The sequence below is a fragment of the Centrocercus urophasianus genome, unplaced genomic scaffold (assembly GCF_019232065.1).
Source record: "Centrocercus urophasianus isolate 14NV4802_14NV808 unplaced genomic scaffold, USGS_Curo_1.0 seq_30, whole genome shotgun sequence".
Taxonomy (NCBI): Eukaryota; Metazoa; Chordata; class Aves; order Galliformes; family Phasianidae; genus Centrocercus; species Centrocercus urophasianus.
In genome coordinates this window covers 6,536,067-6,605,010 of record NW_024884867.1, presented here as the reverse complement: position 1 = coordinate 6,605,010, position 68,944 = coordinate 6,536,067, and the positions used below count along the sequence as shown (strand labels likewise).

Genomic DNA, 68,944 nt, shown 5'->3' with positions numbered 1-68,944 from the left:
TGCTGTGAATTCTTAAAAATGTCAGAGACTTGAGGATATAACGAGGAGGATGAAGGAAGGCAGAGGGCACCAGAATTTGGTTTTCTATTTGTGGGTGAGATATTGCTACACAGCTAGAGTGAGTCATTTATTTCCTTTGTTGAGATGTCTTGGAAGAGCAATTAATATTAAAAAGTTAGAATTCTAGACCAGCATTGATTTTCATTCACATGTTTTATACCTAGGTATTGTAAAAACACATAATCTGGCTTTTCAAGAATGTGACCCATTGCAGGCTGTTTTTGCAAAGCACATGTGTCCAAATGTCCTCAGAGCCCACTCCAGGTAATGAACATTCAAATGTTTTGTTCTGGGGAAAAGAATAACAAGAATCCAGAGGACAATGCTGCTCCAGCTGTCCCTAACATGACCAAAATGTGGGTAGGGCCCACACTCAGAAATGGTGAATTGCTGCTAAATCCCTTGCGGTGATGTTGGATATTTCACATAACAGCTTCAGGAGCTGGATTTGATCAGGGGTGGTTGTGCCATTAATCCTGCTGCCAGCTTGAGAAGCACATAGTCCACGATTTGAATCCACACCTTTGCCATTGCTAGACAATGACTTGTCTCATGTAAATCATTTTAGTGCTAAATTCATCTTCATAGGCTGCTGACTGATGTAATGGTTCACTTTCCAACGAGTCAAGAAGAAGTCACCTTATCGGTTACTCCAACGAGGGCTTGCTTCAAGAGTTACACTGAGGAAGACACTGGTAAGGAAACAGAAAACACAAAGGAACGCCGCTCATACTGCCATCCTTTGGGTTTAATGTACCTTGGAGAACTTGGGGTTTAGGAATACTTGTCTGGCGTCGATGGCAGAAGAGGAAGAAGGAATTGGAGGCATTTTGCTTTTGTCGTGTCGCATGCGATGCGAAGCGCTGCCTGCAGCAAATGTTCTGTACACACTGAAACAAAACACGTCCTGAGCGCGTTATCTGGTGATGGATTGTGTTCCACGTTCAGGTGTCCTTTCCAAAGAGGTGGCAGCTGTCGAGACTTGTTTTCAGCTGCAGGCGGTGGCTCTGCCTCATAGAAGTTGGCAGCTCTCTTACAGGCGTTTGTTTCTACAGTTTTAAGAACCCCACAGGGGTGTGTGAACGTGCAGTGGTGTGTTGGGGGCTGAGAAACAGAAACGTGGGATCTGTTGGTAGTGCTGTGCAGCAGTCAGGCTGTGGAGGAGAGCTGGACAGGAGTGCAGTGCTGACAGAGCTCTGACTGCCTCTGAGACTGTGATGCATTCTGGCATTCTGATTTTCTTTTCACACACCTGACAATAATTAACGAGCAGTTGAATGACAGTGAGCAACACCTGATGCTGAAGAGCTTATTTTCCATTTTCACTTACATAATACCAGGAAAAAAATGACAGTTTAGAACAAATAACCTCAGACCTCGTTTGTAGTCCTCTGAAGGTTGCCAGCAATTGTGATCCATCTGTTAAAGTCACTCTGCTTTTGGTCTTCCCAAATGTCTTCCAGAGCAGTAGTGCCTGTAGGAGAGCAGATTCGCAAGGCTGGCAGCAGTGCTGGGCTTACAGCACATTGTGGAATATGAAATAAATTCTGTTAAAAGCCACGTAAATCCACAGAGAGCGCTGTAAATAATTTCAGGATTTTTTGTTTTACCTAACTACAAAAATGAATGTAAATAAGCTGGACATGTACTATTACTAGCCACTTATTATTAGCCAATTATTTATTGAGATGCTGCCGATATAAAAAATCATTATAATCGTATTGTTGAGGTTTCACTCCAGCCTTGTTATTTCAAACAGACTTTTCAAAGACAATGGTCACCGAAATACAGCTGAGTCCAGATGAGTTTGACTACTTTCAAGTTGGAGTCGATTCTGAAGTGACGTTCTGCCTTAGAGAACTGAGGGTAGGTTAAGAGTTTGTTGTTTTCCCTTACTTTGACCTGGATAACACAGAAGAACGATCCCTGCCTCTGGTGTTCCACCAGGCCTGCCGGCCAGCAGCACTATCTCACCAGCTGGCTGAGGAATGGCTTTGGAAAGGATCTTCAAAGAAACTCTTAAAACAACAAACCCCATCTACCCAATGCTGAGATAAGATGAACACTGCTGCAGTAAGCGTCACGGCCACAGTAATTCTACCTGCACAGCTCCTGGCAGAGAAAGCAGAAACCGTGATCTAGCAGCAGTAGCCTTTTTCCCTTTAAAGTAGACTTCACCTTTTTTGCCAATAAACAACAGCTGCATTCTAACATTAATCTTCTGCCACTTTTAAAATAGTACTCAACCCCTCACCCCTTCTTTTCAGGGACTGCTGGCGTTTTCAGAAGCCACCAGTGTTCCTGTCTCCATCCACTTGGACATGCCTGGGAAGTACGTTCTGGAGCTGCCTGTGGAAATGGTTGAGATATAAGCACCCTGTCTGTTTTGATCTGCAGGTTACTCAAGCATTTAACTGTAACAGTCAGATATTCATGTCAGGCTACAAGTTATATTTCTAATTAGTCTGCAGCATGGGGTGAAGTAGTTTCTAACTGAGCACAAAGCATTTAACGAGACCCCTGTACGTGGCTGTTTGCGTTTAGACCAGTTGCTTTCAGCATTGAAGACACAGTGCTGGAAGCCAGCTTTATTTTGGCTACGCTGTCTGACATCAGAAGTGAGATGGCTTCCCAGGAGACTGCGTGCTTCTCACAGATGCAGGAAAGGTAACAGCAGGCTGCAGAGGTGGGGGAGGGAGGCAGACTGGCCACAGCAGGCTGAAACAGCTGAGTTTAAGATTTTCCTACTCAGTGATGTGCAGGGTATTCATAAGCACTGTACTTATCCTGGAGCCTTTATTCACAGGAAAGCTGTGCACTGGATAGATTCAGAAAAAGATTGAAATAGTTTGAGATGCAAAGCACGACAGCTAGACCACTCCCTCCCCATCAGTGCATTTGTTACCCTGAAGCTCGCAGCTATGTCTGCTACTCGTATAGGCAGTGCCACAGCTCTGACAGCCAGTTGGTTGCTTGAGCACCAACGCACCTCACATCTTACCTGTCAGCACAGGAAAGGTTTAGCCAGATGCTCCCTTCTTGATCACAGATCATTTTCCTTACTTGCACTGCTGCACCCCTTCTGCAGCAGACGGTGAGCCAGGAGCCGAGAGTTTGGGCGCCGTTTCTTGATAACATGAACAGCACAGAGACTTCTGGTGCAAGGGGGAGCACTCCATACTCTTGCAGCTTTATCTCCATGGGGCTTTGTTGCAGTGAGAGGGGTTGTGGAGAAGCTAAGCTAAAGCTGTAGTGCCTTCCATTAGCACAAAGACCTCCTAACAAAGGCACACAGGAGGATGTTACAAATCTGACCTATTCCCTCTGATTCAGCTCAAAGCCACTTGTGGACAAATGCTTTGATAAGGATGGCAGCGCTGAAGCAGTTGCTTCCAAAAAGCCGCGATGGAACGGGCAGGCACAGAACACAGGGTCAGGGGCACCTGCAAGTCCCTTGGCAAAACAGGTCAAAAGTGTTCCCCCAGTCTCATACAGAGGTACTGCAGGCACAGGAGGAACAGCAGTAACAAAGACAGATGACCAAGCAGTGCTGGAAGCAGAGTCTCCTTATCACAAGGTGAGGACCTTCCCAATCACATTTACATTCTATGATAAAACAGTGTTATACCTTAGATGCCATTTAGAAGCTGAATACTACACATAGTCCCAATCTGCAGAAATAATTAGCCCTCAAATTCTGTTTCACATTCAGTGTCTTACTCCTGTGATTGTTGCATTTTCCAGTTTCATTCGTTGTTCTTTGGAGCAGTCTCTTCTAAGGAGAAGGACGCCGTCAGTCATGCCTTCCACAGTTTAGCAACAGCTAGTGACACAGAAGAGGATTTTGGCAAGACGCAGAGCTCACAAGTTCTCCAGTAAGGTGGAATGAATGAATCTCAGACTATCGTGGGCTGCCCTGAAAGTTAAGCATGTATTTGGCACGTAGAGCTGTTTTTAGCTTTAGAACAAAGTTTAATTCTATTATGAAAGTATCCTAAACTTCTTAGGCGAGTTAGAACTTAATGGAAACTCACTGCACCTGTATTCTGATCATTCTAAAAGGAGGATGCTGTCCTAACACAAAGTTAGGTCATTTAGTTTTGTATATCCTGCTGATACACTGCTTTGTATGTCCAGCTCTTCAGTCTCACAAGAGAAGTCAGCTGTGTCAGAGCTTCAGACAAACAAAGCTGCTCTTGTACAGCTACAAGCACTGCAATAAACCACCCGCTCCAGTACAGCCAAATTACTGCTTGTATGGTTGTTGGTATTACGGCAGAAGCTTGTAGAACCAGTGCTTAGCTTAGTGCAAGAAAGTTGGCATAAAAATGTGTTTAAAAAATAAAAGTGATGCAATAACCAATTTGAAGCCTGGGTTTAAGGGTTCTGGTGTTTCAGGTTAGAATGTTCTTTTCCTTTCCCTCATCACTTGCACTGAGTCAGCAACAGACAGCAGCAGCAGGGCACAGGACAAGAACAGCCACAGCCACCAAGGGTGCGTGGTGCAGCAGGCACCTGACCCGTGCTTTGTACCATTAGCAGTTTCTGCAGACAACATTGATTAAAATAGACACATTTTAGTATAAATACTATATTTATTAAATATCTTTACAATTCATTTAAATGTATTTACAGAACTATTCCTGCATAAGTTATACCTCAGACATGAAATTCACATAATTGCCTCTTAGGTAAGCATAGATGATAGTCTCATTTAACAACAACAAAAAAAGCATCCTCATTAGATACAGACTCGGATTTGCTTCATTTTTTCAGCTATCTTTGGAAGAAACTACTTCATACAGTCCTTTTCTACACACACAGTCTGGTTTCTCCCTAGAGAAAGGATGCCCATTGCTGAGAGATGGAAATTCCTTCCCAAAATGCTTTACCTCACCTCTCTCATCTCCCTCACCCAGTCCTGTCTGGTCCCAAAATCTTGTTTTTTTTTTTTCTCCTCAGCCATACCTTCTTTATGAGCACAAAGTGTAGAGAGAAACTGTACACTGTATGTCTCCCAAAGATAGCTGTCCAAGTAGCACGGAACCACAGACTCTTCCATTTCACATCTTAGCCCTTTTTTCACCCATATACCGAGTAACACAGCCACAGAAATCCCAACTCCTGCACACACCGGGATCCCCCTTCCCTTCCCATCCCTGCTCCACAACAGCCAGCTCCTGTCAGCTAACAGGAACGTTCCGTGGCAGCTGAGGCCGTTCCTTCATGTCCCCATGCTACGGAACAGCTCTCCTGTACCCTCCTCTCACCAACACACAAAACCTAACTGCTCAGAAGCGTTCCTGCTTCGTGCATCGTTTAAAGTTACTGTGATAGTATGGGCCCTGTCATTTCCTCTTCCAAAAATTTGTTGTGCGCAGACAGCTTAAGTTCATAGGAAGAAATTAGTTTGATATGTTTCGAGTGCATATCTGAAAACAAAACAAAAACAAGCGCGTGATAAAAATATCAATTCTTTATAATACAGTATTGCTTTATAAACAGATGGAAAAGCTATCAGCTTTACTGGTCTTTGGTGTGTCCAGTGAGGGATAAACTCATGAATTGTAAATAAAAATCCAATTTTGTTCTTTATTAAAAAATAAATCAGGATGTGATGTGAGGCAGATGGCTTAACAGACACCGCTCAGCTACGAACTGCTTCAACACAAACAGCAAGGCAGAGGCTCAAACCCAGCAGGCAGCACAGTTCGCTTCCGGGGAGGCGGCCGAATCTCTCCGGTGGAGGATTCCAGCCCTGGACCAGCAGAGGCAGAGCACAGAGCATGCAGCACCTCACACACCTCTGCTGTGCTCATCTCTCTGATCCACGTACGTTTCTCAATTTATAATTCTAAAAAGTGGAGGGGGGGGGGGGGGAAATGAAGGCTGGAAATGAGCGTAGTGAGAGCGAGGAGTCAGAGTGCAAAACAGTCCGGGTCTACAAGGGCATCGTTTAAGGTAAGTTCAGGGGAAAGAGTAATTGATCAAATCAGCTCTAGTGAAGAAACACGACAGTCAATACTGAAGAACAAAACGTGAAGATACCCAGATGTGAGAGGGAAACACCCCTCCCAAGGACGAGAAACAAAGCCCTGTACTGCAGCATGAATACATTCCTTCCAACGAGAAGCCAGGATCCAGCTTGTTCAGTTCTAAAAAACAAAGACTGACATTTGTGCAAAGTTACCCACCACTCACTGCTCCACGGATCGCAAAACTAATTGGTTTTTCTTCATTAACATAATCCTCCCCATACCCTCACCAAAATAAGATTTTGGTCAAGTTAGGGTAGTTAAGGCATTTTGACAAGTAATTACAAGGTGATTTAAAATAGATACGTAACATTACGCCAATTTAGGAATAGCAGATAAATTACTGAAGAGCTTCCAAATTAATCACTTATTATAAATGAAATGCCTGTTACAAGCACGATGCATTGAAATAGAGTAAAATGACATGTACATGGTACATGTTAAATGATCTTAAATAAAAGCTCGACATAGTTACGCAAATATACAGTACAAGTCCACAAAAATTCTTTAAACAAGTTGAGGTAACCTCAAACTTAAACAGTTTTAATGCAATAAACCAGGTAGTAAAGATCTCCTCCTGAGAGCAGGTAAGACTGCTTACTGACCGAGTTTAACTGCACTCACCTAGACATCGACATTACCCGACTTTTTATATATAAAAACATGGCTTTAATTTATTTCTACATACTCTTCTACCAGCAAAAAAGTTAATGAAAAACTGACCAAAAATATATATATCTTTACAGCTATCAGCTATTTGTATGAACCTCAAAATAGAAAGGAAAGCTTGCTGGAACGGGGGGAACAACTGCGAGCTGCTGTGATTCCAAAGGAAATGTAATATTGCAAAGTGGCTGTCAGATAACTGTAAACATCATTAAGGTTCATTCTGAAAACCCTACGCTTTAGTTTCTGAAATGTTGCGTTTTGCTGATTTTTCTTTGATGGTTTCCATTTCTGTACTGCTGCTGCCACAGCATAAGCAAAGAGGTGCGTGTGGGAGCCAGAAAACACGAGGATCGTCTGGCCTTCACTTGGTGCAGCACGTGCTGTGCTGCAGAGTGGCAATATTCAGACAAATGATGTTTCGTTAACAAGATTTGTGTACCAAAGTAACGATGCTCGGAGCTGAGGCTGATCTGCTCTCTGTGCAGCCTCCTGCTGCAGCACTGACGCCATATCACCTGTGCTGGTCAGATGGGTTAAAATGCTTTGAAGGACCTCAGCTTCGACCATCTCTGGTGGTGGTTTTTTGTTTGTTTTTTTTTGTTTTTTTTTTTAGACAAAGTTATAGTTTTTGTTTAAAAAAAAGATAGTTATCCACAGCCAAAACATCCAGATACCAGCCCCATTATGGACGAATGATCTGCAGAACTCTTTAAGATCACGGTTAAGCACCTGAAATCACAAAACACATTTGCATCCATACAACTTGACCTAAAGTATGTTTTTGAAATTCCGAACTAGAAAAGGCTCCTAGGCTGACACCGTGTATGGCAAGAGCAGAATGTTTACAGCAGTTACAAACCTCCTGAAAACCGGAGCTTAGGAACACGAGACCTCAGCTACCACTGTAACAAGACTACGCTTATGAAACTGTGTTCTGTAACATACCCTTTAACGAACAGTGAATGTTTCTAGCAGATAGAATAATATGCCCTCTTGTAGAGGTTTTAGCTATTGAATCTAGGCTGAAAGATGATAAACCAATTCTACTCATCTGAAAGTCACATTTCAAATGCAATAACAATGTGGGATTGATCCTCCCCCTTTTATGGACAATTGCTAAGCTCTGAAAGACATGCTTCAAGCCTTGAGCTGCTTCTTCACTTCTTGCTGGCAGACAGAGACCAGTGCACTACGAGAGTGGTTCTTAACAAGGACTTCAGTTGTGTCTCAAGACAGGCAACGAGCTCGCAAACTGGCTGCAGAGATCAGCTGCAAAGGAAGAAAGCCATCCTGCCAGCAGGAAACCACACGTGTGAAGCTGGGAGCTCGGGGATAATGAACACATCGGCAGCTGGCACTGCAGGCACGTCAGTCTGTGTACTCAGCTACGATAGAAAGAAGGACGGTGATGTCATCTGGTTTCCCCCCTGTAATATAAGAATAAAAGCATGATGTCAAACCACGCTGGGTTGTCTTCTTATAGCCTGTGGTGCTGCCCCATGGAAAGCTCCTAGTTTAAATATTAAAAATCTGAAGCAGAGAACGCTTCCTCTACTTCCTTTCCAAAATGCAGCTGAGGGGAGCATTCAAAAGATCAAAAAAGCTCTCTCCCCTCTTGAGCAATAGTGAGATGCTGCTAAAAGCTACTAACATTTTCAGCTATCACTTTTCAAGACTCAGTAGGCTGCAATGCACTGCAGTTGCACAGAAATAGCTCACGGGGTATTTGGTTACACAGAAGGTCACAGGAGGTCTCAGGACTTGGGAGATCTGCAGATTCATTACTATCAACCTTTATGAAAGGCGTTTAAGGTGCTGCAGGAAATCCTGCCCTCTTGATACAGGGATAATGAGGATCTCTCTAATTATTAATTAAAAAACATCGTTTGACTGGAGTCTGAACTCTGCCAGGCATTAGTACTTTTCTAGAGCATAGGAAATAGAACCAACAGAGATCAGGGCTGGGGGTTAATGGTACAAAGCTCAGAAAGAAATCCAAACAGCTGGCAGAATCTCGACTAAAACGCATCAAGACTGGAAGACCTTAACAGAAAATCACATCCCACAACTGAACAACAAAAATCCACAGCCATGCACAAATCCTAGGAAAGGGTCAAGCACAGCTCTCCTGGGAGCCTGGACAACTTATGTCAGGCTGGATTCTTGTGGCAGCAGCATCCATATTAAAGAAAAAAAATAACAGAAGTCAGTGCACAGAGCTCCATGCACTCCAGCTGCTTCCCCCCAGGAGGCTGCTGACTGGCTGGGGCCTGGGATGACCAGCGTCAGGAACCGGGGTCCTTGCCAAACTGACAGCACTGCTGCTCTGTTGCCAAGCACATTTCTTAATTCTCTCTTTTCCTATTGGATTTTTAAGCAGAGCTTTACTTTGCTGAAGATTTCTTAAAGATAGCGAGAGTGGGAGGAAGAGAAAAGAAAATCTTACCTCTCACGTTCAAGCCATTGTCACATGCAAACTGTGCGAAGGGTGACATGTAAGTGGGATCATACGCCAGCTCGTGAGCTTGCTCAGCAATGCTTCTTGCAGTCTGCTGTATGCTCTCATAGTTGGAGTTCTAAATTGATGAGGAAAAAAGTATTCTTGTAAGGAAGCCTCTATCACTATTTGTTAATTAACAGAGCTGATAACTAAGAGTTCGCATTGAAAGAACCACTTTTTTTACCCTCACAAAAGAGACTCAGTTGAAGTAATGACATTTTACACCTTGAATGGAAAGCCTTAAGTCTGAGCCTCTTGCCCAAACCAACAAAAACACCTGGGAAGAAGGAGCACCTTCAAAGTAAGATGAGAAAAGCTTTAATGAGAGCAGAATTTCTATGGGTAACTCATGCTCTTTTCTTATTCACTCTCCCTGTTGCTTTCCTTCAATACTTTTCTTACTCCAGACAACACAACATGACAATTCATCCCTATTATTGAGAACTATTTTTAAATGTCATTTCAGAAAGTCTTCCCTGCAGTTTGGGGCCTCAGCAGGCTTCTCCACGATGAACTTTTGGCTGAATTTCCTCAAGGGGAACTTCGGTGCCTTTCCCAACTGTACCAATAGATGGAGCTCAACTTACTTTTTCCGGAGAAGTGAATCTCCAGCACCCACCTCTGCTGACCTCTTGTCTGTGCAACAAAAAGGTGGATGTACCACAAACAGAAGCATGCTGTGGCACCATCCATCAGCGACTCGGGTTGGCAGCTAGCACACCAGAGCCTTCCAGCCCACGACAGCATGCTGACACCTTCAGCACCATCATTACCTTTGCTAACCAGGTTAAAGCCCCTCTGACAGCTTGTGCTGTGGCACGATCCCACATTCCCTTTCACAGCACAGCTGCACACTTTGCTATTTCTGCTCTGATCATAGCACCAACAAGAGAGGAAATGATAGGGGGGGACTGCAGAGGGGAAGCACAGAGTCTACCTCGTGTGCAGACAGAGGCCTCCGACCTTTAGCCTGCAAGGACCCATTCTGCCTGGCACCACCTTTCAATTACATACCTGCAGGATAAGAGCAGGCACAATATTTTTAAAACCACACTGTAATTCTACACGTTTGCCTCCTCTGCATCTCATAACATCAAAATGCTTCCCCCAGGGAAGTTATACATCTTGATACCTCTTAAGCATACTTTCCTTTCTGTAAATAGCCTTAAGCTAAACGCTCTCACGCAAACTAAAATAGTTTAATGTATGTTTACTGTTTAAAGGAGTGTTTGTGGTCACCAACCTGGAGAACTAGCTGAGAGGTGTTTTTTTTTTTTTTAATATCAGATTTTCCACACACACAGCCCACAGTTCAGACACTCCGGACTTTCAGAACTACTGTTTTATAAGCCTTCAAAAAACTATCCGTTCTTTCTAAGTACTGAGCTTCCCTTGCCCCAAATAACCCTTAAGAGAAAGCTGTATTTCCACTTATTTAATCTACAACTGCAAATGCAAATAAAATACAGGCAGCTAAGTGCAGTGCCTGCTGCTGAACTCCCACCTCTCCCCAGTCCCCCCTCCACCCCCTTGTGTTACAGCAGCCACCGACTCACTGCTGGCTGCTGCTCAGCACATCTGTGCCAAAGCTGCTGCTTCGGGATTCAGCCTGGCTGCAGATCCGAGAGAGAGAGAGCGCTTTGGGGCCAACAGCCCTGCTCAAACATGGTATTAACTGGCAAATTTAAACGACAGCCCTTGGTCGTGGGCCTTTTATGTGTAAAACAAAGCCATAAAAGAAATGGCAGTAACTGCGAGGGCCGCCAAAGACGCACACGTTCCGAATCTCTCCCGCTTACCTTCAGCTTTTTTAACTCCTGCAGAATCATGTAGTCAGGCATGTTGTCAAACAATCCGTCTGTCGCCGTCAAAATAATGTCTCCAAGTTGGACATCAAAAGAAGTGCTATCAGCAGCATCAGGGCTGTGGAAATGACACATGTCAAAGAAATGGACTCCAGCTTTCACGAAGGCACCAAGCAACGTCAAACTAGCACAGACAGCTTTTGTAATTCACCACTGTTACGTGTTTTGCTAGAAATAAAAGAAATAATCACTAACTGGAGCTTTTGCACTGGGAAAGCTTGTCAAGAAAGCTACAACAAAAGAGCTGTGATTGCAAACAGGTGATGTTCCAGCTATTACACAAAGGATTTGCATTTACAATTCCCAGATGAACAATTCCGCAAACTAATCTGCTTCGCAAGTGTGTCTCCATGGAAACCATTAAGGAGAATGGCAGTTCAGGGCTTCCTTCTCACCCATCCCAAATATGTAACAGAACTGCACTTGAAAGGACAATTCATAATGAGAATGGCCAAAGCACTTAAGGATTCTGAATCATTTGCTGTGGCAGTGGAATGGGAAGCATGACTGGAAATCATTACCAGGAGACCACAGCTGGTTGGACTATTTACATCTGATAACATCATGCAATATCAAGAGCAGAAAACACCTATTCAGGCCATGAATACTGCTCTAGGACCTGTTTCTCAGATCAAGCATGACAACAAAAATCTTCATTGTTAAAGATTCCTCAGAGCTCTTTAGCAGAGAGAAGTGAGGTGCGCCGTGCTGTTTGGCTGTGCGAGAAAGCAGAGCAGCCATCATCCTCAATGCCATCCCACCATCCAGACGGTGTGCACCTCCAGGAAGGTCAGAGTTGGGACTGCCTGCCCAGCCCCACATACAGACCAAATACAAAAAAAATTAAGGTGGGAAAACCATCCAGACAACAAGCATGAGTGCCAATTAATGTCAAGAGCAGCCAGAAAGCTTTAATCGTGATTCAGAACCCAAGTGTGGGATCTCGTTTATCTTGCACCTTTCTCACTGTGTGATGACTCAGATTGCTTTAATTCCCTGACTTCCACTGGACCATATTAACTACTCTTATGCTATTTTGGGGGGTCTTTTTATAGAAGACACAGAATTTTAGAAAAAAGATTTTAATAGTTCTGGAATTTCAAACAATCATTTGCTTTTAGTCTAATAAAGAAGCTAGACTATGCAAGTGCTCCAATTTCAGAGCTCTACACTAACTTCCTCTCTGCAGCCTCACAAAATAAAACCACGTGCAAGAACGGAACTACTGACTAACAGCTCTCAAGCAGTGTTTTCAAAAGCAAAGCAAACAAACAAAAAAAGCAATTTCAGCATTAAAAATTACAATCTTGATGGCATCAGCCTTGAGATTGACAGCTTTGCATCCAACTCTAAGGTGCCTATTGCATTCTGTATTTACTGCCATCCCTCTCTGAAGATGCCTTTGTCATTTGTATTTAGAAGAGAGGCATCAGTTTAATGACCATACTGGATATGAGAGCTGTATTCTAATTTGTGTATTGCACAAATTGTTGTTCCCCCCCTCCAGTTTGAGTTTACTGGTGAGGCTTCACACAGCACAGGATTTATCAGCCTGACATTCTCGAGGGAGGACACAAGTCTGCCTTTGAAGCAACTCCTTTCTGTGAACAGATTGTCCTTTCCTAATACTCTCATTTCCCAGCTTGGTGTTCTGCCAAACGGAGTTCTGCTGGTTTTGGTCAAACACAAGATGCTGCTGGAAACACAGCCGCCTGGAACCACGGGCTACAGTCACATGGCCCCCCTCTATTCTTCAAGCACTGCTAACTCACTGCCAAAATATCTACATTAGTGTACTCCAAGGCAGTCTGAGGGGAGCACAGACAGGAGCTGGGAATGAACGCTGCTGATCAGACGAGTCACTCATGCAGGGCGATGGGCACAGCCACAGCTGCAGTCTTCATTACAGCACCTCTATCAGGCAGTGCTCTCCCGTGGATCAGAACAGCACACATTACAGATGGTAAGAACATGCTATGCTGGATGAGTAACCGTGAAGCCAATGACTTCTGACTGTGCAACAGCTTACAAAGTTTATCAAGTACACAGTGAGAAGTGTTTGCAGCAGAGGCAGGTAAAGCCACTGGGCACATTTAAACCCGTGTGCTACGCTGCGTTATACAAGGAACACTGAAGCAGCAAAACTGTCACCTTTTGGGAGCTGATCACTACACAGATTTAAAATGTGAGATCCTTTCCCATCTTACCTGTCACTTAAGACGACTCCTTCTGCTTCTGGTGGAGCTATCGACAGTTGGAACGGAGTGTTGAAGTAATGCTGCTGCTCATCAGATCGATGTACTACTTCTCCTCCTCTGACTACCAAAAATCCAGAATCTCCCAAGTTGGCTGTATGTAAACGATGACTTGTTCTGTCCAAAACTACTATGCAAGCTGTACTGCTTCCTGAAAGCAAGCAGAACACAGTGACAAGCTCACCTTACAGAAAGCACTTATTCCTTCACTGCCTTTAGTCATTGCCCAGCGGCTGAAGTATTTATCAAAGCTTACAAATCGGGATAAATAAAAGCACTCATTCATGCAAAAATTAAATTAATACACATTAAATAAGGCAAAATGCTACAGATCTTTGCAGCAGAGGTTTCCAAGCAGACCTGTGTGCAGGACAGACCACAGATGAGCTAAGTGTATGACTGTACTGCCTACAAGGAGGCCAGCTGGCCCGAGGCATCACGTGTTACAGATGTTTCACTTTCTAGCCCAGGGAGCTGCCTGGAAAACCCCGTGCTTCATTTGTTCTCTAGTGAATACACAGGACCTTCTCCACTCTTGGTGAAGGAAAAGTCACAGCAGTATCTTTGGAAAGACTCATGTTTTATATACAACAGCACCCAGCACTGTTCTGCAATACAGGAAGAGCATTTAAGTAAATGCCACAATTTCCTCCCACTCCAGTTTCATTTAAAAATAATTTCCTAGACTCAATCCTGATGAACCAAGTATCGAGAGTTAAAGCGCAGCAGGAAGGAAAAGTTCAAGCCTAATGAAAATTTCCTGATGAAGTCTTGATTTGAAATGAATTCTAAATGCCCACTGCTGTGGTAGCTCTGGTTTAGTTCAGGTGGAGGAGCACTAGTTTCAGATTTTGGCTGTATTAGCAGTGTAACTAGGAGGCCACCACAGAATGCAGATCTTGTGACTCAGCAGATGCCACTTTTCAGGATCCGAAAGGTCAAGCCAAGCAGGGCTGCCTCTGTCTACAAAGGAATTGAGGGAGCTTTCACCAGCAGCCCACTCTGTGGATTGCTTACAGCTACACCTGCCTTGCACAGATGAGCGCTATTATGTGTGCAAAATCCCAAGGGAATTAACAACTATTGCTATTTTGGTGACACTTAAGGTCACTTCTGAGGTTTGAACCTATTCTTTAGGCATATAATGCAAGAACATCTGTGCTAAGCTCAGCAGACAAGCTAAATATAGCTTACACAGCACTCTCCTGGCACAGAAGTTTAAGGTCAGGTGAGAAGCATGCGTATCACACAGGGTAACACCTTCCTGGTGCCTAAGAGGTCACATGCCCTTCAGAAACACATTCTGTTGGCAAGGTTGTCAGTAGAGGTCAAATACTGCCTTTCAATCTGTTCACAACTCCCAGAGCAGCTAGATTGCACTATCTAAAATCAAGTTTGACAAAGAATATGCTAAGCATCTGTTTGCATTCAAAAACATGTCTAACGATTCCTTTCCAAAGAACTGTAAACCCACAGGCTATCAGTGGTTGCGTGATATGAGCCACTTTAATCAGCCTGTTAGGTTTAAAGTTCATTGGACATAAAAGGCAACAGGAACAGCAAGTCAAGGAGCGAGCAGATGCATCCAACTATGATCAGAAAGTCTCTACTTGCACAGCTTCAGCAAAAAGCCACAATCAACAGAACTATTTACGCATAGCAAGTGCATGCTGCAGCATATTCTACTGCAAAACTCAACGTTCAAACTCCCTGCAAGAACTGGTGAAGAATCACCTCCACCCACAAAGGCTGCTTACCATCAATATTGACTTATTTTTATATCCATGTATTTAGATACATACGAATATTTGCACGTACTTAAGTACGTGTGTAAATAACACAGGACACAGATCCAATTCACGTTTTTGCCTCTTACCAAGCAAAGGTACTTTGTTCTGCAGCAGCTCACAATAACCTGCAGTGAGAATCCCGACAGGATTACTTGGTACAAACCGTCCTTCTTTTACTAAACGTTCACATGTCCGCATTAAAGTCCCTGAGAACTGAGAAGGGTCGACCCCATAGTCCCTCCAGCCACCGACACCATCTGCCACTCCTAGAAGAAAAAACAAACAGAAAACAAGTTAGGTGAACAGGAACGTTATCCAAAATGCATGTTATGTTCAATAGCTGCAGGAAACACAGCATGGCAATTTTTGTGGAAACAGATCTTCAGCTTTAAAGAAGTGTTCAGAAAAGAAATAAGACCACACAAAACAGCCTAACCCCCAAACCAGAGCAAGCCTACACAAAGCTGGGCCCTGTGTCTGCAAGGACAGTTCGTTGCTTACTCCAGACAAGGAAGAGAATGAAAACTGATCATGGTTCAGTTATTCCTGTTGTTACTCGAAACAGAAAATGAGATGAATTCTGCCAAAGCTTCACAAGCTTTGAGCAACTCCAGGCAAGCACTGAAGATGCTATGTGCAAGTGGGGTTGTCAGAGAGACAAACAGTTGAGCCAATCACTATGCTGATGTTGACAGCAACATGATGCTATTGTCAGTGGAAATAAGAGCAAGAAAAACGCTCTGGCTGTCTCATACACAGAAGAAAATCAGTTCTGGCATCTCCTAGACAAATAGTGTGGAAGATGAAGCTCCTGAGCTGGGTCAGAGTAACACAGCAGATATGTCAAAAAAGATCCCCAGCATTTTAACCCCCTATCCAGGCCCACATCTGCACCTTCTCCTTAAAACAGCAGCTGTGCTCCGTTTCAACTTTTGAGAGCTCTGTAACTCCAGAAAGAAGAGCACTGCTAGCAAAGGCAGGAAAATTTGACTGAGGCGGTAAAAAGTAAGTTTGCCTCATCTACAAATGCCCTTCATTCCAGTCACCATCTGAAACTGAGACGGAAGGTTTAGAGCCGACCTTGGCACGAACTCTAATCTGACAAGAGGTTACATCCAGATTCTGAACAGCCCATCAACATTAATCAGATTTCTCCCAAAAATAGTGCACAACCTTTTAGACACCTGCTTTGTCCGCTTGCTTTCTTAGAAGAACGGTGCAGGAAGGCAGATCCCTGCCTTCCCTTCTTCAGAGCAGCTCTGGCACAGAGCTCACGTGGAGGCAGCCCTGGCACTCCTCACAACTTCTTTCCTCCTCTCTGCAGGGGAAAACTAATCCTCCCTTTGCAGGTCCCACAGCTTCAGGGTAACGCTGGGTTAAACCCTCACTTTCTGCTGCCACTCAAACCAGGCTAGTGTAAGAGACCAGCAAGAAAAGGGTTTCTGCTCTGATCTGGAACTTGAAATAGAAGCCGAGCACCAGTCTAGATGATAATGCTTTGCTTTGCATTAAGCGACCCGAAGAGCAGCTCTTTTTCCCTTTAAGATGACTGCAGTCCAGCCGTAATTTTGCCAGCTGATCATAGCAAGCATTGCTTCAGTGAAAAGGTTGACACAACGAAAAGGGCAGTGTTTGACAGATACTGTCCAGATACTGCTCCTGGTTCCTAAGGTTGTTACAAAACAAGCTTGTGAGAAGTTATGGAGTACCCCTGAATACTCAGTAAACTATTTTCGTGTTAGCCTTCTTTGGAAATACTTCAACAGAAACAGCACAGCATTAGCATACGGGGCAAGAAAGCAAGCCAACGCAGAAAGCACCCAATGAGGTTAATTATCAGAACCAACTTTGAAGTAAAAATAAGAGCACGCCACCTGATTTTCTTTGCTCACTTCTTACTCCAGGCAAGAAATCTGAATCCACAACCATGGCGGCACACCTTGCTCTGCTTTGTATTCCTGCCTGCTTTCTGTAAGCTATGAACAGCCACAAGGACGCTGCCAGTGCCTCCCATGCCCACAAGGTGCCCCGACCTGCAGGAGGTCCAACACACAGCCAGGCATTCCTTCTCCATCTCTGGCACAGCAGCAGACCGGAGCAGCACGCTCACAAGCATGCCCTGCAGAATGCTTCAAGCCCCAGCGCCTCCGCATGGCTCAGCAGCTCGCTGCTGTCATTGCCTCGCCCAACACAGACAATGGGGGGTTTCTACAAAGTTGTTTTTTTCCTTTTCTTTAAAAAGCATTTCTAAACCAGTCCATTTAATCTAAGCTAGGTGACCTTGTTAGCACCCAAGGCATGCTGCCCGAGCAGCCAAACACTTCCTCCTGCTCAGGCACGCAGTCAGCAGGCCCTGCTGCCATCGAGACCAGCGCAGCACACAGGCAGAGCACACAGGGAGCCCTGCAGCACACCTCAGATACCCACTTTCCTTGCTTTTGCCTTACATCAGTGCAATCCCAGTTCTCGCTGTCTTCAGCCATCGTGTCCTGCTTTCTGTATGGTTTCGAAATGAAAGCCAGTATCTTCAAATTCTCAATATAAACTCAGCAGTTTAATAGGAAAGGAATATACTTTTTTTTTTTTTTTTTAATTTCCTACTGAAAAAGATGTAAATGTGAACAAAGTTGGAAAAAACTTTGTGAGAATGACACAGCTAAGAAGAATGGGCACATGGAGGCACGAGGCAAACACGGGCGTGCCTGCAGGAACTGATCTTGCATGCAAACACTGCAAACCTCGTAAGATGTTCCACTCATCAAACTGAACTTTAAGATTCTGGAGAACATTACCCAAATTAGCCATGATTCACTAATAAAAGAACATCGAGAGGATATATTTATGGGCCTGGACTTATTTTGCATCTGACACAGAGGACAGACTAAAATGGCAACGAAGCACAATCTGTTGTGCTGCATGAGTGTGAAATGCAGCACCTAATATTCGTCACTACCTCAGAATTGAGATAAACCGATCAGATTCCTAGTTTATCAGTGATAAGATAAGCTCCACGGTCCGGCAGCTCCTCCAGCAGTGCGACTGGCAGCAGGCAGGGGAGGGGATGCTACAGCCAAGTGGCACCCATTCCCCAGCACCCCCTCCTTCAGGCTCCCTTTGGAACACACTGTGTACAATAACCCTGGTCAGATACCTTCCCCAGAGGCAGGTGGGGCTCAACTGGTAACTAGTTACAAAAGGAAAGGTTACTTATTCACACTGTGCGTTTTAAACCTTATACCTGTCCTCGGCTTGCATTAACTTCAAAGGTTCCAGAAGAATAAATGGCTCAATGACAAGGAGGAACATAAAGCAAGAGGCTGAAGGAGAAACAAGGAACTGAAAACACTCAATTGTGCACCTACTTCCAGGAAAAAGAAGCAGTTCCTTTTATTATTCCCACCTCCCACAACAATACACCATTGCTCAGGAAACAAGTTTTTTTTTCAGGTATCTCTCCTACCCAACTGCTCAGTGATTTTGGAAGCTGTAGCAGGGCAACAACACTTCCTGCAACATAGGTATGCAAAGTGCCTCACCTAGCACACTGTGTGCTTTGCTTATTTCCTTCTGCACCTTCTGACAGAACCTGCTTTTGCTCTGTGCAGTTTTCTTCCAGAAACTGTGGTAAGGAAGAATCACCAGATTTTAGCTTCATCCTCAGAAAGAAAGCCACTAATTTCAAAGAGATTACATTCAGTGCTACTTAGCAGCTCTGCTGACATTTGGATTAGCTGTACAGACAAGTATGTCAGTGAATGTGATTCTAATGGAGATGTTTCTCAACAACCTGTAGTTCCTCTGCAAATGGAAATACTTGTTCTCATGTTAAAAAAGCCTCATTTGGACTACTGTACAAAAACAGTCTGTGACATTTTTCAAGACGCTGATTATTCCCTCTAGAATGCTTCCATTTCTCCCAAGAGAAGAGGTAGAGCTGTACACTGAGCTCAGCAGACCACTCGCCTCCTGTAGCGTTGGTAAGTTTTAGCAGCAATCTCTTCAATAGGTATGATACCAAATAAACAACTTAACATAGTCTTACAGGACCTTCAGGCATCTGAGCAAGAATTCCTCCTCCTCTGTAGCTGCCAGAACATCTCTGACATTTCACCTACAAATCCTTCTATATTTTGCAGTTCACTTTTCTTGATGACAGCAAAACCAACAATCTTCCGAGGGCCTCACTGCTCTCTGGGGAGCTGCATACCTCCTAAGCAGGCAGATGACAAACTTAACTCTCACACACAGCACCATTCCTCTTACCGTAGAGTAGCTGCACTACAGCTCCAAAGAAAACCACCAAGATTTGCAGCAGATAGAACAGCTGCCAAATTTAACTTTGTAGTGGACAAACAGCACCCTGTTGCCAACCACTTGTTTCCTACCACTGCCACCAGTTGTTTCCTACCCCTTCTGCTACCACAGCTTCCATGGTTTGGAAGGCTAGTCAAGTCACTCTGGCTACACCCAAACTTCTACCCAGCAGACAGTGTAGAAGTGATGCTGTCACGGGATGCACTCTGCTTGCTGCAATGTTTCAATCATGAGTCACACAACAGTTCGGAAAATCCATTAAAAAACTGCAAAGAGAACAGGAGCCTGATAAGGCAGGAATAAGCAAGAAAAGGCAGATCCAAACAACAGAGAAAGAGACCACCAGCTTCAATCTCAGCACCTACAGACTGGTGAACTCATTTGCTTTGTTAAGGCTAGTGCTTTTGTTTTTTACCCGTATACCAACTAGAAGGGAACAAAGGTATTAGTTCCTAAAATTCCGTTTTCCAGCTTGGAAAAACACTTATCTTAAAGTTACAAAAAATTTAAGACACGAGCAGGAAGACACGTATGTTCAAGAAGACACCTTTCGATATTTCTCATCACTGCATTCTGTAATTTTCTGAGGGTCTGAACAACAGTGGCACCAACAGCAAGCATACACAATGGTACAAGCAGCAGCAGAAAGCACACGCGGGCCTGAAACGTGGAGCTCCAGAAACGAACATTAGTAGGAATGTTATTTCCTTTCCTCATTGCGATCCCAAAGGATGTCATGGATTTGAGATTCTTGCTCCTCCTTCTGCTCACAATGGGAAGAAAACATGCAAATGTAAGAGGTATATAGCAGCCAGAAGTCAAAATAAGAGCTAAAGAGCCAAAGCTTCCAGTACACCAGCAAGAGACCCCACCAAGCCTTGATGACTGCGGGACAGCTGGAAATACGCACATCTCCATAAGTGTCCTCATTTTCTTACAGGGAAAGGCTGAAGGACAGGCTAGCAGACACGCTGTCAACTTCTAGACTGCGTAACACAAAAGAAGTGCTTGGCATTGTTGTATCTGCTGTAAACACTCTGCCTCATTAGCCCTGGCCAACTTTTGTTTGACCTAAGAAAATGAAACCCCAAGCACTCATGCCAAGTGGCTGGGAGTAGCTCCTTCACTGTAACACCACGCCCGTATCCATCCCACACAAGCATGCTTTCCATACAGAGATTCTGGAAAAGACTGGCACGGAAGAGTTTTAAATTCCTATATGCTATAGCTTTGTTAGTGATGACAACTAGGGCAGGCTAACTTGAAACTCACTGTTCTCTACAAGTGTTATATTGTGTTCAGCACTCACTTTCACTGAAACCACCTGAGCCTCTTCATTAAACTAATGCTGAAAAATGAAGCTTTTAAAGCCACAGTTCAGCCCGGGCAGATTTCTGAGGTGCAAAGTTAGGCAGGTATTGAGTTGGTACAAAATTTATGAGGCTTGTTAAAAAAGAAAAAGAAAGATAAACAGCCTCAAATTTGCGATGAGAGCAAGAAGAATTGAGGGCAGGAAGACTGGTGCTGAAACTTCTTTTGCAGCAGTGTTGAACAGCTGGTGAGAAAGGGAGAACAAAGAGATGAATAATAGCAGAAACGAGGAGAAAACTACTGTGTTCTGGAGCTTAAGAACTACTGATGAAGAAAAAGCATTGAGATTGCATTAGAAGCTATACTGTGTTAACGTCTGCAGAATGTTTGCAGCAGTTTTGCTTTACTGATACATGTTAATATTAGAAAGAGCAATGAAGAACATGACAACAGCTTTACAGGGAAAAAAAAACCAAAAAGCAGCTTTTCTATTTGAAGCCTCTTCTTCCTGCTAAGGACTTAAGACATCCTTGTTTGAAGCTGTCTTTGCTGTTTGATCCTTAAGTGGAGTTACAACTGTTTGTTATCAAGTTGCCATGAAAATTAATGCAAAGACAAACTTAGAAATGCAACTCTCTGTTAATTCCAGCTGGAAGGCAAGACAAGCTGGAAATCCTCATATGGTAATGACCAAATACGGCCAAAAACCCCTAAACATCATCTGATGAGTCCAAATCTACACCATGTAAAGAATCCACTTACACAAGAAGCATATTCTGCATTTCTCTTCAGGGCAAATACAGATTACTTATTTATCAGTGCTGGCCTAGTAAGAACCTAAAGGCAGCCAGCCGTAGTCACATGTTGGAGTGTGGTTGTCCAACAGCTGATCTAAATGGAAAAAGTTTCCTTGGAACAGGCGCAAGAGAAAAGATGCAAAATGTCTAAATACACAGACAGGTTTTCCACATCTCCTTGAAAACTGTAGCATCACCACTACAGCACGGGCTCCCTTTTAGAATAACCAGCAATACTGTTGCCTAGCACCACGTTACAGCTTCCTGAGAAAATGTTTTAGCTATATTAACCAGCAAGTAAGCTACAGTGACAGAGCTGAATTCCAGGCACTGTCATATCATAAGACACTGCAGCAAGTTCTCAGCATCTTTAATTTAAAATGACAGGGAGAAAAACAAAGGTTTTTTTTTTTTTTTTGTTAATTTACTTTAATGTTAAAGTTGTGGTAAATTTACTTCCATTGCTGCAAAGCAACTTTTGCAAAGTGTCAGCCAAATTCAACCTTGACTGCACGGGAGAAAGGTCAAGCACTGTCCAAAGCAACACTTCTCATAAACTGAAGATTCTTATTGACTGCCTCCGTTTTCCCATTACTTTTAAAATCTGAGCTGGGAAGATCCATTTTGCAGACGAGCACAAAGCAGAGCAAGCAATCAGGACACAGCACCCGCCGAAACTGAAGTTTGACATTTGAAACCAGCCTCAATGTCACTTTGCCTTTCACTTGACAAGGACAAAGCATGCACTAACATAAGGAAGCGTGCAATTCAGCGATCTTTTACATGGAAACGCATCGCAGCCACCAGGTGCTCAGCCAGGTTTTAGAGGCACAAAGGGAGGAAAACACCCATAAAGGTGTTTCCCCGCTCCCACAGCCACCAGGCCTCAGGGGCAGCTCCGCGTGAAGCACAGGGCCTCCTGGCCGCCGGCCTCGGCGCCACCCCATCCCAGCACTGCGCCCGGAGGGACGGCGGCCCCGCCGCAGCCTCAGTAAGGGCGCAGAGCCGGGGTCCGTCCCTAAGCCACCGAGGTCACCCGCACCGCCGTCACTTACCGAGCACATCCGCCGTGCGGTGCCGGGCCACGAAGCAGGCGTCATCCCCGTAGCACATGCCTTTCTTGAGGATCCCCTTGCGGAAATCTTTACCGAAGCCGCAGCTGGCCGTCACTAAGCTGTAGTCACGGCTGTCGGTCTGCGAGAGGCCGCCCAGCACCGCCCGGGCCACCAGCCTGCCATAGGACAGCACCGAGAACATGGCGTGGGGCGCCCAGCAGCCCAAGGCCAGGAACGCGGGGAGCCACCGGCGCAGCCGCCTCCTGCAGCGAGCCAGCCTTCCTGCTGCCCGCCGCCTCCGGGCCTCAGCGCCGCGACAGCTCCGGACCTCCGGCCGAGCCCCGCGGAGCAGCAGCGCCCGGCCAACCTCAGCAGCCCGCTTCGCAGCCCCTCGAACGGCTCGGTCCCTCCACACCTCGGCCCGGCAGTCCCTCCTCGGCCCGGCCCCTCGCCCTCCCCCCGCCCACCTCGCCCCTCTCGGCCGGCTCCCGCCCTCACACCCCGAGCGCCGGCTCCTCGCGGCCGGCACCGCCGCCCTCCGCCGCCGCCACCCCCGCGCAGGGGGAGGGGGGGCTCCGCCTACTCCCGAGCCGCCCCGCGGAAGCCCTCCGAGCTCTCTCCCTAAAGCTGAGGAGACCCCGGTCAGAGCCGCCGCTCCTCGCCGCGCCGCCCCCGCTCCCCACCGGCCGCGGCCGCCATCTTCCCCCCGCGCGTGCACAGCCGAGGGCCTGGCGCTCGGCAGCCAGCGAGCGGTGAGGAGAGGTCAGCCCCGCCCCGGGGCAGCGCGCGTGCGCGGCGGCTGGGCCGAGCGCAGCCTCCCATTGGCTGCCCACCGCACCTCATTTGCATGCTACGGGACAATAACAGCGCGCCGCTCCCGGCAGCCCCCGCGGCGCTGGGGCGGCCCCGGTTCCCCGCCGGGATCTGGGCTGGCCGTAGCGCTGCGGTGGTCGCGGCCACGAGTCGAGCGCTGGGCTCCGGTTCCTCGCCGCCTCCTCCAGCTCTACCTGTCATTATTGCAATTATGTTTTCAACACCGGGGCTGCGCCTAACCCAGCTATGTGCCCTCCACGCCCATATCGGGCCGCGTGTCTGGCGTGCTCGAAATAACTCCTAGGGACTCGGTGGCCATTTGCGCTTTTCTGGTGATTAAGGACGGTTATGTGAGTCATGCGGCACTGAAAAGTATTTTTAAAGGACGACTCCTCATGTTTCCCTGGCAGCGTGCGGTTTTGTGTAATGCGAACTCACTGCATCTGATGGTTGTGATTTCTGGGAAAACAGGTGAAAGTAGAGAGGATTCACCCGTTATGTAGGGCAAACAGATGCCAGAGCACTAAAGATAAGGCTGCAGAGTGCTGAGATAAGGCTGCAGGGTGCGATCGTCACAGAACAGACACTTAGCATTGCACGTGGGACAAAGGCATGGCTGTGCGGGTGGCACGGCTTCAGGGCATGGAGACCCCGAAGGACTGATCCTTCCCTGCTGCCAGCCCTGGGTGCGCAGAAAGGTTTGGTGCTGCCTAGAGCTCTTGGCTGGCAGCCCTGAACGTGCACTGAGTGCTGCGTTAACGAGGCTGCTGCACTGCGTGCCCAGAGATACATAAAGAGCAAAACAAAAGGCAGGCATAAAGCAGAGGGAAGTGTGAAAGCTGAACCCTAAGCTGGTGAAAGGAAAAGCTGTGCGGTGTACAGCAGGGATCCAGCCCGCCGGGAGCATTGCTGAAGAACTGTCATTAACAGCATTAAGGCACAGTGAGCATTTGGCTGCTGTGCACCTTGACAGAGAGACAATGTTTGTCCCCTTTGAAGTGCTAAAGTGTGCAATGTGTGAAACGCTTCAGCCTGAAGCTGAAATGGTATCCAAACTTCATTAAAAATAATCTGCCCCTTTGTAATTCTGTATGAGGAGAAAGAAAGTGCAGAGACCACAAAGACCAACTTAAGCCCAGCCTTTCTGAACTAGGAAACTGCTGCACAGCCCATTTTGCCAACGTGCTGCTAATAAAGGAGTGCTGCTGCCATGGCCATCAGGGTTGCTGTCTCACCTCCTCTCGTACCTAGAGCAGGAAAGGGAAGTGCATATTTTCAGAGTTTCCCCAACAGTCATTCTTTCCCTTAACTCATTCTTCCTTCTTCTTGTCCAGGTCCCTTCTATGCTAAGACCAATCCAGCCTAACTCCTGCTTTAAGGCACCAGATTTCAGTCCTGCCTACAGTGCTGGTGTGCCCTGAGACAGCTCTCACCATCACAAGGTGTTCTGTCCTACACTGGCTGGTTGCACACCGCTTCTCCATCTGTAATCCCCCACCTCACTTCCAGCTGAGCACGAGTTCTCCATGCCCCATCGCAGTGAATTCCCTGAAGCAGGATGGGACACGCTCTGTAGCGCTTTATCAATCGGCCATGCCTCACAGATTGAGAAACTCAGCATGAGAGCAGGGCTGTCAAATACACTCGGCAGAGCATGACTCTGTTCCTGCGAGGCCATGCCGTGAGCAATTCATAATCCCTCCATCCCTGGTCATCCACTCAGGCTGGTCCAGACGGCCAAGGAAGACAACATCATTTACGTAATAATAATTAACCTTTGCTGAACTCTTTCACTCCTTGTGATGACAGTTCCCCAGATGAAAGATTGCTATTGCTTTCATTCAGAAGATCACTCGGCTTTTGGGAGAAAAAAACACCACTAAGCCCCCATTTTGAATGAAATACAAGAGGATTGGTTCTTCCTAGTATTCACTATCAGCACTGATAGATCTCTGTACGTACATTGCTGTCTCACTCAGTACTATTATCGTACCCTCAGGGCCAAGATCCTGCCAAGTGGTATTTGTTTAAAATTCTCAAATGCACAAATTTGGCACAAAAACTGGAGGAAAGGGCATTCCCCTGGTTACAGCAGCTGGGTGGAATCTTCCCACCTCAAAGTCCAAGATCCATTTACATCAGTTCGTTTAAGCTGCAAAATGAAATGAACTCTTCCTGCTAGGCTTGCTCAGACAGACTAATAAGTGAGATGGGGAGCACAAGGCAGAAATGCTGTACAACGTAATCGACTGTTGAAGGCACAAGCAGTTTTTCAGCCTGTGTTAAGACTGATTCACTTGTAGCTGACGTCAGTACTCCCTCCCTACTACTTCGCCTTGGAATTGGAGTATGATAAATATTACCTGTAATGCCATCTGCTGTACAGAGGCAGCACATGGCTCCAAGGCTTCCCACGATTTATTTAAGAGTTAATGTTGTGCTAGAGCAGAATGCACTTCAGGCTTACTTAACTTTGTTTCGACTTTAATTAAAAATGCCTGTCCACCTGTATTTCTAAAGTCATCTGTCACAGAGCAAAAACCATGTTTGCCTTGCAAAGAAGGTAGGACAGCTTAGTTAATATCAAACAGGAAACTGCTGCAAAAATGACAGTGTTACCAGAAGTGCCCACATGGAAGATGCAGGGTCAGGAGATCGCTCTCAGGGTGAGCAACTAGAACCTCCACATGGGACCTCTGTGATACCCAGGGAGAGCTGACTTATTTCATGCATCAATTTCTCCATTGGTTCCTTTGGAACTTCACCTAAGTTATCCAGCTTCTCTGTCAGATACAAGCTACTGCAGATTAGTGGTGACTGTTACTTTTGCCAGCGTTTTGAATGGATCAAACTGGAAATATGTGTTTGGAATATGCATATTTAAGTGCATACATACTTAAACTAAGGCACATGCAAATTGTTTCCTCGCAGGATTTTTTCCTAATTTTAAAGTACCAGGAATGATACCACTTCCTATAGGAGCTCTTTCACAACAGTGGGTCTGATGAGTACTTTTTGTTACAGAAAACTTCCTCACACTGAAATCTGTTCCAAGTCTGTTAAAAGCTTTGTGTATGATGTGTTCAAAGAGAGCAGCACAGGCTCAGCCAACAAACAGCTTGAACACCTCACCCACTAATTTATGAGGACCATGTTTATTAAACTAATCCTACTCTGAGTTAGCTCAAACTTCCAAAAATAAAATTGAACTGTTTAATCAAAAGGATACGTGTCCATAAGCAGAATTTCTGACACACTGAACTGAAACACTGAAGAGAAACATACTGACTTTGCCCGTTTGTTCACCTAGATTTGAATATTTTTAAGCACATTCAGGATGGGTATTGATTGGTACATGACTCTACTGTCTTTTGTTCTGAGAACAACAATAGTTTTGTATGTGTAGCAGTAATTAAACTATTTGAAACAGTTTTAGAAGGAAAGGGCTGTGGTGTAAGTTATATGAGTGAAAATGAATTTTACTGAATTAGTAAAATATGCTTAAATGAGAGAAACTGAAATTTGGGTAATGTTTTTTGCTTTGTTTTAGCATCTCATGAAAGACACGTGTGTGAATTCTGTTTGTGTTTATGATCAGTCACTTGATGGACTTAATCCTGCAATGTTTGGATTGCAAATGGCACACTATGATGTTCAAACACATCAGAACCTTGTTGCTTAAAGTAAAATAGTAATACAGTAAATCCCTTAACATGTTTTTTAATAGAGAGCAATCTACTGCATTTTAAACTGCTTGGATTTTCATTTCATAGGAATTCCCACATGGGTATCATAGTGCCCTTTTAAATTATTAATTAATTCATGTTGATGGATAAATTAAAATATCTCTGATGGAGGACATGCATTATTTATTAATGTCCTGATCTTGTCCTACACGCTGTGGGGTGCTGCTTTTTGGAACCTGCTTCAGAAGTCTAACACAGTGATGGGGTTTTGGTTTGGTTTATTTTTGTGGTAGTAGGATTTTTCAGATGAGCTCTCTTATACTTGGCTTTTGCTTTGACTTTTTCTGCATCAGATTTTTTTTTCCTCCCAGCTTCTTTCAGCAATGACTTTACTTATTGCATTCTGTTTGTGCAAGTATTTCTGGAAGGAATTCATGATTTTATTGAACTACCACATCCCAGTGGTAAGGAATTCATTAATTAATCACTTAAGCATTAATAAAATGGAAAGTCAAGTAACACAACACCTATGTTCATCCTATATCCCGTTCTTTCACAGCCAGTCTTGGGGATGGGGTTAGGTGAACTATTGGTCTGAGAAAAGTCCTAGGTTATTTCTGAGGAAAAACATCATGAGAAAAATAGATTAATTGCTCTGTATGTTCCTACTGAACAGCCTCCCAGTTTCAGTGGTAGATGCGGTAAGAAATAATACCTCTTTACTCATCCAGCTCCTTCCCACATGTACTCAGGGTTCAATCTGTTCTTGAGATGAGCCCAGAGATTTCAGCAAGGCTTGCACTTGCTATCCACGACTCTGGTCCATTGTGTATAATCAGCTTCACAAAGTTATTCTGTGTGCAAAAGTAACATATTAAATTCTATTTTCCCTTGTACATTATCAACAGCTCTTTTTACTCATTTTAAATCCATAAGAGAAGTGTAAACTAGTGGGGGGTGATTCATTATTAATTACCTGATGATAACATTGTTGAACAAGTGATGATAAACAGTAGAGCACCAATTTCCCTCTAAAACAACAAACTAAATTCCAAGTTCAAGAGGTAGGAGAAACACCTTTATGCTTGTTGCCTGACCCTGTGTGGTAGGTGGGAGCAGATCACTCAAGGAATTTCAAGGGGTTGTAAGCCCCTAAATCAGACTCACCCAAAGAGATGCCTGCTCTTTAACACCTAACAGTGAAGGAGAGAGAGCAGGCATGTGGTCAGACTCTCCCTGCAGGCAGGACAAGCATGACGGTAGTTAGAATTAAAGCTTCAAAATCTATTTTACTTTCTCTCAAGCAAGAGGATGTGGAAACTTCACTCAACCATGAGGAAGGAAAAGAGCTTCACCTGCCTTTCAGCAGGCAGGAAAATAAGCCTCCTTTCCTTAGGGGTTACCTAAAGCCACCTGAGTCTCAAAGCTACAGCTCTTTTAACTCCCTCAGCTGAATTCCACACCCTGTGCCTCCTGCTTTGTGAGGCAGGGCTCGAGAGGCCGCAGCGTTCAGAGCAGCACAGCCAGCCCTGCCCTGCACCTCGTGAGGAGGCTGCCAGGCCAAGTGAGAAAGGCTGTGGAGTGGAAGCAAAGCCCGGAGCTTGGCATTTCTGAGGAAACACCAAGGAACTACAGGCGTTTGTGTAAAAGTCAAGCACAGATTTCCCAACTATCAGATCGGTACAAAATCACCCTCCTACACCACAAGATTAATTACCACAGAACGTTCAGAGCTAGAAGGGACATACCAGGACCACTTGCAGAGTACTGACAAGGCGAAGGAGCTGAGGAGAAGAAACTGATAAACTTTAAAAGCTAACGAAATGCACATTATTAGAAATAAAGCTGCAAAGACCCGCTAAACTCGGGATTTTATACTCCAAGGGGGGCCGCTCCTACACAACCCCTCATAACACCCCGCGTCGCTTCCCGTGATGCCCAGCGGCCGCAGGGGGGCGCTGTTTCCCATCACACTCCGCGCTCCCTGGCAACCACGCTGTTGCTAGGGGAGGCCTTGGCCGTTGCTAGGGGAGGCCTAGGCTGTCGTTGGGGGCGGCGTAGCAGCGGCCGTCATGGCGGCGGAGCTGAGATTTGGCCTGCTTCTTTTCTTGTCGCCGCTTCGGGCAGTCGAGCCCAGCACCGAGTTCCCGTCCAGCTCAGAAGCGCCATCGAAGACCCGTGCTACCGCTTGGGAGCGGGGTCGTAGCGGGCCGGCCCCGCTCACGGACGGTGGGTGCCGGGTGGGGCGGGGGGCTGTGCGGCGCCTGGCCGAGGGGAGGCCCTCTCAGGACCTTGTGGGAGCCTCCGCTCACTGCTGGGCCCTTGGGGCTCCTCTGTCTAGGATGAAACTGTGAGGCAGCTGCCCTGCTTCCTTCTGGTGTTTATTGCCGTGGCACAAGTTTGTCCCAAACTTGAAATCCAGTCCTGTTTCTTTGATATGCAGTGCTATCACGACACCGATCACAAATGTTTGTCATTGTGGTGTCAGAAAGGGCTTCCCGCTGTCTTTTAGTTGGCAAGTAGACTTTTATTTAACTTCTGATTTCCCAGTGTAGTTGTCACCAGCACAGTTTCTCTCAAAACACGTTGTCCCAGTCTGTGCCTCCTTAGGGAAAAGAGCCCTAAATCCTCCAACTCCGAGAGAGAAATTCGCAGTCTCATTGTCTGTGTTCAAACTGCTCTTGTTGAGGTGACCTCAAGGTTCCATCAAAACTCAGCTGACAGAACAACACCACCTCAGAGATTCCAGGAACGGTGTGGGAACTGTTCAGATGGTCAGAGAGCATCCAGGCGGCCCAGGAGAAGTGGGAAATAGTCAGATGGAAATAAAAGAGGGATAGTTTTGAAAGGAAGCATTCTTTTGAAATCTTGTCTGCAGTGTCTGTGCTACCCTTAAGTTTAGATTTATTACGGAACAGCAACTTTCAACAACAGCTCAATAAAATATTAAATATTCTTTGAATATGTAAACTGGAAAACCTAAGAGGTTTTTTTTTAAGAAGCTGCCAAATTTATTTAATGTAGACCATTTACAGTATTGCTAGAAATTGCTTTCTGTATTGTTACAATATTTAACAGTATCTAAAGACAGAGAGAAAAAACAAAGAGGTCAACTCTGGTTATGCTGGCACATCAGGGAAATGTATTTCTGCATTCCAGAACATTCTCAATACCTGTAAATCACTGCTCTTATCAAAATGTTGCGACTTTTTTTTCTTCCAAATATATGAAGCAAATTGATAAACATAATTTCACTACCTTGTAACAAACAGATAAATGTAGCATCATTGCTTTGTTTGTATCTTTTCTTGAGCAGGACCCAGTTTCATACCTTTATACCTTCAAAATTCCTATAAACTCCAGTTGCTTTTTCAATTTCATAGGGAAAAAAAATGTCAGATTCTGGTACGCTCTCAGTTTTGTTATTTGCTCCTCATGGATTTGCTAAGTGACAGAAAAGAGCTTTTAAAAATGACTTGGAGAAAAAAAAAAAAACAAAACACACACAAAAAACCAGCATGAATTTGGATATAGACTTTTGCCCATTGTCAAAATCAGGCGAGGTGAAAATTGAAAGTGTTAGGGAACATGCTGTAGTGTGCAAAGTTCCAGTCCTAATTGGAATTTAAATCTTTTCTCCAGTTGCCAAGCTGTGTGTTTGTGATCTGCTGGTGGCACAGTGTGATATAAATTGCTGTTGTGACCCTGACTGCAGTGCAGCAGATTTCAGTCTCTTTACTACGTGTTCAGTTCCAGTTGTCACGTAAGTGAACAAACAACTATCTGAAATACAAAATTCAGTTTGATTTGTCTCATGTATTTGTATGAGCCCTATATTCTCCTCTGACGAATTTCTAACCAGTCTCTTCCCCTGCCTTCCTAGCCCCTTCCTACCCTTTCCCCAATCCTTAGGCCTGTAAACTTTTGGCTCCCAACCAGGCAGAACAGCAAATTGGCCTCCCAGCCCTATTTCTCATTCCCTGTTTTCTAAATTTGTGCTTCTTCCTTTTTCTTCCTGTTGTTCTGTCCTACTGTGCGTGGGTGCTTTACTGATGAAGCCTTGCATTGAAGGAAGAAGAATGTATCTTCAGACCTTCATCAATATAATGCAGTGTCTGGAATTTAAGAAAGCTGATGCCACACGACCATCTGGCCACCTCCATAATCCAGCAGCAGCTTCTCAGTAACCTCTAATTGAGGTTTACAGTATCAACTAGAAACATGATCAATTCAGGGCTTAATGAAATGGTGTGAGTGTTGCTCTGATCCTAGTTTTACAAGTCAGTGGTCTCAGCCTGCTGCCTCGCTGCCAGTCTGTCACTTTACAAACAATAAAATGTAACTTTATATGCATAAAGTAACATTGCTGGTTACTTCCTTGCTATTTACAGTTTATCTGAAAACCTAATTTTTTTTACTTAATTCCATCCTCTCAAAAAGGAGTTATGAAAGCTCACTTTGTTATCTCAATGTAAAATCTCTTGGTGACTTCTCAGAACAATAAGTACAGCACTTCAACCCACCTTCTGCATAAATTATGCCAATCTGAATGCTGGGGTTTATTCTTGGTGCTTTGAAATTTGAATTAGCAGTCATCCCAGACTGCCATTTCTTATTGTTCTTGCACATAATGACTACTGCTACCCATTTATAGATGTTTAGGTGTATCAGAAAGGTCTAATCAACGCCTTCCTGAATGACAGTTAAATTGCCTCAGGTGACTGTTCTGTCTTTGTCAACTAGAAATGCATAAAATGAAGTTGTAGTTGTCCCCAAAAATTCTGTTCTATAAAATGTTCGTTTTGCATGAAATTTCCAATGACTGCAAGTATTGTGGATCTCATTATTTACATTTGGATTTATGTACATTTGTGTAATTGTGGTAATCGTTGAACGGATTTTGCCTGATCAGAAGTGAGAGGTTATGTATTGCATCTGAAATACTGAGGAAAAAGGGTGTTTGATACAGGATGTGATCCTGGTAGCCAGCATTTAAGTTTAGCTCTGTGCTTAAAAGGTCATTTTGGAAAGCTGTTTCACTTTCTCAGTACCTGCCACTGACTGCTGTAACTCTGCCATTTGCTGCCTCAGCACACAAAGAGAACTTTAAAATATGGTCAGTAGTAACTTCTAGTGGATCACTGATTTTTTTGTTATTACTTGCAGAGGTGACAGCCGTCTTTGTAGTCAGAAAGCTGCCATATATTCACTTGATACTGAAGCAAATCCACCAGAAAGAGTTTTTAAATTAGTTGACCATGTAAATCCCAGTGTTTTCTGCATTCATGCTACAAACTGTAAGTAATGTTATTGCCAATATTAAGCATTGGACACCTGTTTTTAGAAGCTCTCTGGGTACAAAAATAGACTGAAGTTAACAATAACTAAACTTATCAGAAAACTGATTGTTCTGTGCTCGTGGTCCTTATGTTGTAATACTTTTATTTGTGAAACTGTCTCGTACTCCAAGTCTTAGTCTTCTCTGTTGAAAGTATGCTCCTGGCTCTAACGAAGCTTAATTAACAATTTTAATCTAATTTTATTTTCCATTGGCGAATCAAGAGCTGAAAAGCGACATTTTCCTTAAGAAAGATTATATGTTTTATCCTAAAAGTCATCTCATTCTTTAAAATGTTTTGGCAGATGAACAAGCACTCTCCTTTAGCTCCCCTGAAATACCTACTGCTGAAAATTTTGATCAGCTGCTTAGAAAGTATGGAAGGGCTACTTTCAGTGCTGAGCCCGACAGCTGGAGTATGAACTCAGATGCTTCAGATTCTTCTGATGCAAATGAAAGTTACAGATATGAGGTACATGATAGCATGATTCAAGTAGTATTAAATTGCTTTGTAAAAAAGCAAGCGGGCATTGTTTGCATTTGCTTGTAAAAAATTGCAGTACTGTAAAAGGAAAATCGTTGTTTTGTTCTTTAAACATAGAAATATAGAAAGAAACTGTAGTGTTGTTTTGGCTTTCTTCAAAAGTGAGCTGGAGTTTTAAGATCTGAGAAAAGTAACTGGCTGTTCTGAACAAAGAAAGCTGTTAGTGGTGGCTTAAGAATTGACATGCAAAGCAGTATGTGGTGTTGACAGATGTAATGGAAAAAAGAACTTCTGTTATACAGATTTGCTGTTCATGCAAATGCTCTAAAACTTTCCATGAACCAAAATACACCCATATATTTGAATATGGCATTTTGTTTGCAGTATGGGGTTCCTATACAGACGGTGGATGCTTTTCTCAGGCTGCCAAGTCCTGTCGTCTCCTCTTGGTGCTCTGATGCAAACCCTGCAGGTTGGAAAATGCAGTTAAATTCCAGTTTATTTGCAGTAGAATATTCTGTTCTAACTTGAGTTTAATCAGTCAGTGAACCATCACACACACCAATGTAAATTCAGGTGAAGATTTGTGAACAAACGTTTTCCAGATATCTTTTGAGTCTGTGGAGGTTTTTTTGGACGTAGGTTGGGAGTCGTATTGCAGCTGTTAGACATTCAGAGCTAGAACTGGGAATCCTTGGTTGGTATCTCTTTTAAATGTTTTGTTTATGCAACAGTAAAACACCACTGACTTCATAATTGATTTAATTGATGTAGTGAAGCAGTACAAAGGTGACACTGTGAGGGTGTGTTGCATAAGCATGACCTAACTGGGCAACCTCTTTAAGACATCTCTTTAACAGAATGAGGTTTCTTTCACAGTTTGAATGCAACTGCAGTCAGAATTGCAGACTTGAACCCTACATTTTGAACTTTCAGTTTCTTGGAAATCTGTAAAGGATAACAACCAAAAAGAAGCTTGCATTTTCCAAGACCCTTTGTTATTGTTAAATACGTTCTTCCGTAGTTTTTTACTTGTGTTTTTCATAATTAGTCTTTAATTTCCTTCAGCAAGACTTTGTGACTCTCTTCCAGGGTTCTTAGTGCAGCAGGCTACAAAATGCATTCGATCAATCAGCGTGGAAAACTGTGGCAACATTGAAGCAGCTACTATGCTTTTTTACATCAACTCCAGCATTTTAGCAGTAAGTGTGATCTGAAAGCATCATACAGCTGACTGTCCATATTACATAGTGTTTTGCGTTTCCAGAATGAAGTAACTGCTATTGCCTACAGGATATGATGTTTGTTTTTGGTATTTAAACCATGGGTTAGAAAAAATCCAGCAGAGTTTCAGATAGAAAGCTTTTAGAAATGTTTTTACTTCATGCTGAAGTAACAGAAGCATTTACCCTTGTCTGCTTAGCCAGCGAAAGTAACGGTCTGGAAGACAGAAACTTGTGTCACTGAGCTAACTTTGCAGTGGCAGCAGTTTTATGTGCTTGTGCATGTAAATCTTTGTACTTAAAGAATCTGTAAGGTTGAATAGTCTTCAGTTTTTAATAATGGTGTTAATGTAGAGTTAATGCACACGTGTGCAATGATCTTCATTATACTCCTCAAAGAATGTGACCTTTTACTCCTCTGAGAGAGAACATGTTCATATCCAGCCTACTACCAAATCCAGTCTGTGGCTGTTATTCAAAGCTAAGGTTACTTTTTCATTCTTTTTTGAACAGGAGGTTCATATTTATACAGAAGTCCCCTGTGCAAATGTTGAGGAATATTAGAGAGGGCCAAATGGACAGTAAAGCTGGTTTGTAGGCAGCTCCCCTTGTGAAGATGGGACGTGAAAACAAAAATTATTTTGTTTTGGGATGGTCAGAGGGCAGAGCAGGGAACCCTTTCAGTGCCAGCAGGTGGAGCTAGTGGCAAAAGAAATGGCGAAATCATCAGCCCAGGGAGGCCGGGAGCCTTTGGTGAGCAGTCACACAAGTGTTCCTTTCAGAAAACCCCATCATTAGGAGCTCACACGAGGCAGCTTGAGAGATACGAAGGCCTTTCCAGCAGAGTGACCGCGTGTAACCGTGCACTTGTAATGACAGAGGGATACTTAACTTCTCATTTATCTGTTTAGAGACCATGAAATTATGGACTCACTATCATGAGAATGGGGCAACAAAAGCTCTTCTTTGGGTACAGTCTTGCAGATTTCCTAAATTAGCATTCTGTGAATGGTTACAAATGTTTTTGCACAGACTTGTAGTACGAAGAATGTTCTCTAACACCCTGAGGACCAACAAAATGATACACAGCAGTAGTAATGCCATACTGAGGTGCCTTCTCCTTTCGGGTGCAAATGAATTTTTTCAGCCTTCGTTCTGAGTTGCAATCAGCGTCAGAGGGAAATATTAGATTTGTCTTGTACTTCTTGTATGCCTTGCATGTTTGTTAGGAGTGCAGACAAAGCTCAGCCTGGTGGAAAACTGCTGGTAGTCACTAAGAAACTTTCCAGTTGCCAGGGGAAGAGCACTGAACTGTAAGATTTTGCATAGTAGCCACAAATAGCAGTTATTTTCACACTCCCTAAATACAGCAGGGTGTATCCAATGACTCTCAGTATTCAAAAATCACTGTAATGACAGGGAGTTAAACAGGCAAAGCAATTAAACCTTAATTGCTTTACTTAACTGCTACTTGTAATAGTTCATACCTTTGCTGTTGTTTGAAATTGCTCTTTTATTCTTCTCTAGGTGCCTAAATCAAGTCAGATGGTAAGTATCTTTCTAACTTGGAACTGGTGGGGGTAAACTTCTTACTCTGTTATAGGCAGCGGGAGTTTTTCACTGACTTCATCAGACCAGTGACTTCAGCCTTGTTCTTTAGAGCAAAAAGTAAAGCAAAAATCCCCTGTACCTGCCTTGGGACAAAAATGCTGCAGTTTTTATTCAGTAATAATATTAGCAACACCAAGATAACGTGCTACCAACAAGATAACGTGCTATCTGCAGGTAACTTTAATCTGATGGAGTACCCCAACATGAAACTATTGGCTAATTTTATTTGCTGTTTTAGTTGAACTTCATCAATATGCTTGCTTAAAGGACTATTGACTGCTGGCCCTGCAGAGCAGAACTTCTGAAGAGTCACAAATGTAACGATACAGAAAAAGCCAGAAATAATTATACATCATATTTGGAAATGATGCTGATTATTTTTCAGGTTAACATTACTGTCCGGTCCGTAGTTGTCCAGTCTCTGAATGGAATGCAGACTTTACTTAACAGCAGTGATGTCCTCAGGCACCCTGTGATTTTGAATGAACTATGCATAAATGTAGTTCTTGGGGTAGGTATGACATTTGCCTTTCCCTCTTTTGTTTAGTGGAAAACGTGTGCATCAAATAACTTCTGATTCACAGCTTACAAAGATGTGAGAGAAGCCTTGCCATTTTCATAGACTGTGGTACCTCCAAAGCTAGTATCACAAGAGAAGCACAGACTTTAGGATAGAAGAATACATTTTGCAACAAAATAATACCAGTCAAGATGAAATATTTTTTATTATTGCTCTACATATATAACACAATGGACAATAAATGAGTTTAGAATCCAGATTACCCTTAGGAGAATATGACTTAAGGCACAGTGGTAGCAGAGACAGAGGAATACACACTGCAGGTTACCTCTTTATCCTAAGTAGATGAGCATTTGAATTACACCTAGAAGTTTATCAAGAATTCAGCTTTGAAGAGGCTCCAAACCTAGATCTGTTTTTAAACATTGCTAATCAGTGGCTTCATTTGGTAACAGTCACGTCCTAAATATGCTGATGTGGCTACTAACTTCTTTGCAAATGCTATGCTTCTGTCAGATCAAATTACAGCTTTTCTCGTGGCCTTAAAACTCCCTCTCTTCTGAGGTCAGAAATGATGGGCAAAATAGAATAAATAACAAGCACTGAAAATACTGCTTTATTTTGAGGGGGAAGCTCTTGTTCAGCTTCTTCTATTTTCTGAGCCCATTCTTATTGCAACTGAGGATAGAGTACATCTCTACAATGCAGCTGAGTGTTTCTTAAACAAGGAGGAAGGAAAACAATACTTATATAGTTTTAAATTCCTTTATTTTAGTTCCATACTCTTATCTACTTGTTCTAATTAGTATCTAAAATGTTTCATTTTCAGGTGAGTTATCATATTACATACACAGACACAGGAGAAATAACAGAAGCAGCTGCTTCTTTTGTCTTGGGAGCAGTTAACAAAGAAGCACTCTCAATACAACAGAGCTTTGAAATCAGCTTTACTCAGGTACCTGCTAGAGATGTTATGGATGACTTGGTGAAAGACATTTAATTACAAAACTTATTAAACTTGAATCAGAGCAATTGTTAGCAGCAAGGTAAAAATGTAACTTGTCCTGGGGACACAGATGAGGCAGCATTTCAGAAGTGAGCATTAAGGGCCTCCAGAGACTGTTACTGGTGTGCAGAAGACTCATCCTGTCACTGTGTACGAGCATATCCAGAGAAAGCAAAGCTGATCCCACTATCAGAAAACTGGAATATTCTTACAGCGAAGCTTTACTGCTGTACAAAGCAGTTAATAACTGGAAGAACACTGAAACATTTTACCATTTTCCAAATATTTCAGCACAAGATGAGTAATACTGTAAATCTGTGTTGCAGGTGAATACAAATCCAGTTCCTTTCAGTGGTAATCCTGGTTATGTTGTTGGACTGGCTGTAAGAGCAGGCTTCAAGCCACAAGGATATCCTTTCCCTCTGCAGTTCTGCTTTCAACACTTGTTCTGCTCCAACTTCACAAAGACTTTCTAGCTTGGACACCCTGTACATTTCATCAGTTCCTTACTGAAAGTAAATGTATGATTTTTGGCTGTGTTCTAGAAGTGATCAGTACCTGTCCTCACTGCAATCTCCTGGAACTGTGCAGTGAGGTAGACTCAGATCTTCACTGCATGCTCTAATGCTTCTCCATGGTTTAAGAGGAGTCTTGGGTTACTGCAGCATTTTAGATAAATCTTAAGGATCTGACTACAGATTCTTTCTTCATAGTCCTCAAGTATTGTGTTTCCCTTTAACTGTGCATTACATCAGGCATCATTCAGAGTACCAACAAATACAGTCAGCTCACTATTCTGCAAAGCACAGCCAACCAAGATTGTCTCACAGCACAGGAAGCCAGAACCCCAGTGTTATTTGGTTACAACATGATATCAGGCTGTAAGTTACGGTAAGAGAATTTTTTGTTTCCTTATTCAGTGCTTTTAGCCCCACAACAACTCTTTCCATTAGGATCTGTTCACATCCTGGGACATTCATGCTGCTGTAAGAGTATTGGGAATAGAGTATTTAATTATAAGAAATATCATTTAATTAACAACGTTCTTTCTCTTGGAGAGATTGTTCACATTAGCCACTTTAGCCAGAAGGCTTGAGCAGTGCATGACAGCAAGGAGGAATTACTTCTGTGCCAAACCAATGGATTTTGCTGTAACTTTTTTTTTTTATCCCCCCCTCCCCCCGGAAGAATTACAGCAGCTATGAATTGCCAGCCCTTGGCTCAGATCCTCCTGGATTTACTGATGGGACAAAGCTTTCCTGAATATGTGGCCTCATTTGGAAATTCTCAAGCCCAGGATGTGCTTGACTGGGTGCCAATAACTCACCTTCGCATCTCAGAACAGGTGAAGATTAACTCTTCCCCCCCACTATCACCCTTTCTATCTCCTGTTCTGGGATCTGAACCTGTTCTCAGCTTAGGTTTCTCAGACCTACACGAAAAAAAGTGCAGAAAAAAAACAAACAAACAAACTGGAGGTCAGTTCCTCTGCAATATTCAGAAACAAGGAACATTTCCCTCTTAATGTAAAGAGAGCACTTATGCTACTTTGAGTGGGTTGAATGACAGTTCATCCTCAACTGCAGCTTCTGTAGAGGTTTTTTTGCATCTTTTTTGCAGCTGAACAGTGAATGATTTCTATAAACAGGAACATGAGAGTTAAAAAAGAAATAATCTAGAAATATTTAAGGTTATAAAATTCAAAACTCTGCCTTGGCAAAGTTAAGGGTTTTCTGCTGTCCCAACCACATTACTAAGATGCCACTATTAGGAAAGCCTTCTTGCTGAAAAGAGCCAGCTCAGCACTGTCATTAACAGCCAAAGCCCTGCTCAGATCCAGCAGCCCTACCTGAAGTTCACTTACGAGGTCAGTTTGTCGCCTATGGAGAAACTTCAGAGACGCCCCCAAGCTGTGGCTGTGCTGTCTGTGCAGGCAGCAGTGCAGGGCGCAGGCACGGCTGAGCTGCTCTGCTGACCTCCTGCAGAGAGCTTCCTGGGGGCACTGTGCTCAGCTAATAAGATGAATAAGGCATGAGGTTGCTCCCGTACCAGTCAGACAATGAGAGGATTTCTAACACTTTTCAGAGCTCCTGCCAAATACCAGCAGCACTTGACATAGAAGTGAAGTGGACTAAATACGGATCCCTAGTCAACCCACAAGCCAGAATAGTAAATGTTACAGCAACAATCACTACTACTACATTGAAGCAGGTATGTAATTAAATTACAGGATCTCAGATAAAAAGAATGGCTTGTTTTGCTTAGGTATCAGCTGTGCAACAGTGACCTGGTTAATCTCTCTAAAGATAACACTTTATATTAGAACATATCACACCCACCAGATTCTGTTCCAACTCAAACATGACTGTGGGCAGCTTGCCAAAGCTTCAGTAAAATTTGTACATCAGCCATGAAAAGAATTGTGGAACTATACATGGAAAAACCTTATTGCAAATAACAGCAAAAAACAGAATTCAGCTTAAACAAAGCAGTCATACAAGGAGAAGAGCAAGGCTAATGTCTGTTTGTATTTTCATTGCAGCTTCCTCTGGGAAGAGAAAGGACTATTCCTGTAACAAGTTCTGTTGTTTTCACTGATATTTCTTCACCTGCAGAACCAGGCTATAAAGCTTGGCCCACCATTAATGCCAAGTTACCCCATGACTTTTTCTTCCCATTTGTCTAAGGTAAGTGCCCAAGCCAAAAAAAAAAAAAAGGATAAAAAGCTAATTAATTTCTTTTTCTATTTTTAATCCATTTCCCAAAGAAGCAAGGTTTATCCAGTCACTGTGCTGGCCAGCCTTTCCTTCCAAACTGTAGGCATGCCGAATTAAAAACTGTTCAATAGAAGAAAAGGTGAGTGAGCCCTCCTGAGGGTTCTCAAAAGCTTTAAGGCAGGGGAAAAAAGAGAAAGAAGCATGAGTGATGAGTTGCACCAATTGCACTTCTGCTGGGAGGAAAAAATGTTGCACATGAGCTTCTTGGGGGCTGCAAGCTGGCCTGTCAGCACACATTCAGCCAGCAGCTGGGCACTCTGAGCTCACCCCAGATCAATGGTCTGGGGCTCACAGCAAGCAGGCAGAAAGGGAAAGAAAGGGAAGGAGCACAGCTCCATAGGAAACTAGGCTTTATTATTCTGTGAACAGCAGAGCTAATTGTTAATTAATCATGTGGCATTAGATAAGGCCTCCGCTTTATCTGTTTCTATAGATGAATGAGATACACATTCCTGGTTATTTTCCCCAAATCACTAATTTGTTACATTTCTTTTTAAAAATGTGAACAGTTAAATGATGCTTTCAGAAGAGTTCAGTGACCCTCCAGCTGGCTGTGGCTAAAATCAATTGGAGAAGCCTGCTGCAGTCAACACCTTTTGAAATTCCTATTCCTCAAATCTCACTCTTTAACTATAAAATACCCCAGGGCTGCCAGTACCTGAACAAGTTGACATGGTATTCAGACACCAGCCTAGTCCTTTAGAATGTGCTTCCTAATTTATTTTTCTAACTGTTCCCAGAAGTCCACTCACCTAGATCTTGTCTTACAGATTCCTTTAATGTGTTGATTTATGAGCTGTGGAAGCAGATGACTTTGTAGCCCAGCAGGCTGCAAACGAACACTTAAATGGAAGAAGAGATGATAGAATACAGGATCAGAACTCAGATCTGTTGAGAATCAAGCATTGTTTGACATAAGATGGCATGTGTTTGCCTCCATTTTGGTGCTCATGTGATTGCCAGCTAAAGAAGTCAGATTACATAAATAATGAAGTGGCACAAGCAGCAACAGAAAATGAATCAACCAGCAGCGTGAAAAAGAACTATTAGCAAAGAAGAGATGTAGCAGTGGTGAATGGTCAGCTGTGAGAGATGAAATGACCTTTCCAGCCTGGATTCTTACGTCTGCTACAGCAAGTTTCTACAAGGTGATGCAAAACAAAGAACCTTATCACTGAAAAACAGAATTCCTTGAAATGAGTGGTACTTCCTGAATGTACAGCTTGTAAAGTTGTGTCTTTATTAAATTATTTTGCACTTGTCTGTACAGCTGTACAAGGATCTTGTGGAGTCACTGTTTACAGGGAGCACTCATTTAATTTTCCAGTAAAGCTATTTTCGCAATCCCAAGATCTAATCAAAGTGTGGTCAGATAGAAAACACTTACAGAAACACTACAGCAGAGAAAGCAGGCAGAGAGGAAAACCCTTCAGGTCAATCTGATACGTTTCAACGCTGCACTCGCCACGGCAGACTTCCCCACCTTGGAAAACTGGCCTTCTACGTTTGCTCGCTGATGAGCCCGTGCTGTTTTAACATCCTGGTAAGCCTCTCAATTTCTTGCTCCTGTTGGAGACAAAAGTCACCCCGTTCACACAGCTCTGACCTTAAAGTAGTTTCCTAGATTCCTACAGATCTTCCCATTGCTGGAACGTGTCTCACTGCAGGAAAACAGGACAACCTGGCTAACACAAGTAGGACAGAGGTAGCCGTCATTCCTTTGAAACAGAAACACTCAGGGAAGCAGAGGCAAGGCTGCGGTTCCTCACAGACACAACCTCACAACTTGCTGATGAGGAAACCAAGCTGGCAGCAACAAGCTTGCAAAAGAATCCCAGGCCAGCTTGTTCTTGGGAGCAGCTGGTAGGTAAAGCATGATTAATTTAAAAGTGTTTTCTTACCTTCTCCACACAGCTGTGTTGAAGTTGTTCAACCTTTGTGGCGAGTTTCAGGTTCACCTGCTTCAGCTTGGACACTTGTTGTTCAGAGCGGGTCTTCACCGATAAAATTATTCCTGTGCAACAATTCACAGTGGGTTCATTTTACAATGTAAAACAACCACTAGCAGGAGGTGAATGGTACACAGGGAGTTAAGCTTGTTCCTCTCAAGCTCTGCTTCTGTCATCTTATAACCACCTTTCCCAAGTGCTTTTCTTAATGAGGAGGTTTTTAGATGAGCCACCCCAGGGACTCGGATACCGATGCTCTGCTGGGAAGAGGCAGTCTGGCCTCAGAGCTGAATTAGTCTCTCAAACTGTCATTCAAAGCCTGACTTTGAATTCAGTCCATTGGCAGAGCTGGGGGGATGTAACCAGTGCCTCGTACAGTGAGGGGCTGCATTGTAGCAGGGCTCAGGGCTCCCATCACAGGACCTGCTGAGCAGCAGCACACAGCTCAGCCCCGGGCACAGTACTGCTGCCAGCACCACACGGTTTGGCCTCAACTTGTGCAACCCAGCAGCAATGGCACACAGTTTCCCCTTAGAGCAGAAGTGACACCTCTCTACCAAATTATTCTTAGGTTATTACATGTGAACTCAACCCACACAGTGAAGGCAGTTTCTTCCTACTCTTTTCTGAGGGGAAAAAAACCAAACCAACCAACCAAACCAAAAACCTGCTTGGTAAGAGCACCAAGAACAGCACAATCTCCCTGACAGCTCTTCTGCCTGTTTACAGAGCAACATGCACTAACTCAGCCACCAGTGCATGCCTGTGTTTCCAGTGCTACAGGCAGCAGGCCTGCAGTTTTGGGGTTCATTTCTCCAAAAACAAACAAGCAATGCTGCTTATTTGCACTGACAACATCAAACAGCTTCCATCTGCTGCAACCCGGCCTCTACCAACCAGCAGGGGCTGAAAGCACCAAACTACACAGCACCCCAAGTTCACAGTGGTTTGGTTTGGTACCAAGCGCAGAACCAAGCAGGTGGGCACGGTGAGCAGCCCTGCCATGAGAACAGAAACACCCAAGGATAAGGTTTCTTTGCAAAAGCAGTGCTGTTTTCCCACTATGAAATGGTGCATTAAGAGATATCAAGCTCCTGTGGCTTATGCATCTACACACCAGGCTGCTTTCTGTCCAACATCCACTCCCAAAGGGCTCAAGTTGCTCTCATCTCCTCTCAGCCTCCAGAGACACTGTCCCCATCAGAATGGCACCAGAGGTGCCAGTGTGCCAGTTAGAGGGACTAAGAATCTCTTTTCTTCCTACTCCGACTCACAGGGCTTACAGCCCTGAGGCTCAGGAGGCTCACTCCTCACCAGGAGTGCATTTGTAGGCACAGGGCTGGGGTCTATGCTCAGGCTATGGTTTCATGCAGGAATTAGGGATAAGCTCATTACCAGTATATTCTTTAAAAAGATAAATAAATCACAAAATGACTTTTCTTCAAAGGTAGGAAATGGTTCCAGCTATGGCAAATTTAGAAGTGTCAGAACTTACAACCGTTCACCACAGTTTATAATTCCAACAGAAAGGTCTGATTTGGGAACATCTTGTATTCCTCTTTTTACAGCAAATCCTTTGCCTCCCAGCGAGAAAAACCCAGCAGAAGATCAAGATGTTCCCTGCAGCACCCCGGGGGGATGACAGAGCTGCAGCAGAGCGACAGAGCCATCAAACCCACACTGGTGCAGCTCACCTTGCTCCCTGCTAAAGCACTGCCAAGAGGATCCTGCGACGCAAACAACGCTGTGCGTCACATCCCTTCAGGAGGGAGCTGTGCAAGAACAGCGTTCCAGTGGCTTGCAGGGGAACGTGCTGCTGTGCGCCCGTCACCGAGTCATCGCACCCACACCAGCAATGGGTTGTTTTTGTTCCAGAGAGACGACAGCCTCGCAAAGGTCACACTCCAGTACAAGTTAATTTGGTGAGAGAACAGGACCCTGCGCTCTTTCTTTGAGGTGGGAAAGAACATGCAAGGTAACTGAGGGAAGGGCAGCAGACCCAGCCTGTGCCACGTACCGTTGATGATCCTGGCCACACGCCACAGCCGCAGCAGTATCAGGAGCCCCACAGCTTCAAACTCGTGCTCCCGAAAGAGCAGGACGAGGTCGAGGATGAAAGACACGACGACAACGATGCTGTCCAGCACTTCGAACTTGTGGTGGAAGAACTCCCGGCCATAAATGAAGATTTTAAACCCCACCTCAACCAGGAAGATGGTGAGAATAGAAAGGGAGAGGTAGTGGAAAACCTGTGAAAAGAAAGTGCAGATTTAGAGTTAGGAAACCATCCTGTCTACGTGTGTGGGGCAAGCTGGGAGCCTCTGCCACTCGAGGGCACCTCTGGCTGAGCTCTGCAATAGACTTTGGCTGAACCAGAGAAGAAGAGTGGTGAGCACAATGCAGCTCTGTTCAGTCCAAGGAAACACAGAGCTGCTGCACAGACCATGGGCTGGTCAGCTTTCTGGCAAGCTCTGTAGCACCAAAGAGAGGGAAACAGCAATTCCTCTTGATCCTTTCTTGTGTTTTACCTTTGGGGCTATGTGATATTTGTCTGGATGGATGATCTTCAAGTCCATCAGCAATTCCCCAAGGACCAGCAAGGCATCCACGATGACCAAGAAGACAATGACAATCTGTTGGAGAAGAACTCAGGTGAACCTCTCCAAGTGCAGCAGATGGGCACAAGTCCATAGGAAACCACTCAGCTCCCACCCTGCACCCGATCCCACAGCATTTCTGCTCCCACAGGTGCCTTCAGGCTGAGTTTTGCCTCGTTTCCCTTTGCCTCTGCTTACCCTGCCTCACCTGAAACCTGCGCGAACTGAAGAGCTTCTTCATCACATCTTGGAAGGTGACGTGGGCACGGGAGGGCTCCAGTTTGATCTCCGAATCCTTCTCCCCATTGTCCTCGTCCTCTTCCTCCCACTTTTTATAATCGTTGCTCCACTGTACGGGGTCATCACCCACCACCGTGAAGTGTTTCAGGTACCGGGACATGGCTCCGGATCAAGCGAGCATCACCTGCCTGCGGGACCAGAGCTGAGCGTCACCTCCCCGGGGACGCGAGATCTCCCGTTTCAGCACCGTGAGCGCGACAAGAGCGCGGCGTTTCGTTCTGAGAACAAAGCCTGCGGACGGGAAATCGCTACACGGTGCTGCCGCTCGCTTTGCATCACCGCCCACGGCACAACATGACCCCCCCACACCTCCCAGGGCTCCATGCACTGCTGAACTCCGAGGCTCTTCCTCAGCACGTTACTTCCAAACATCCCAAAACTTCAGCTACAGGAGAACAGCAGCAGCCTTTATTGAGACCGATCCTCGCTGTGCACTCAGAGCCTCCCTCAGCCCTTCAGGCGGCCTCAGCCCAGCTCCTCCTGGTCCCTCTCACCCCACGCAACAGCTGTGACTTCCCTTCCTTCGCATCACCCCCAGCTCCAGCCCAAACCCGTGGATGTGGCCTGACATCGAATGGGGCTGCGGGAGGGGCTCTGACTGCTCCTATGTTCCCCTTTCACAGCCCTTCCTCTTCTGGACAACTTGGCGAGCTCGCCCAGCCCACCAACCCACTGAGAACCCTCTCTTGATGCCAGTGCATAAGTGCATCCCCATCCCCATCCATTCCTGGCCAGGAGCCCAGCATGGGCCGACGCTCGAAGCTACCAAACTGAGGGGCCGCCAGTCACAGGATCCAGAGCCGTCACTGCGGCACAGGACAACCCAACCTATCCCCAACCTCTCCACCCTGTTGACACCGAACCGAAGCCGAGACGTTGCCAACACGGGGCCAAGATCCAAAGGAAGACGAACGTCCGCCCAACACCTTCACCCTCGACCCGCGTTGGGAAGCCGTGGCCAGGACCCGCCGACCCACAACCCCCCTCTGCCCCCGCAGCCCCGGTACCGTGCGCGTCCCACTGCCGCCGCTTCCCTCCCGCTGCAGCGGAGCTCCGAGCCCGGCTCCGCCCCTCCCGGCCGAGGGCGGCCCCACTGCCCCGGCCCGGCCCCACCGACCCCCCCCCCCCCCAGCACGGAGCCTCGCTCCCTTCTTGCTGACGTTTTCCGTTTTCGCAGCATTTTTTTTTCCCAGTTCGGCCCCGATGGACGTCCATGAGCGGAAGCTGCAGGAAGAGGATACACCAAATGGATGTTAACTTTGGGTTTGTTTTCCTAAACTTTTTTTTTTTTTTTTGCAAAATCAGCGGCGTGCTCATTTTGCAAGAAAACAACACGAGGGCGGGCACAGAAGGGAAGCCCGAGTGCTGAGACCAGAACTCAGCTGCTGAAGGGTGCGGATCAGTCCCACGGAGCAGACGGAGGTCGGGATCAGGAGGATTACAACGGTGTAAACCTGAGAAACGTGGCCACTGTTAATCCACCTCAATTTTTAGGGGCCCTACTTACTTTGGGAACCCACCGTCTTTCAAACACAGCTGCTTTGGGAAGTGCACCGAGTAAAATCAGCTGCAAAAGGATCAGGGAGGAGTCTCTGCTGCAACGAACTCAAAATATCCTCAGTGCTCCACCAAGCAAAAGCTCTGTTTTTACCTGTTTCTTTTTCCTTCTGGAGAGCCTAACACTTTTCCCGGAACCTTAACCCCAGCACACAGCCCTGTCCTCAGCCCATTCCCCAGGGTGAAGGGGAAGCAGTGCATGCAATGCCCAGTGCAGAGTCCCAGAGCCCCCTCCCCAAAGCACCTACTTACAGAGAACAGCACAGGTGTGACCCTGCAGCAGCAGGGAGGAGGAGCTTTAACCTGGGCGTTTCCAGCTCATTTAGGCATTTGATCTCAGCTGGTCCCCAAAACACCAACGCAATCAGCAAATGCAAGAAGGCACCAGCTCAGGACTGAAGCTGCAGACAGCAGTGCTTCCTCGTGAGTGCCCTGCAGACCCAAATCTGTTCTTGGTAAGGAGTGCAGGATTTAAGGAGAAAACACAGCCAGCTGCTGTGCTGCGTGAGAGCTGAGTCAGCCGACAGGATGGGGAATGCAGGTTAAGCTCTGTGGGTCAGAGAAGTACCTTGTGCTCCTGGCTGTCATCAGCTCCAGTCTCACTGTGGAACGGGGCCTCCACCAGCTCTGATCCATGCTGGGGCAAATTGTCATTGCTCCTCAGCTTGGGGACAACTTTTTTTTTCGGGGGGGGAATGGACAACAAGGCCAAGAATGCTCAGAGCAGCTCTTGAGGATTTACTGTCAGCTCAGCCATGTTCTTCTATTGCCAAAACACACCTCATCACAGCTGGCTGATTCTACCAAATTAAAAGGAGATTTAGATTGGATACAAGGCAAAAGTTTTGACCCTGAGCGCAGTGAGGCACTGCACGGGGTGCCCAGAGAGCTGGTGCACACAGCCATGGTCAGGGGACGGGGCAGTGAGCACTGCTGGAGCTGTGGGTGTCCCTGTGCACTGCGAGCAGTGGGAGCAGACGGCCTTTGGGGGTCCCTTCTGACTCCAACCATTCTACGACTAGTTATTTTTAATCCATTTGCTGAAGGCAGTCACTCTAGAAAATATACATGCAGTGAGTGTATGTAGTGTTTTCTTTTTATAGTAACAGTGCTTGTAACCTTGTTAATCGCAGGATGCGCCTCCCTGCACTGGGATGTGTCAGGATGGTGTGCTGGGCTGCAGGAGGTCAGCAGCCTCTGGGCTGTTGCGGATGCTCAGCATTGGCCACCTGCACCCTAAGCGGAACATGCGGAGAGCGCGGATGCTGAAAGGAAGGGCTTGGGCTGCATCTGACAAAGAAAAAGACCTGCACTCCCCAAGGTCCCCAGAGAGAACGTGCTCAGAGTCACGTTCTGCGAGGCAATGCTTTGAATAGGAACCGCTTTGCACAACCCCGTGTGAGCCAACAGCACGAGGGAGCTCAGCCCATCTCCAGCACCTGCACTGCAGCCTTGCCTGCCCTGAAGCCTTCCCCAGCCCGTCTGCTTTTGGCTGCTTTGCAGGACTCAGGCCTGACGCTGCCGCATCCAAAAGCGCTCTCTTACATCCACTTCTCATTCAACAATTCATGTTGTTCAGCATGAAACTTGGATGTAAAGGATGCTGTGTACACCAGGGCAGACGTTGCTGAAACTCCCGTAGCCTCCTGTACGGCCTGAGTGCCTTTAGTCCGGTCCTGCGCTGCACTGCATGCAAAATGAATGCTTTGTTCTTCATTTCACAGTGCTGCAGCTTCACATCACAGCACAGGGTCGACAAATCCTAAAGCAAACCAGGGACACAAACACAGAGGGCATGAACCTTCCCCACCGCCACAGCGTGCTTTGGGACTTCCTTCAGCCCAGCAGCTGCCGCCTGGGGAATGCAGTCAGGCAGAAAACAGAGCCCAGAATAGGCGTGGTGTGTCACTAAAGCCACATCTGAGGGCAGAGCTGCAGTCAGGGGAAAAAGGTGTGACGCACCAACGAAGGCTGCTGCACAGATGGGTCAGTGCATTCCTGTAGTGAGAGCTGGTTCTGCATGTTCTCTAATAACCAGATGAGTAACAATGCACACCACTATTTTATGCAGTGGTAGAAAAATGATAAAGCTATCAAGAAAACCACAAATGTGATTTAAGAGGTGAAAGCACATTGTGAGAAAGCCCTCTTCCAGCCAATCCAACACCTAATCTGATGGGGCCATGAACGGTTACAGAGGCTTACAGAGGCAGCTTGATTAATTACTTTTAGAAAGCAAAAATCTGAGTAGGAAAATGCTTAGATTTAGCTGAGCAGTGCATTTCAAAATGTGAAGATCAATAGCTGGGCCCGGCCCACTGCGTTCTCATCAACAAAGTTCAGCTCACTCCAGGAGAAAGGAGCAGAAACTGATCTGATGAGCAGGATGCCAGAGCAGAGCTGGTGGCTGACCCAGGGCAGATGTTTCAGTGCCAAATGGAGCGGCACCCGCAGGCCCTGCACAGCCCTGACACCAACAAACCGCCCCAGTCACCTCCACGTCCAGCTCTACTGCTGCAAAGCACACGGGAGCAGGTGAGAGATGCACACAGACAGCAGAGCAGGACAGCAGGCTGCCCATGCTGCACCTGACCTATTTCCTCCCACAGCAAACTGCTGCAGTTGGCATGTGTACCAAACCTTGGTAACGTAACAGCAGTGCTAAAGCACACCGACTTTCTTTATCTAGAATTCAGAGGCACAGCTCTAGTGTGTGCAGCTCAGACAAATCCAAACCAGAAGGGTGTGTGTTTCCAGAACGATTTATTTCTCTAAGTCATGTCCTCTGATAGCAGTAGTGCACACGCTGTGATAAACCGACACCGAGAGGAGTTAACAATTTCTTCATTTAATAAGCGATTTTCACTACATGGTATTGTACACTGTCATCTGTTCAAAAAAGTCTTAAAAAACGAGATACCGTGAGGTATCTGTATAAACTGCTGATCGATGCCTCGGGTTGGCTCTTCCAGCTGCTTCCTGGGCGCCTCCGTAGAACAAAGTCTTTAGGCCACAATGCTCCAAGCCATTCGGGCAGACGTGGAGCCGTTTCCGTAACTTCCAGCTGTCTGACACGGGCCTGATGCAACTGTAAGAAGTCCGTTTGATAGAGCATACAGAAACTGTACAAAATTGTGTTTTACTGTGAATAGAACAAACAGCACAGCATTTCTACTCGCTACTTCAAGTCCAGACTTCCTTTTCTCTCCACGAGGAAGGCATGAATGGAAAGCCCTGCCAGCTCAGTGCGGTGGGTCGTGTACACACAGATCTCTATGCAGACTTTGGCTTCAGGAAAGACACGAACACTTGAAATAATGGCTTTAGTTGTCACTTAAAGGACAGGGATGTGTGTTTTCATTAAATATACATCATACCAGTGATGCTGGGGAGGTTGAAGGTTATTTCTAATGTTGACAGCGATAAAACCAACGTGTACAGGACAAGACATAAAAAGAAAAGCAATCCCTTTAAAACAAATTTTAACGTAAAAAAAGTTCACAGTGGTTTGTATAAACAATGTAATCTCCGACAGTAACAAAGCCCTACTCTCACAGCACACTAGTGCCCTCTTTAGATCCTAAAGGAGAAAACAAGCATTTACACTACTCGTCGTACAGATTGAGAAAGTCAGTTGTACAGTTACCCATAATGACAGGATAAATGCTGGAGTGTACAGCGGGAACACCAACAGAAGGAAAGTTTAAAACTCTTTTCCTAGAAGGGAGAAAAGTCCTTCATTTGCTGCTACAACCAGCAAATGCCATTCATCAAATCAAAAGGGAAACCACAAACACGTTCTATTTTGAGCAAGCTGAACAGTACACGTTACAGTTTAAAAATGAAGGTTACATATTATGATACAAGTCCCAGCCAGGCAGTACCACGTGGACTATTTCTTTGCTTGCTTTGTGATCATACTCCTGGGAGGTGTTACGGGTCTGCTAGCGTTGGGCTTCTTCTTCTCTGCGGGTTTCAAAATCTGAAAGAGACAGTTCAGCCTTTAAGGAAAGCCGCCAGCAGTCTCACACCCCAACAATCCATTTGCTAGCATTAGGCCTTTTACACAGATCATCCGGGCGGCTCGAAAGCCTCTGAAGTAAATAGATTTTCTGCTCTGAGCTCTGGCAGGCCTTAGAGCAGCTGACCAGAAAGCCCGTGCCAGTGGAAGCAGGAAGACAGCTGATAGCTTTGCTCCAGCGATTTAATCCCAGGGTCAAGCGGTTCATCACACCAGTCAGGGCTCACTGCATTAAGGCCACAAGGGCAAACACAGCTCTGCCTACATTTGGTATCTGTGAGATCTATCGGAAGCAGTGCTACAGTTTTGTGATGGTACGGATAAATGGAAAGAGGGAATCTGAAGTGTGACTGCAGTAACTAGGAGGTAAAGTTGTCAGATACAATACCTGAAAAGAACACATTAGGGTTTCATCCACACTCATCATGGCACCTGCGTTATCAAATTCTCCACAGTAATTTGGGGCAGAAAAGAGAGTCACCAATTGTCTTTTTGCAAAAAACTCATATCCATCTTCCACAACCTTTGGAGAGAAACGCAGAGTTACACCGGGCAATTTCTTCCAGACAAAGTACAGCTCTAGCAGAGTCAGCAGCTGAAGAAACAGTTACAGCCAAGGAGCACAGGTCCTAGACTTTTACCCCCAAACTGGACAAACATCACAAGTTCCAGTTTAGCAACAAGGGCCATCAACAATAAAAGCCACCAGAGTTCTGCTACACTCAAAGCTATCTTGTTCAAATCTCAGACCCACACTATGAATGTATTAAGAACTAATTATAAAGGTTTTTAAGCAGTGGACAAGTTCCTCCAAGATGCTGGAACCTCCACCCTTGCAGATATTTAAAAGTCAGATGGATGAGATGCTGTGTGTCTGGTCTGACACCGTTTTGCTCCACGCTGTTTTGTGTGTGCAGATGACCACCCCAGGTCCCTTCCATTTCAATTATTCTACAGTTTAACACACAAAATTAAAATACCTGATGAGCTCTACATATGAGATCCAAGTCATGTTTATGGAGAAACTTAGCAACCACTTCAGCTCCGAAAGTAAAGGACACTCCTCTGTCATTTTCACCCCATCCTAAGACATCCTTGTCAGGGTCAGACCACAGGAGATCACAAAGAAGACCTTGGTCAGGTACATCAGTGGGGCGCATAATTCGTCTGATCTGCTCCATCGACTGCAGGTCTGGTGACAAACCTGGGTGAGGTGAGAGACACAGCTCGCTTTTTACTCCAACTCAGTGTGAAACAGAGGCATCAGCTCAAGATGAAGGATGCTCACAGACTGATCCACCATCAACGTGTGCTGTGGTCCAACGGCAATGTGAACCAACATTTCAATCCAGCATTTTTTTTTAAAGCTTTTCTGACAGAAGACACAACAAGATATTCTGAGAGCAAGATAAGCAGAGCCATTTCCACATGTAAAGGATTACAACCAACCCACTTTAATAGCCTGTAAGTGTCTGTTAGAAGAGCTCTTAAGAGATATTAATACTAGAGGTCACAAGGCCTGTTTATTGTAAAGATCAGGCTGAATAACATGGAATGCAGGATCAGATCTCATACCATTTTTTTTTACTGATATTCCTCTCAAGCAACTGCAGGTGATTACTACTTGCAGGTGATAATATACATGTTGCAGCTTAAATGCTTCGTGCAGCTTTTCCAAGTAATTAACAAGTGTCACATAGCATAATGGGCCAATCTGTAAACGAAGCACTAAAACACTGCTTTCAGAATGTTTGTACAACTTCTGGTCATGCAAGGAAAAAAAACCATTAGAGGCTCTTTATTCCAAAGGAGACAGTACTAGAGATGTCCCAGCTGAAAATAAAGGAGAACTACCAGCTCAGCAGTTCACAGCACTCCCACTAAGCAGGCTCTCAACACAAAGCGAGGCAGACAAATCCCTGAAGTTCCAAAACCTCAATAATGAGCTCCAAAACAACAAAAAAACCCCCACAAAATAATGTTTTCCAGCAACAGAGGAGCACACATCATGAATATGAAATTGCCAATATTTCAGTAGTACAGGGTGTTACATTTTTATAAAATATCAACTAAAGAACTCACCTCCATGACAGCAGAATATCTTCTCATCCACAATTGCTGCAATTGGTAAACAGTTAAAACAATCTGTGAAGGTTTTCCACAGCTTAATATTGTATCTTCTCTTACCTAGAAAGGATGGGCAGGGGAAGAAGAGTCAATATACTTCTCTAACACAGCTACAAATAACCTAACATGGCTGCCTGTAACTACGACTTGCAAAAAGTGAACAGTAAAGTTTACACACAATTATTTATCTTCTCTGGAACCCGCTGACATACTGCTAAGAAAGCTGCAAGGCCTCTATCTGTGTGGCAGAGACACAGCTTTGAAATGGCTCAGGACTGTACACTCCTGTACACTCAAGAGAATGCTGTACTGCTGGCAGCCAGACTCCTGCTTCCACTTTGCTTTGGAAAAAAATCCCTTGGAGAATCTGATCAATTAAAAAAAGAAAATGCCATGGGCTGCTTTTTCTTAGGGATAGATAGCACTCCCTCAAAAGCAGTTTTCCCTTCAAATTCTTTACTGCAAAGTCTCTCTGGGCAAAGAAATAGGACTGAAAAACATGAAGCTGCTGCTGTTTGACCTTCCAAGCGACTCTCGCAGCAGATACGAACCCTGAACATCTCTGCACCGTGTGACTACACCTGTGATTCATCTCTAGGAGTCAGCTCAAACACCACACAACTCTGCTTCCTTGTTGGAAAAGGACAACGAGACACAGAGAGAACATCTTGTGAGCTCCAAGCACATCCTCAGCAGGAGCAGTGAGGATGCCTCAGTACCCAACCACCATAACAGCTTCACCTCCTCCACATGGGATTGGGTCACATCCTTTTGAAACATATGAACGTATGCATCTGTTAAGTCACAGGACTGACTGGGAACTAGGCTGCAAGCACTGCCACACAACAGTACAGAGCAGCCCCTGCCCCAGTGCTACACCTCGTAAGGCAGATGGAAGTAACTGAAACTGTAAAGCAAAGTAAAACTCCCTAATCTCTGACCAGACAGCCTTAAGAACTTTACAAATGCATACCGGTGGGAACAGCTGCTTAACTTCAGTGGCCAATAAACAAAATTACCTCTTTGCATGGGGCCATGGATCTAGGCAGAGCTAACTGCAAGTTCAGAAAGCCATTTATTACTGGAAGTCTAGAAGACAGCAAGCACCTCCTACCCTGCCTTCCCAAACCAAAGATCCCCACGTCTGTCCATATTACTTACATTCGTCATAAAATCCATAAATTCTATTAATGCTGGCACATTCATGGTTCCCTCTGAGGAGGAAAAAGTTCTCTGGATATTTAATTTTGTAGGCCAATAGAAGACAAATTGTTTCTAAAGACTGCTTTCCTCTGTCAACATAGTCACCAAGGAACAGGTAGTTGCTTTCTGGTGGAAAGCCTCCATATTCAAAGAGCCGAAGCAAGTCATAGTATTGTCCATGGATGTCACCTGTAAGAAGCAGTCAGAAATGGCATGTAACTGACTTTGTGATATCTTACCTTTTTTTTTTAATAGAGAAGCAGCACAAACAGGAAAAACCTGCAGACAGATACTGCCTGCAGCATTCCTGAAGGTGACATGTTTGTCTTTCTGCCACCGCGCTCCAAAAGCTGGTATCTGCGTAAGGCACTGACTAAGAACACACCATGACTCCATGCATCTACTCAGAAATACTCACATACTCATAACACAACTCCAAGATCCCAGGAAATCAACTCTGTGCACTCAAGCAGAAGTGTGGCATCCAGTTAATCCCTTTACTTGACTACTGGCAGCAAGACTAGGAACCTCTACTTCATCCTTGATACAGCCACACTTCAGTAGTGACACTGATGGAAAAACTGCTTGGGGAATTTCCTTTCCTCCATGCCGTGTCTGGTGTTCTCCTGCAACACCCAGTAACTCAAATTCTAGCAGGGAAGTCGGATTGGAAGAAATTGATATTTCTGCCTTTGGTTTAAATCATGGTTTTGTTTCTGGCAAGCAGAACAATAAATCTGTTTTTAAGACTACCACATATTATAAATATTGAACAAGCTACTTCAGAAGCAGATCCGCAGTGCTGGAGCAGGATAAAATACTGCTTCCTGGAACCTCTGCTGGCGTGCATTTATTGAGGATTTATTCTGACATCCCTCATCCTTCTAGCATACCTAGACATGCACGTGTGAAAAATGAGCAATATCACCACGTGGAAATACGGTGAAGCCAAACCAGAGGTGATACAGAAACTTCAGTTTCCAGAAAGATTTTTAAATTGTGTCAAACCACAATTCAGCTCTGAACAGCAGCTACCATCAATTACTGTGTCTCCTTTTTTCTCCTTGTGAAAAATGATGACTGACCTAAGCAGTAACGGATAGAAAAATTTCTTTCCAAAACTTCTTCTGAAACCCTTTCCCAAGAGACTCGATCAAACAGGACCAGTTACTTTCTGATTTGGGATTTTTTGGTCCCCTCTACAAATTGCACTTACCTCCTTCCCATTCCTCCACTTGAAGCACTCAGGACAGCTTACTTTCCCTTTTGCTACAATCATTCATCAGTTTCGTAAGCGAAACCAGCATCTGGCATTCATCCTCTGCTTAAAAGAGGATATCCATCTAAATGCCCCCCACTCCCAACCACGCATCAAATCACAGCACTTACCACATATTTTCAGTGGAGCTTCAAGTTCTAGCAGAATAGGCTGACTGAGAAAAATTTCTCTGGATTTCAAGCACAGTCCTCTGATTTCATTCTCTTGAAGTTGGACATTTTTACCTGGTTTTGATCCTCTCACTGTTGGAAGGAACCAGAAGTCAGTTACCCAAGCCAAGAGTATTCCCAGCGTTATTTCAAGGGTGCCAAAACACCACTAACATTGAACGAGAACACAAATGTTCTTTTACAATTGAATACTTCAACAAGATTTTACAGTATTCTGTATTTATGCTTAGCTGCTAAACTCAGCTGTTTGCTGTCTTATTCAAACTGCTCTGAACTCTTAAAATAAGTTTAAAGCAGGCCATTATAAATGCATATGGGAATGTCGGACATGTGAACACGCTTGTCAGCCCATCACCAGCACCAGCCGGAGGTTAAGCTAACTACTGGCAGATGAAAGCAGTCAGACCACAGATAAAGCTGAAAAGTAAGCAGTTTGAGCCCCAGAATTCATAAAAACAAAACAAAATCCATTTCCTTAGATGAAGAAAATATCCAAGCCACACAAGGTTTATGAAACATAGTTTCATTCTGCTCATCAGTCAGGTTTCGGTTAAACTAACCCGAAGGTAGCATGCTACCTGCATTTCATCCTCAGAAAATGCCTCCACAAAACAAGACCTGTCAAAATCGAATGACCTGGCACACCCTTAACGACTGTTTTACAATCTAAATGGACCAGTCAGACAAATATAACTGTGTTCCTAAAAACTGCCTCAAAGTTACAGGGCATGCTGCAGAAGTTAGTAGTACTGAACCGTCATCAATATTGCAAGACAACATTTTACCTTTTTACTACTCCTATTTCACCCTCCCGTGAACTTATTCCACCAGTCCCTCAGGAAAAGATGAATGCATTGAACATCTGGCAACTGCAGGGAGAGGTGGGAACCCTTCAAACAGAATTTCTGCTCCGTATGATCAGGACTGTGAACACATTTATTTTAGAAGCTTCCTATAAATCCCATCCTCAGGCCTTCCCGCTTCTTGCTTGTGCCAAGGAGGAGGAGGAACAACAAGAGAACAAGTGCAGAGCTGAAGAAAGGGCCTAGGACCAGAATAATTTCTTCAACACATTAAAATCAAAGCCACCAAACTGATGAATTCTACAACAAAGCTGAGAGGGAGCTATTAGCATCATTACTGCCTTGAAAGTCTCTACTACGGAGAAATTGACTGTCTCAACCTACAAAGGATTTAATCAAGAGGGAAACAGCTCATGTATTTCAGAAAAGGAGATTCTAGTTCTTCAGCCATTTAAGTTGAGCCATTTCATTACTCACTTGGAGCCCTAACAAACTCACCTATACTAAAGCAAGCACTGTATTTTCTGTGTTTTCTCCTTTAGCTCTCTCCTTACCAGTCCCTTTGAACACAGTGAAAGGCAACCTGGTACGAGATTCATCTCCCAGCTCAGGCTGTTTTTCCAATCCTTCACTCTTTCCACCTCCTCCAGTACAACACCACCTCACAGTGTTTGGCTCCCTTTATCACCTGCCAATGCTCAGCCACATGACAAGGACACCAGCTCGGCATGAATAAGTTCCTGTAGCTACCAGAAGAGTTCTTCCTCCATTTATCCGATCCACCCCTCAGTCGCGGACACCATTTTCTGCTGCCCAGAAATACAAAGGAAATGTCTTTTAGCCATAATTTTTCAGCTGTACCGAAATTGCATGCAAGAGCATTTGTCATGGTTAGATTGAGTGAATGGAGAAAGTGTTTCTGTTTACATTGTTACTGTCACTGCACACCTTTTGGTTTATGAAACAAGAGAGAATTCCAGAGTAAGGAGAAGGCTTGGGGGGAGAGGGTGGAATGCTCTGGGAAGAGAAGGAGCAAGAACTACTTTCCAGAAGGATTATGTTCTCTTATTAGCATTTAAGTTCCCAACTTTAGTTCAGGTTTCTGATCACAGGCAGAAGACACTGTTCAGTTAGCATGCCTTCTTCAGATGAAGAATAAAGAGGTGACCATGTTACAGACAACCTCTGCTGGCACGCGGTGTTTCCACCAAAACAGCCCTACCCTGCACACCAACTCCTGTCAGAGACCCTAGTGGTGCTCACACTGTCTGCACTACAAATCACTGACAACTTTACTGACTGTAAAGCACACAACCTTTTCTCAAACAAGCTTCAGTCCAAATTACAACGTGCAGTGATGGCAACATTCAGTTAAGTGCAGGCCAAAAGTCACTGCTTTAACAACACTCTCTTTCAAGCAATACATGCTCTTCTATTACCCACTGCCTATGTGTTACTGCTCACCACTGGCATTTACTCACATGGCGATGTGGAATTACCACTAAACTTCAAGTATTCCATTAAAATATTACAAGTAATGAAGCATACAAATGAGAGTTAAATCTTTGTCACAGCACTTCATCACACATGAGGCTTCCCATCCGTGCAGTCATTTTTTCATCCATACAGTAATTTTCCCAATGCTCCCAAGCAATGAACAAGGTACTAAAAATGCCAGATATCCAGAAGCAATAAGGAACAGAAATGTACAGAAAAAAGTGATCCGTTGGTTAAACTGCAAATGCTAATTTCTCCATTCTTCTTCTATAGTAGAATTCATCTTTGATTTCAGAGATGAAATACATGCAGGCAAAAATTCAGATTTTCCATGATTTGCTCCTGCTAGAAACTGCTAAAAAATACATAAAATCAAAACCTGTATCTCACACACATAAATTAAGTATTTAAAAAAAGCACACAATGTAAGCAACACTCTGAGTCACTACAGCTCACGAATAAAGCAAATGCATTCATTTTTGTTGAAGATAAAATGGAAATCTGAAAACGGACTGTTTCAGATTCAAGTTTCCAAGGTCTCTGACCTATCTCCATTGGACCAGCATAATCCCCAGGCAGTTTCAGTCATCTGGTTGCAGGAATCCTCGGTGTGACCAGGAGATGCTTTGTTGCAGTTTATACAAACTCATTAACACAGATGTCAAAAGGACAGAAGAAAACCAGGAAGATTTGATTCAGTTCTGTTCCGTGCTGCCTGCCAATGACAGACATTCACCCAAAGTAGGATCAGCACAGGAGAAATGAGCTTGTTCAATTACTTCTACCAGTGGCCTATATACCAAAAAGCTGTGCAAAATATTTTTGGCCTCAGAACAATCGAAGACGCACGTTGGTTTGAGAAATCTGCATCTTCAGTGCAAGGGTTTTCTCAATCATGATGAAAGAGCTGGCAAGAAAATGCAGGATATTCACTCTGTCTGAATTCTTAAGAGGCTTCTGCGACTGAATCCTGAACGATTTAGCCCCAGTAAGAAGGGCAAAAATAGTATCCTATGAAAAATGCGGTATTCCAAGTTTCTCTTCTCTGATTTGGACCCAAAGCAGGCAGCTTGTAGAGATCAGACAGTACATTACTAATTGACAGCTTGGTCAAAGTCAAAAGAGCAGCTGACAGTGCTGTACTCACACATTTGTTCTTTCAATGCATAAAAAATAACCTCTCTGAAATGACAGTCTGGAACTGAAAGCGAAAAAAGCTAAAGATTAATCAGTCGAGGGAAAAAGCCAGGCCTCTTCAAATAATATTTTATTTGCACCTTGTCTCAACACACTGCTGCACTATTTCCAGACAGAAATATATTTCCTTCCTCCTTTAGGCTGCAACATTCTTGCTTTTAAAATTCATTTTGAGAGCTTGAGTTTCAATGTCCAGCCTGGGCGGCTTTCTAACAAGCAAAATCATCTGCAATGTATGAGTGTAGGAGCTTAGGAAAAACACGGCTCCCTTGGCTGGAAAAAACGACAGGAAAGATCACTCCCTGAGAGCTGGATGCTCTCTTCTGCAGATTACTCTTCCAAGTCACAGTGGCTGAACTAGAAAATACTCCAGCTTCTACAGCCATGTACAGCAATGCCAACGCAGGAAAGCTTTAAAGGAGAGCAATACATCTGTTGTCCAAACAAAAGTTTAAGCCCTATGAAGGTACTGGCATTCTAGAGCTGTTCATTTTTCCAACACGTTAAGCAGATGCCCAGCCATAGCTTTGCAGCAGTGACACCTACGTGCTCTTATCCCTTTGGTGTTTGCTATTCCAGACCTTATTTCTAAGGGTTACACAGGCTCCTCACAGCCTGCTCAAAACACCATGTGATAGATACCAACTACTAAACTCATTTTTGTGCTGTTCAAGACTGGGAGAGAGCTGCTGGAAAGCAACAACAGATCACAGATCCCAACTTTAAAATGAGGACACGAGTGCAGTACGACGGCTGCCCAGCAGAGGGGGAAAGGAAGGATAGGAAGAAAAGCAGGAGCAAGGACATCCCTGCCACTTTGGTGCACGGGGCCAGCACAAATCTTAGCTGCAGCTGCCAGGACCTGACATCCAGGACAAGTTTTAGATGTGTCTGAAGGACAGACGGGTCAGGAACTGCAGGATCTTCAGCATAGAGCAATCAGAGAGCCATGTGTGTGCAGTGCAGCAGACTGTGCACAACATTCCATCACCAGCATTTCCCAATGGTCACAGTGGAGCCATACAACTCTTTGGTGAAGGTAACGGTATTATAAAATCAATGTTACCTGTTAATAGAAAAGGGATGGATCCTTAAGAAAGGATATTAAAAAAACTAACAGATTTCAGTGTTTAGATCCATGAACAGATCTGTGCATTTCTCTGTCCTTCAGTAATACTTTACCAGAAGCCATCAACTGAAGTGCTGGAATTGAGTTCTTGTATGCAGTGTTTTAAAGAAAACAGTCTATCAGCAACTCAGTTCATTTTTAGCTTATTAAACAAGTCTTTTAGTTTTGCCATATTTTACATTAAGATGCTTGAAATCTTGGAGACATTTCCAAAAATACCACAGGTTGTTTTTATCTTGTTTTTGGCAGATCCTGATGACAGCTTCACGTTTTATTTTGCACCACAGACACAAAGGGAATAAATAACTTGGAGGTGGTTGATTTTTAAAAGCGTTAGGTTTACTTCAGGCAGTAACAACTTTGATCAGATCACTGCAAAATTGAAACTGAAAAGCAACTCCACAGTGCCCAAGCCTCTAAGGAAAAGTTCTAGACTACTTTTTCGTAGGCAACAGTTCACAGCAGCATTATCAAACACAAGATCTTCCATGACCGCAAGGTTTCCATTTTGTAACATACTGTCAAACTAGAGAGCTACAAAGCAACAGGTGCTCAGGCTCAAACCTCAGATGACAAACTCCTGGTTCACTGACTAGGAGATAAAATGTAGCATGTAACCAACTTATCTGAATCCACGGCAGTGACAGGAACCTAACCCGTCTTTCAGATACAGGGCTCCTATCTCTGTCATCAAAAATTGCTGCAACAGAACACAAAGCAATTAACATTTAGCTACTACTGAAAAGCACAGTCTGAGGTCAACGAGTGCTGCCTGTTTATTAGAAACTACCACGGCATCCCAACCTACCAAGCGAAACCTGTCCCAATTTCTGATTAACATCTGTGAGAATCAGACAGACATAAGCTGAACAGAAAGCAAGCCTTCAGACCCAATCGATGCTGGGTCTGAGCAGAAAGGCACAAAACCAGAAAACTGCACTTGTAAGAAATGGTTTTGCTATTGTCAGAAGTTTATCCGTACTCTTTGGCTTATCTATTTTTGATAATGGGATGATCATCTTCCACCATTCAAAGCAAATTAAAGAGAGCATCTCCTCAACAGCTATACAACAGGCTTTACTGGGAATAGCAATCCGTGGGTGTATTAACAGGGAAGTCAGAGGATTCAGAATATTTTTGCTGATTTTAGTTCACTAACCAGGATTTCAGCTATCAAAAAGGCTACTGCCATTCTGGCCCTGCATGACTGTATCCAAAGCAGCCTCCATTCATTACTTGCTTTCCCTTAATAGCACCTGCAGAGGCTAAAGCACTAAAAACGATTTTCAGCAACTTCCTTCAGCCTGAGTTCCTCTTATGCTGAAATTCTGTTATTTCACCCTGCTATTTATTATTACCATGCTAAAACTAGGGCATGTCAATCTCCTTAACTAGATTTGTTGCCATGAGCACCATTTTCAACCTGGACCCTACCCACTCTGGGTGAAGGATGAGGACAGGGGCCTTGTTATCAAATGTAATGTAACACAGAAAGGAAGCCATGCTCACTCAGGGATCTCAATTTTTTTTCACTCATCCTTTGCCCAGAGCCAAGCAGGAACTCCACCACTTCCTAGGAGCCTCTCCATTGCTATGCAGATGACATTGATTCTTCATGTTACTTGCAGCTTCAGTTTAGCAGGCACATAAAGCTGTAAGCTCAGAGCCATTAAGTCACTGCCTAAAGTATTCCTGGAAGGAGAGTAATTTGCTCTTAAGATTGTCCCTGTTACTCCTCAGTCATAAAAATACGAGCCTTTATCTGCTATCAAGCACACTTAGGAAACTTTTCAATAGTCACTGCAGGATACTGTCATTTAGCACGCTTTAAAAGCCTTATTCTTGAGAAAACCGTTGTTAGGAAAGTTACTAAAAGCACCAAAAGTAGACAACATGTTCTCATGAAAATGTTCCTAGCAGAACACAGCCCTCATTAGTGCTTTCACTGACCTGCTCACTGAGACTGAGCACAACGTTACTGAAAAATGTTGAGACGTCTCAAAGCCAGATGCCTCTGTGCTACAAACATTTGGAGCAAGAAGGACTCACCAAATATTTACTTCAGAATAAGAAGATATAAATATACCCAGATTTTTTAAAGACTAATTTAATAATTAGCAAACTAGCCCATGTAGCAGAGACAGTATCAGCTACTTGGAAAAGAAAGAATAATGTCATTTGATCTGCATAATTACCTCAAATATCATAAAGTCGGTCATGATAGAAAGCAAGCAAAAACCCAATGATGAATAAATTATTGATGCCCTACATTAGGAACAAAAGCAAGAATTATGATTCACCAATTAAGGACTTTGCTTTACCTAGGCCATCAGATCCAGCACAGCTCTCGGTCTTCTGACAGCACAGTGCTAAGGTGCCTTACAGGACACGGGTACAACTGCCTGCTCACAATGATTTGAGTATTTCATCAGCTATCTCCAGAATACACTTTTTTTCCCTGACCTTTAAAAAGGAAGAAGGGATAATGCCATATTAGCTGCTCATATCCTTTGCATTTTACTAGTACAATTATCTAATAGTTATAAAAATATACAAGAAACATTTTAAGAACATCAACACTGAAAAACTTGATTATGACTGCAACAACCTGAGTGCAGCCTTGTCTGAAAGGCCATCAATTGAAACACATACATCAGACTTGGTGGGACTAACACCACCCAGCTGTGTGCCAGCGCTACACTGAAAAGAATGCCAGGTAAGGCAGAAATGCCTCTTACATTTCCTCATTTATCCCAAATTAAATAGGATGAGAAACACTGCACATACTCCAGACTTGACTTTTCCCCCTCATTTAACACCACGCAGATCCGCCCTGTACAAGTTCAGTCCCACCACCAACCTAACTGCACCTCTGCAATTCCAGGGAAAGAGTCAAATTTTGAACAACCAAAGAGAACGATGCTCACAGCAATTCACACAATTTATCCCCAATCCACAGTGTGGCACCTGCTAAAATGTACTATCATTTTGTCCTTTCTAGAAGTGAAAAAAAGTAATGACTGTCACAAAGGTCAACCATCACTACCTGAGAAAAATGTTTACAACAGGCATTTAATAAGCAATAAAAATGCACATCAGCACCGGTGACTCTGGTAATCATTTTAAATACTGAAAAGCCATTACGGCTTCACAGAACCCAAAATCCCAACTGAAATGTCAATAAAACCAAAACATTTCAGTTCTGGCAGCTGATGCAACCTCCAGTAATGGTATCTTTAGGTACACGTCCACCTCTTGAATGATCCTGGCAGTCAGTAAGCCTTCTGTAGCCTGATTTGCCAGCTCCCATCTCCTCCAAACGTGTAACACGGGTATGAGCTGGGTAAGAACTATCAGCACAGCACACCTTGCTACTTTTTAAACTTTAAACATGAAGAATTGTTCAAAATCAACTGCATTTCCTCCTAGGCTATCCTATTCCCTGTTTTTAATGACCTGCACTGGGAAAATTGCATTAATTACACCAGAGCAGACGAGGTAAGAATTGTAACTATTACTTACAGTAAAACTGAGCTCTTATTAATGTCAGCAGAGGTAAGGCACACAGGACCTGACACCACAAACTGTGCTACTAGAGTTTCAGGAAAATCCTGCTCTAAATTTACGAAGGGAAGCCTTTAAATAATTTAAGCCGGGGTAGTTTAAATTGGTAACAGGCACAGCCCACAACGGATCAGAGAAAAAGCCCTATTTACTTTTACTTATTCTAGCTCAGTAATCCCATAATACACCTATGGGATTTTCAGTCCCGACTCATTTCCCCACCAGCACCGCCGTTCTTTCTGCGCTGCCAGGAGGAAAAACCGCGGCACGGCTAAAAGACATTTCCTCTGTTTGCTTCAGCAGCACCACAGATGGCCGTGCAGGATGGAAACACGTTAAACCCACGAAGCTTCTCAAGCGCCCGCCCTGAGACACAAGGCACGAGGCCGGACCGGGGCCGCTCACCCGAAAGGCTCGCTTCCATTCCGGAGGGCACGCAGCCCTCCATGAGCGGAGGACAAAGCGCAGCTCCCCCCCCCCCCAATGCCGGCCCCCACACGCGGCCCGTCCCGGATCCCTTTCTTCCCCCGCCGCCCCTCGCCGCCCCTCACCCTCCAGCAGCCGTTGGATGATGCTGTCGATGTTCAGCTTGTCTATATCCGCCATCGCCTCTCAGCGGCCGGGCGGACCCCTCTCCGCCGCTTCCCTCCCTCCGCTGGCTGCTCGGCTGGCCCGGCTCCTCTCCTCTTGTCGGCCCGTCGTGCTTTCCCCGTGCCCTCTACTCCTGCCCTCTCTCTTTCTTCCTTCTCGCTTTTCCCCCCGCCCCCCCCTTCGCCGCCGCTCTCAGCTCAGCCCCAGCGCGGAACAAAATGGCCGCCGTCTCCTCAGCGAGCTTGGGGGCGGATGGATACCACGAGCGCGAGGCCGTACGCGGGCCCTTTTATAGGCGGGCGGGAAGCGCGCGGGGCGGCGAACTGCGCACTGCGACTGTGCTCAGAATCCTTCCGCCGACGGGCGGAGAAATAGTGCCATGAGGGGTGTGTGTTCCGGCCACAGAACACCGCCTCCTGGCCCCAAAACGGTGCGAACACCACCAAGATCCCACTTGCTGCCGGCAGCTCGCGCAGTGTGACCGCTGGAGCCCGGTCCTGTGGTCCTGGCACCTTCACCCGGTGGTGCTGGGTCTGCACACCCCGTCGTGTCTCCCTCCTGCATGAGGCGAGGCTTGCGTTGTGTTTCAAGGCAAATTCACCCCGCAGGCCGTTCAAGTTGCATCTCTGAATGTTGTTTAATTGCTTCATTAACTCCTGCCATAGGATCCCCGTCCCTCCTCCCCACAGCAGCTGCACGCACCCCACGCCGAGGCAGCTCCTCACGCTGGTGGTTACATAACAGCCATCGTGGCTCACTGCCGTAGGAGCAGAGTTCACACTGCGAGGGCGATGGCACGAAGGACGGGCAAGGAAAGAGATGGGGCCGTGCCCAAGTGCTGCCCCAACCTGCAAAACTTTTTCTGACAAACCTTCCCCTCCTTGTTTTCAATGCCGAAGTTGCCTTCATCCTCCAGCTGCTGGTACCCCTGCACGGATCTGTGCGCCTTGGTGGGAGCCAAGAGCCTTCAGATCCATTCATGCTTTGGGAAACAGGGCAGAAGGGAAGGACTCAGTGCCATCCAGGAGACGTGCATAGGAACTGAGGGGAAACACCAGCCTTGCAAAAGCAGGGGCCCAGCCCTTTGGGTGAGTCTGGACTCAGCACCTGGTACAAGGAGCCTGATCAGTCACAGCCCCAGGCACCGCCAGCTCACATCAAACCAGGCACAGCCGAGGGACAGGAGAGAAGTGACAGCTGCAGGCAAAGCTGCCAAGGCCCAGTGCTCCATAACCAGGGCACCTCTGTGCAGTCCTGCTCAGAAGATGCTGTGCTTTTTGAGTTTATGTCCTTGCAATGCCAATACAAAAAATAAGGGCCCGTATTTAACAGCAGTAAACTCCGTGGTGAGGCAGAGACGTTTAAATGCCAATGCAGCTTTGTATTAATCTGTTTTCTGCGTGCTGGATAGAACCAGCCTCACCCCACAGCAGTTCTCTGATTAGAAAAGGGACGCAGCCAAGGTGTTATAAATATCCTGGAACTACTTTATGTTCCAGTGTTGCTGACAACAATGATTTATTTCCAGAGGGAGAACAATCGGGAAAATGCCTTTGTCCTTAAATTCTGCACAGTCTCGAAGCATTCCCTAATTCTGAAGCTTACAGTCTTTATATCCCCACTCTCTGTGTGTTTGTCTGCAATTTGTGTTCCAGTTTGCTAAATACACGATGATGTGCAATTTATCTTGCTCGCAGCTCTGAGATCTTTGTGTCCTTTCCTCCCTCCTCCCCAAAAATTCCACAAATAAATCACAGTTTGGGTGGCATTCCCTGGGAACCTCAGTGTAAAATATATTTCCCTTCTGATTTGTCCTCACTACCTCTTGATTTATTCTACAGTTGCTCATAATCTGGCCACGTATAAAAATGTAGCTATTATATATGTAATGCCCACCTCCATTCAGTAGCGAAATGAAGAACATTTCATTTATCTGTACATACATGTACATAATACCAAAAGCACACATATACTACATGTATAATGCATGTACATACCCTGTATATACACAATACACATGTATATATATGCAGCTAATGATGAAAAGCTCCTTATTTTATTTCAGTATGTAGGTGGATCCCAAGAAACGCGAGTCGCCCACGCTTCCCCTTGCTTTGGATTACATATTTCCTAGGTCTGTGCAACTCAGTGTGTCTGTGTACATTTCAGACAAAGACCTACACGGACACTTCAACACTGGGAAAACAAGGATGGTGTGATGTGAAGGTCAAATATTGTTTTTCCTAACTAGATGCTCGGTGTTTTCCTAACTCCTGCTGTGTGTTTCCAAATATCAGCCTGCTACAGTCCAGATCAACTTTTGATGTGTGCTTTTGCCTCTGGAGTCTAAACTATTCTGCTGACCCCCACATTTCAGGCGTTGCAGAGTTTGTGGGTTGCAACAGCCATTTGTCAGACAGAAGAGCAGGTGGACAAAGTCACAAGGCTGATCTGGAGACGTAGGGGTAGACATCCTGTTTGGAGGGAGGTGATGACGCAGAGTCAGGTGTTTTCTTAGTATCATGTTTTATTTACAAAACGTGCAGTGTGAGGATCAGCAAAACACACACACTGCAGGTAGGCAGCTCCCTGGAGCTCGGGGCTTTCTGCACAGCGCGGGCTTTGCTCAGCAGGGACTCTGCCACATGTAGAAACCCAAAGAAGCCTCGTCCCTGGACAAGAGCAGTCAGATGCCTTCAGAGGGCTCTCTGCACTCCCCATCACCACTGCACCCTGTGCATGGGAGCCTTGGTCACCACTGAGCTGTGCGCTTCCATCTCAGCAGCTGCCTTCTGTCTGAAACCTCCCACCAAAGGAAACTGCTGGCAATGATGACAAGTCCATTGCAAGTTTGTTAAAATCACATTTTTGATAAAAAAAATGTTAAAGGATTCTGCTTGGAGAACCATGAGAGAAATGTAATTTGCTATTCCTTCCCTCCTACCTTTTTTTTTTTTTGGTCAAAGTTGACATGCTTCACGGATTTCTGCTGAAAGGTATTGTTGCATGGAAAAATCTGCAGTTGGTAAGTTTTGGAAGGTTCACACTGCCAAAAATAGTGCCAATACAAACATCCTAAGTCACTTTGTTCTGATGTTGCAGTGACCACAGTAAGACTTTCCCTGCTGTAGCTATTTGCATTATGAAAACACAGCAGCTTCCACCCTATCAGTGAATTTCATGTATGAATCCAACCTTTAAAGCCAAATCAGGAACCAGAGCCATTTGGAGACGCTGCTGATCGGCGCATCCCTCCCCTGTTGAGCATCAGCGTGGTGGAGATGTGCTTCTTTACTTAGAAAAAGGGAAGAAATGGAGCTAATGTAGACTTTGTCCTACTTTTAGAGGAGAGCAGACGCAGCAGATCAGTGACACGGCTTTGGCAAGGAGCAGCCCCATTTCTCCTCTTTGGTCAGGAGTCTCCATGCTCTGCCAAAAACTGAGTTTCATAACCGGATTGAAATCTTTCAGCAAGGCTCAGCTGAGCCATTCTTGGAGGGGAAAGGGAAAAATGTACATAGTACTCAGCAGTGTTTTTTTCAGCCCTTTTTCAGATGTTTCATGGTGGGGTGAACACCAGGTGCAAAGGGAAAGGTGGTGGAACTGTGTATCAGAGGGGCTAAGAGGGACAATTTGTGTAGCTTCAGTTATGTGAGGCTTAAAGAAAGTTCTGCAAGAAGCTGGGCTGGGACCTGGCTTTCTTCACTTCTTCTGGTTTTACCCCCACAGAACTCTGCTTCATGGATGAGCTGCTTCTCTAATTAAAACTGACAAGAAAGGAGGGCCAGGAGAGCTGCCAGGGGAGCGGGAAAGTGAAAATGAGATGAAATCTGCTGATCTGCTCCTGGTCAAACAGCGACTGTGCCTCTGCAGACCCTGGTGGGAGATGCACCACTGAGCATGTGATGCAGGAGCAAGGGAGAGATGTCCTATGCTCCATGAGTACCCTGGATCCCATGGGGATTTTGAAATGTGGATGCAATATATGGGCTATCTGAGGTGCAGGTGCTTGCAGGCATGTGCACCGAAGTGTCCCCATGCTTGAGACAAATGTCAAGCATCCAGAAGGCAATGACTTCTCTGCTCCACTTTTTGTTCCCCTTGTTGACCTGAAAATCCTGAGCAACCCCACTGCCTGCTGTCCAGCACCTGGATTTTCTGCTTACCATCCATCATCTGAAAAGTGGTCTGCTGTAGAGGTGGCTGCCACATGTGCTTATTTATTTGTTTCTGTTCTCACCTCCTCCTTCCTGCTCGCTGTGTGCAAGGCTGGCAGATTTTCAGGAGCTGGGCTGCTGTTACGTAAAGTTGTGCTAAAATCTGTACAGAAGGATTTGGAAGAAAGTGTGGCTGTAGCCAGCTTTCATCCCTGGATGCCCTTTGGGTCTGTCCACATGGCTTGGACTTCCCAGGGCATCCACAGCTGCCAGCATGCCTTGGGAGCAGGTGGAAGGAGGAACACATTCTCGGCTGTGACATTCAGTGGGACAACTGCTAGGGTGCCTGCACAGCATCTCCCAGGTTCCTGAAAGTGTGGCTGGAGCTCAAGCCTGGGTAATTAATGGTGATTATCCATCTGAGAGAGTAGGCAATGACTGAGTTCATTCATTTGAAATCCTCAGCCTGAGCTGTGCTGAGCCATGGTCTCATTGCACCCTTGTAGCAGGTGGCCCTGAGTGGCCCTGGATGACATGAGGGACACCAGGGACCTCCACAGCATAGGCACCCTGAGCTGGGCAGAGCCCAGGCACACTTTGGTGAGGGTGTGTGGGCTCAGCACAGCAGGAAGGAGAAATCCTTGCAGCTCACAGGACAGCAGGATGGTAAATGCTTCTATCCTGATGTAGGCCA

The 68,944-nt window shown here is 44.9% G+C and overlaps 5 protein-coding genes across 8 annotated transcripts in view; 2 read left to right on the top strand and 3 right to left on the bottom strand.

Annotated features, from left to right (window-relative positions):
- RAD9B (RAD9 checkpoint clamp component B) overlaps positions 1–4,502 on the top strand; it is a 7,259-nt gene extending 2,757 nt beyond the window's left edge. The window contains exons 5-11 of one of the 2 annotated variants that reach the window (XM_042829263.1): positions 225–324; positions 649–755; positions 1,820–1,926; positions 2,328–2,392; positions 2,605–2,727; positions 3,394–3,637; positions 3,805–4,502. In XM_042829263.1, coding sequence (XP_042685197.1) covers positions 225–324; positions 649–755; positions 1,820–1,926; positions 2,328–2,392; positions 2,605–2,727; positions 3,394–3,637; positions 3,805–3,939 — 881 coding nt within the window. In that variant the 3' untranslated portion in view covers positions 3,940–4,502. The remainder of the gene's footprint in view (positions 1–224; positions 325–648; positions 756–1,819; positions 1,927–2,327; positions 2,393–2,604; positions 2,728–3,393; positions 3,638–3,804) is intronic. The other variant, XM_042829264.1, reaches the window with a different exon arrangement.
- A 133-nt stretch (positions 4,503–4,635) lies between these two features.
- On the bottom strand, positions 4,636–22,894 carry PPTC7 (protein phosphatase targeting COQ7). Its single transcript, XM_042828956.1, has 6 exons — positions 22,652–22,894; positions 15,261–15,440; positions 13,337–13,535; positions 11,064–11,187; positions 9,211–9,340; positions 4,636–8,191 (listed from the first exon to the last, which is right to left on the bottom strand). Exons 1-6 carry the CDS (start codon positions 22,851–22,853, stop codon positions 8,133–8,135), a joined length of 894 nt encoding a protein of 297 aa, XP_042684890.1. The 5' UTR covers positions 22,854–22,894; the 3' UTR covers positions 4,636–8,132.
- Positions 22,895–29,190: 6,296 nt separating this feature from the next.
- Positions 29,191–41,376, top strand: TCTN1 (tectonic family member 1). 3 transcript variants are annotated; one of them, XM_042828779.1, is made up of 15 exons: positions 29,191–29,379; positions 30,793–30,913; positions 32,317–32,447; positions 32,794–32,960; positions 33,357–33,444; positions 34,065–34,174; positions 35,723–35,743; positions 36,192–36,317; positions 37,156–37,281; positions 37,659–37,741; positions 38,083–38,223; positions 38,521–38,677; positions 39,418–39,543; positions 39,875–40,019; positions 40,880–41,376. In XM_042828779.1, exons 1-14 carry the CDS (start codon positions 29,223–29,225, stop codon positions 40,016–40,018), a joined length of 1,698 nt encoding a protein of 565 aa, XP_042684713.1. In that variant the 5' UTR covers positions 29,191–29,222; the 3' UTR covers position 40,019; positions 40,880–41,376. The 3 variants fall into 3 exon arrangements, with proteins under 3 accessions (XP_042684713.1, XP_042684715.1, XP_042684714.1); XM_042828781.1 differs by lacking the exon at positions 39,418–39,543; XM_042828780.1 differs by having other exon boundaries at positions 39,875–41,376.
- Positions 37,078–46,023, bottom strand: HVCN1 (hydrogen voltage gated channel 1). Its single transcript, XM_042828782.1, has 6 exons — positions 45,963–46,023; positions 44,864–45,083; positions 44,587–44,691; positions 44,076–44,307; positions 42,011–42,123; positions 37,078–41,675 (listed from the first exon to the last, which is right to left on the bottom strand). Exons 2-6 carry the CDS (start codon positions 45,053–45,055, stop codon positions 41,610–41,612), a joined length of 708 nt encoding a protein of 235 aa, XP_042684716.1. The 5' UTR covers positions 45,056–45,083; positions 45,963–46,023; the 3' UTR covers positions 37,078–41,609.
- A 3,238-nt stretch (positions 46,024–49,261) lies between these two features.
- Positions 49,262–64,304, bottom strand: PPP1CC (protein phosphatase 1 catalytic subunit gamma). The gene is made up of 7 exons (XM_042828877.1): positions 64,054–64,304; positions 55,253–55,384; positions 53,822–54,052; positions 52,616–52,720; positions 51,514–51,737; positions 50,922–51,056; positions 49,262–50,494 (listed from the first exon to the last, which is right to left on the bottom strand). Exons 1-7 carry the CDS (start codon positions 64,106–64,108, stop codon positions 50,405–50,407), a joined length of 972 nt encoding a protein of 323 aa, XP_042684811.1. The 5' UTR covers positions 64,109–64,304; the 3' UTR covers positions 49,262–50,404.
- Positions 64,305–68,944: the final 4,640 nt, after the last annotated feature.

What these genes read in the sequence shown, in the direction of transcription:
- HVCN1 (XM_042828782.1), bottom strand. Translation starts at nt 45,055, where the DNA reads ATGTCCCGGTACCTGAAACACTTCACGGTGGTGGGTGATGACCCCGTA. An exon ending in AATATCACATAGCCCCAAAG is followed by an intron (nt 44,308 to 44,586) that starts GTAAAACACAAG and finishes TTCTTTTCACAG; the next exon opens with GTTTTCCACTACCTCTCCCT. An exon ending in AACACAGCTGTGTGGAGAAG is followed by an intron (nt 41,676 to 42,010) that starts GTAAGAAAACAC and finishes TGTCTCCAACAG; the next exon opens with GAGCAAGAAATTGAGAGGCT.
- PPP1CC (XM_042828877.1), bottom strand. Translation starts at nt 64,108, where the DNA reads ATGGCGGATATAGACAAGCTGAACATCGACAGCATCATCCAACGGCTG. An exon ending in TTATGGATTTTATGACGAAT is followed by an intron (nt 52,721 to 53,821) that starts GTAAGTAATATG and finishes CATCCTTTCTAG; the next exon opens with GTAAGAGAAGATACAATATT. An exon ending in TCATATGTAGAGCTCATCAG is followed by an intron (nt 51,057 to 51,513) that starts GTATTTTAATTT and finishes TTCTCTCCAAAG; the next exon opens with GTTGTGGAAGATGGATATGA.
- TCTN1 (XM_042828779.1), top strand. Translation starts at nt 29,223, where the DNA reads ATGGCGGCGGAGCTGAGATTTGGCCTGCTTCTTTTCTTGTCGCCGCTT. An exon ending in GCAGGCTTCAAGCCACAAGG is followed by an intron (nt 37,742 to 38,082) that starts ATATCCTTTCCC and finishes ACTGTGCATTAC; the next exon opens with ATCAGGCATCATTCAGAGTA. An exon ending in CTACTACTACATTGAAGCAG is followed by an intron (nt 39,544 to 39,874) that starts GTATGTAATTAA and finishes TTTTCATTGCAG; the next exon opens with CTTCCTCTGGGAAGAGAAAG.
- PPTC7 (XM_042828956.1), bottom strand. Translation starts at nt 22,853, where the DNA reads ATGTTCTCGGTGCTGTCCTATGGCAGGCTGGTGGCCCGGGCGGTGCTG. An exon ending in GAACAAAGTACCTTTGCTTG is followed by an intron (nt 13,536 to 15,260) that starts GTAAGAGGCAAA and finishes GCTTGCTTTCAG; the next exon opens with GAAGCAGTACAGCTTGCATA. An exon ending in CAATGGCTTGAACGTGAGAG is followed by an intron (nt 8,192 to 9,210) that starts GTAAGATTTTCT and finishes CTTATATTACAG; the next exon opens with GGGGGAAACCAGATGACATC.